The 71,473-nt window shown below is 45.7% G+C and overlaps 1 protein-coding gene across 1 annotated transcript; it reads left to right on the top strand.

The window, feature by feature from the left end:
* Positions 1–21,227: 21,227 nt before the first annotated feature.
* Positions 21,228–43,225, top strand: Lipg (lipase G, endothelial type). Its single transcript, XM_038330950.1, has 10 exons — positions 21,228–21,590; positions 24,797–24,978; positions 26,569–26,748; positions 27,992–28,103; positions 33,230–33,451; positions 34,321–34,563; positions 35,176–35,296; positions 36,364–36,582; positions 39,400–39,504; positions 41,242–43,225. Exons 1-10 carry the CDS (start codon positions 21,494–21,496, stop codon positions 41,261–41,263), a joined length of 1,503 nt encoding a protein of 500 aa, XP_038186878.1. The 5' UTR covers positions 21,228–21,493; the 3' UTR covers positions 41,264–43,225.
* Positions 43,226–71,473: the final 28,248 nt, after the last annotated feature.

The following is a 71,473-nucleotide window of genomic DNA, read 5'->3' as shown; positions in this document are numbered from 1 at the left end:
GCTACGGTGCTCAGATTTGTGTGAGCTCCAGGCTAGCCTGGTCTATGCAGTGTGTTCCAGGCCAGCCAAGACTGCAAAGAGAAAAACCCCTGTCTCAAGCAAGCAAGCAAACAAACAGAAACTCAATAAAATAAAACCAAACAAAACCCCAAAAGTTATGAAAGGGACAATTTTGCCTCTGTGACAAAGTACTTTATTTTTCTACTCACACTTGATTGTTCCTTGCTGGGTTTGAGCTCAGGTTTTGCAGCACTGAACACAAGCCCCGTCACTGAGTTACACCCAAAGTCCCTCCCTCCACACTGCTCCAACAGTGTGTAATTCTATCTCCTCCTAGTTTGTCACAACAAATTCTATTCATTTTAGAAAATACAGAGAGGCAAACGAGGAACATCAGTCTGACCTGGTACATCGTAGCATTTGAAGAGGCAGAGGCAGGAGGGTTGATGTAAGGTTGAGGCCAGCCTGGTTCATGCAACCAGTTTCAGGTCAGAGTTACATGGTAAGACTTCAAGACTACCAACTAACCAACCAACCAACCAACCAACCAACCAACCAACCAACCAACATAAATAAGTAAAAATAAAAATATACAAAGAATTCCAACCGCCGGGCGGTGGTGGCGCACGCCTTTAATCCCAGCACTCGGGAGGCAGAGGCAGGCGGATCTCTGTGAGTTCGAGACCAGCCTGGTCTACAAGAGCTAGTTCCAGGACAGGCTCCAAAGCCACAGAGAAACCCTGTCTCGAAAAACCAAAAAAAAAAAAAAAAAAAAAAAAAAAAAAAAAAAAAAAAGAATTCCAACCTTCAGAATGTGAATATTTTGGCACACAATTTCTCAATACACACATACACACACATGCACACACACATGCGCACACATACACACAGAGAGAGAGAGCTCATTTTTTACATGATTGTCTATTATTCTTCAAGCTTTACATGTAATAACGTCTCTTTAGAACCATGATCTTCTATTAACCACAGTGGTCCTGTAGGAGAATTGGCTGCCACAAAGGCAGTGAGGGGGTCCCTGCTCTGTAAGTGTTTGAGCGAGGCTTGATGGGGGCAGGGGTAGGGTGGCTGGGGGAGAGAGTTCTGTAGTGAGGAAGCGGTGAGGCTCTAGCTGTTAAGGGTTCCACACACTGGAGGCCATGGCAGACTTTCGAGACGGTATTACAGGAACTTTTGGGCAGGAGCCGCCTCCCTGCCTCCTCCCTCTCTGCGTGTTTCCTCCTGGCCTCTCAACTGCAAGGTGGCCTTCGCAAAGGTGGCCTTCGCCTGCCTCTCCCTCAGAAACCTCCGCTGGCCGACTAAGAAAATCAGCATTCAGTCTCCACTCTTGGACAGCAATGCTACTGCTTGGGGCAACCATCCTGCTTTAGATGGCTGTCATTAGTTCGACCATTTTGTTTGTTTGTTTTGTTTTTGGAGACAAGGTTTCTCTGTGCAACTACCCTGGCTGTCCTGGAATGCACTTTGTAGACCAGGCTGGCCTGGAACTCACAGAGATCTGCCTGTCTCTGCCTCTTGAGTACTGGGATTAAAGGTGTGCGCCACTACTGCCCACTGACATTTTACTTTTGAGTAATGACCTACTTTTTTTGTATATATATTCTATTTTAAACTAAGGGCCTTCCTCCTACAGGTACTTTGGATTTCAAATTTAGCATTCTATACCTAGCTGTTTCGTTACTGTGTGTATGGTCACGTGTGTGGTATGAGGATGTCTAATTTCCCAAATCATTCTGTTAGAATAATTTTCTTGGGGGCTGGAGAGATGGCTCAGTGGTTAAGAGTACTGGCTGCTCTTCCAGAGGTCCTGAGTTCAATACCCACCACCCACATGACAGCTCACAACTATCTGTTCCAGGGGTTCCAATGCTCTCATACAGACAGACATACATACAGGCAAAACACCAATGGAAATTAAATAAAAATAAATAAATAAATACTTAATTTTTTTTCTTTATTCAAATCTTCCCTCACTGGCTAATGCTTTAGGAAGTGGACAACAACGTGGGTTTGCAGATGGTGGGGAAGAAGAATGGTTTATCACAGTGTGCACGCTTATTTCAGTAATTCAATTTTTAGATTTTACAATATGAAATATTTCAAGAAGACAGAAAACTGTGGCAAGGATGTAGCCCAGTTAGTGGACGGCTTGCCTTGGGTTCAATTTGCAGCAACACCTAATCTAGGTTGTGGGTGAATACGCAGACAGTCTCAGCAGTTCTGGCTGCCTGGAACTCGGGAGACCTAGCTGGTTCTACCTCCTAAGTGCTGGGATTAAGGATGCGCCCTGACACACCCACCAGTTCAGTTCTTTTTTTCTTTTTTTTTTTAATTTTTTTTTATGCTTTATTTAACTTTATTTTATGTGCATTGGTGGGAAGGTGTCAGATCCCCTGGAACTGGATCTTCAGACAGTTGTGAGCTGCCATGTGGGTGCTGGGAATTGAACCCGGTCCTCGGGAAGAGCAGTCAGTGCTCTTAACCGCTGAGCCATCTCTCCAGCCCCAGTTCAGTTCTTCAAAAAAAAAAAAATTAGTGGAAACGGTGGGACAGAACTAATGGGAGATCACCAACTCCAGTTGGAATGGGACTGATGGATCATGCGACCAAACCCGTCTCTCTGAGTGTGGCCAACAGCGGGGGCTGACTGAGAAGCAAAGGACAATGGCTCTGGGCTCTGATTGTTCTTCATGGACGGGCTCTGTGGGAGCCTTCTCAGCTTGGTCGATCACCTTCCTGGACCTGGGGGGAGTTGGGAGGACCTTGGTCTTAGCATAGAGTGGGGAACCCTGATGGCTCCTTGGCCTTGAGAGGGAGGGAGGGGAGGTATGGGTGGAGGGGAGGGGAGGGAAGGGGGAGAAGGAGGGGAGAGGAGGGGGAGAAGGAGGGGAGGGGGGGGGGGGGGGGGAGGAGGGAAGGAGATGGAAATTTTAAATATAAAAAAATAAACCATGAGAAAAAGGAAAAAAAAAAAAAGAAAAGAAAAAGAGGAAAAAAAAAATTAGTTGTGTGTGTATGCGTCCCTTGGCACTTGTGCCACAGTGTGTGTAATTGTAAAGGTCAGAGGGCAATTTTCTGGAGTTGGTTCTCTCCTTCTACCTTGTTTCTGCAGCAGGGTCTCTCTCTCTCTCTCTCTCTCTCTCTCTCTCTACCCCCCCCCTCTCTCCACTGCATACATACTCCAGGAAGACCGGCCACACACTTTTCACCGACTCTCCTGCTCTGCCTTCCGTCTCTCCACAGGAATGCTGGGTTATATTCAGGCTACTGTATCAGGTGTGGACACATGCCTTCTAGGGCTGACCTCAGGTCAGCAGGCTTCTGTGGCAGGAGGTTTTACTTGAGTCATTTCCTCTGCCTCCAAATTTAGTTCTTGCTACCTTCAAGCTCCAACCAAAGAAAGGCACAGGGAAAAAGTACAACGAATAGTTGCCGGAATTAAAGGTTAGGGGAAGCTCAGAGGCATTGCTGTGGATCGAAGGGAGGAAGTGAGATGAGATGGGGAGATAATGACGTAGGGTTTTTTGAGAGCAGCAGAGCCTTCCTTGGCTCTTAACAAGCTTAACTTGCCATGCTAGGGTAGGAGACAACCAGTGGCCACTAAAGCCAGCATCAGCCAGTGGCCTCTGTAGTCATTCTCTCAAACACAAGAAGGAAATAAAGACAGACAGTGAGCAGAGTGGATGTAGAGTTGTTAAGAAAAATCAGGGGAACGCTCTAGAGAGTGGGAGGGGCTCAGAGGAAGATGACTACAGCCTTGTCCTGCCCAGCATTTTGTTTTGTTTTGTTGTGTTTTTGTTTTGCATCAAAGAGTGGGAATTGGATGGAGACTGAGGAGGTCTTTATTGGTATAGGTTGTTCTTGAGTGTGCAAGCTTGGGTGAAGGCAGTAAAGAGTGCTCGCTCTTCATGCACACTTCTTTGGCATGCACGGGAGAACTGTTGGCATGTTTTGGGGAGGTGTCACACTTTCTATGTGGGTAGATTATGTGTTCCTATGTGCCTGTACCTTAACTACCCAAGGGGAGCTACCTCTTGTCTCAATAAGTCATGAAAAGGAAGAAAATATTTTCTTTTACTGGGGACTGAACTTAGGGCCTTGTCGCACTAGGCAAACGCTAAGCTATATCCCAGCTCTCAGAAAGGAAATAATTTTCAGCTGAAACTGAAGTCCAAGTATGACACAGAATTTTTTTCCAGGTCATCATGGGAGTTGGGTACAGATTTACAGAAATGCCTTTAAAAAGCAAACACCAGTAAATGTTGGTGTAACAGACAAGGACTAACCAGCTGCATGTGTGAGATATAGAGGGAATTTAACGCTAGGGGTTGACCAGGGGATGCATGAGCCAAGACACCCAGCAGTGGGAGCAGAAGTTGATGATACAACCTAGGAACTAGGACTAAAGGCAGCCCCTAACATCCTTAGATCAGAGGTAGACCAGAGAAAATGATAGCAAATGACCCTACGGTAGAGCTACTGCCTCCATGGAGAAGCTGCCTGGAATAGAAATGAAGGCATCCTGCAGGTGGTATTTTTCTTCCTGCCACCTCTCTATTCCAGTTGGCCAAAAGAACAAAAGCCGACCATTAAAATAATCCAGAGATGCTAACCACGATGGGTAGTTACCAGCTGGGGGCAGTGGAACAAGAAGAGGTTAGGGGCATCACTGTGATGTGTCCACAGAGAGGCTACCTGGAGCTCTGAATGAGAAGAGGGACTTCCTGCTCCTCTGGCCTCACAGTGGGAGGTCCAGCCCTTCCAAGTAGGTGCTCAGGCTTCCCTGAGGGTCTAGGAATGCCTTAGTTATGATTCCTCTCACTATGAAGAGACACCATGACAACAGCAACTCTTATAAAGAAAAACATTTAACTGGAACTAGCTTACATTTCAGAGGTTTAGATCATCATTATCATGGTGAGACATGGTGGTGTGCAGGCAGACACGGTGCTGGAGAAGGAGCTGAGATTACTACATCTTGCAGGTAATAGGAAGTAGCCTGAGACTCTGGGTGGTATCTTGAGCATAGGAGACCTCAAACAGTGACTCCGTAGTGATACACTTCCTCCAACAAGACCACACCTAGCCTAAAAAGGCCACAACTCCAAATGGTGCCACTGCCTTTGGGAGCCATTTTCTTTCAAACCATCACAGAAGTCTTTTGCTCACAAACTGCTTTGTTGAGACCCCAACACGGCAACTGCAGAGACTTGAGACCACAACACTGCAACTGCAGAGACTAGTTCAGAGTCCCCCCTAGGAGGTCTAGTGTGGAGTCCGGGAGAGGCTAGCCAGATGGTGAAGGTTCATCACATTGGATCCCTTCGTTATGAAGGCAGCACATTTGTTTCCATTGAGATAGATAGTATTCTGAATGTGGACTGACTTTCTACTGTGAACGTGAACTTCCTCTTTTTCTTCCTTTCTTCCCTCCCTCCCTCCTTCCTTCTTATATTTCTTTCCCTTCCTTCTTCCCTCTTTTCCTTCCTTCTTCCTTTATTCTTTTGTTTTGTTTTGTTTTGTTTTTTTGAGACAGGGTTTCTCTGTAGCTTTGGAGCCTGTCCTGGAACTAGCTCTTGTAGACCAGGCTGGCTTCAGACTCACAGAGATCCACCTGCCTCTGTCTCCCAAGTGCTGGAATTAAAGTCATGCGCCACTACCACCTGGCCTCCCCATCCTTTATTCTTAGTGAGGGGCAGGGTCTCACTATATAGCCAAGGGTGACCTCACACTTGTGATCTCAACTTCCTGAGTGCTGGAATCACAGGTGTGTACCACCAGGAATGTGACTTCTTCCTTTTCCTATGTTGACACATAGCCCCACCACCACCTGTAGACTCAGGGAACGCCTTATATCCTGTAATGTGACCTGTAAAACATTACTGCTGCCCAAGGAGTCATTTCACGGTGGGAACAAGTGACAATGGGGACAAATGCACATAGCTCACTGTTCCTACCATGAGCCCAGTTGACTTGGTGTCTGGTGCCAACTGAGAACGACATCCTGAAATGCCAAGGTTTCGGCTTAGGGGATGTGGTCTCTGCTTTGAGTCGGTGATGCTGCTTTCTCCCAGACTGAACACACAAGTCTCAGAATCAAGGGGTGGGTGTGGAAGAGGCGCCATGAATTACGACACTTAAGTCACTCACAGAATTTTGGCCGTTCTTGCAACTTTGGGTTCTGTTGGCTTGGAAGTCTTGGTTTCCAAGAAGGAAGTCTGTGGGAGGCGCCATAAGGTTTCCACTGGGCTGGAGAATAAGACTGCCGTTTGGCCACAGACTGTGGCTGCCGTGATTGGTCCAACCACAGAGAGAAAGCTGGTTGCCGACCAACAATGCGGACAAGGAAGGCTGTGTTTGGAGCCCAGTCACCCTGTCTTCTTCTCCTTCTCCTTTTTCTGCTCTTCTTCCTCCTTTGTATTGTTTTTAAAAGTTTGTTTGAATTCATTGCATTTGTTTACTGTGGGGGTGCATGCCACAGCAAATATGTGGATATCAAAGGATGGTTTATTGGGGTTTGTTCTCTTTCTGCAGTGTGGGTCCTGGGGTTTGAACTCAGGTCATCAACCTTGGCAGCAAGTGCCTTTACCCTCTGAGATATCTTGCCAGGGCCCTCCTTTTGATTTCTTTTGTAGAAAGGGTCTATGTAGCCCAGGCTTCTCTGGAACTCATGAGTCTCCTGGCTCAGTTCCCCAAGTGCTGCAATTACAGGTGTGTAGCACTGAGTCTGGCCTTCCCTGGCCATTACCTATTTACCAAGGAACATCTGCCAATCACAGAAACAAAGGCTTGCTTTAACTCAGGAGGGCTCACTGATTACAAGTCACACTTGGCTCAGCAAGTGTGGAATTCCACAAGAAGGTAGACACTGTTTAATGAAGTTGCTATGATTCCTGTAAAGCAATAAGCAATCGCCCCCCTCTCCCCCTAAATGCAATACATACCAAAGCAGCATCAAAAACTGATATTAAATGGATAGCATGGATGATACAGAGAAGTTGGACTCCCACTCTGTGGGAGGTCAACTGGTGAAATTGACAACAGGATGGGATGGTAAGGGTTGTCAGAGGTAAGGGTAGGGAGACACAGGAACACAGAGGAGTTTTCTTTTCCTGTTTGGTTTCAAATCAGGAGTAATCTGTAGCGAGGCAGCCCCTGAGGGGAGGCTGGAGGTGCATGCGAGGTACCTGGACCAGTGGAGGGAGGCTCTTAGGGTTATCTGGAGCAGGAAGCTGGCTCTCATGCTAGAGAGATCAGGCTGATTGACGTCAGTGTTACAGTTGCCTTGGAGGCCTGCTAAGGGAAAGTTACTTCAGGTCAAAAGTGTGGAGTCCAGCCGGGCGGTGGTGGCGCACGCCTTTAATCCCAGCACTCGGGAGGCAGAGGCAGGCGGATCTCTGAGTTCGAGGCCAGCCTGGTCTACAAGAGCTAGTTCCAGGACAGGCTCTAGAAACTACAGGGAAACCCTGTCTCGAAAAAAAAAACCAAAAAAAAAAAAAAAAAAAAAAAAAAAAAAAAAAAAGTGTGGAGTCCATCTGTGTGTGGGCGCCATCGTCTCCTCCACGGAGTCAATCCAGTGGAACGAGGCATGGTGGGGCACACATTTGATTCTGGCAGAGGCAGGGGCAGGGGGAGCTCTGTGAATTCCTACATTTTGAGTTCCAGGACAGTCAAGGCTACATAGAGAGACCCCACCACAAACGAATCTGTTTCGATTGAGTTTATTCAGTTGGGTGGATCAGTTACCTGGCTAAAGGAAACAACCCCCCAAAAGGCTAACATGCTGAAAGCCATAAACCTCACTTTGAGTAATCACCATGATTATGACAGCTACTTTCTCTGATGATTTGATTCTCCAGTGGGTGAATCTTGCCTCCTGGTTGGCTGTAAGTACCCCACATTCCCAGCTCTCTTGTTTCTTTTCTTACCCACACGGCTTGCTTTGACTCACTGGTGGATTTTTGACTCATGATCTAAAATCCTTTGCCTGTTACCTTTTCTCCTGCATCTCATCGGTGACAACTTTTCACCAAGTCAAAGGCTGAATAATCTAATCGGCCAGGTTCATTTCCGAGGGCAGAGTTGGGAGTTCTAGGCTTCCCACAGGCATTGGGCTTGGATGAGGCATCTGCCTGTGAGGTCCGGGTCAGGACAGTGAAGCCCTCTCCGTGTTTGTGGACCCTCTTCCTTCCTCCCTGCCCGTTTTCTACCTTCAGTCTCACCTAGAATATTCTATTTTTTTTTTATCACGGTGCAAAGTGCTGTTGTAAGAACCGTCCACTGCTACTGTTCTCCAAACCCAAAGCTCTCTCGGCGTTTAATAAATTGTAATTCATCTAGTTTTGAATGAGAACACACTCTTGTGGTTTGAAAGGCAAAAGGTTTCAAAAAAACTTATAAGATAATAAGGAAATAAAATGAAATCTTTCTTTTCTTTTCCTAGTCACCCAAATGCCTTTCCTTAGAGGTAGCCCATGTTTCGAGTCCCCTCTAAGTGTGTGAAAAATATTCCTTAAGTTTGTAAAGATATACATGCATTCTTCTTTTTCCTTAAGATTAATTACTTTTTATTTTATGTATGTGGGCGTTTTGCCTACATGTCTATATGTACAGGGGTGCAATGCCCACAGAGACCTGCAAGTTGATGTTAAGAGTGGTTGTTAGTTTCCATGTGGGTGCTAGCAACAAAACTGGGGGGGCCTTTTGGAAGAGCAGTTGGTGCTTTTAACTGCTGATCCACCTCTCTAGCTCCTCTCTTTGTTATCTAGACAAAAATGTATATTTTATATATATTCCTCTGTAGCTTTCCATTTCGCCTAAATTTGCATATTGAAAACATATCATCTATCATCTATATATCTAGCTATCTATCTACCTATCTATTTATCTATATTTAGAAACAAGATCTATGTTATGAGTGTTGGCTGCCCGGGGACATGCCATGTAGACCCGGAGGCCATTCAAGTTGCTGCGGTCTTCCAACTTCTGCAGCTCAAGTGCTGGTACAATTACAGATGCAAACCTCCGTGGCTCACCTCCTCAGTCTTCAGGCTGCTCCTTAGTATCCCCTTATATTATCCAGTACCTCCCTTGTATTGTATGTCTGAGATGCTGTGATTTCCAACTCCCACCTACTAGATGGCTTATGTTTACTGTTGCAGAGATGCTGTGATAGATCCTGTACATAAGTGTATGTGCACATATGTGTACAAATGTGTGAGAGTGAGTGTTTTATCCTTTTAAGCCAAGAGTAACTGCAGGCTGGGCCTCACCTCTCATCCTTTAGGAGTAACACTTTCTCCAGCCGGGAAAGTCAGCACATTGGCCTTGCAGGCCTTTGGGTCATTCTCCCTGATACTCACAGTCCACCTCTGAGTCAGCGGGCTCATTTGGTTTATCATGTAACTTCACTGTATGTGGGATTGTCAGTGGCACACGAAGACACAGCCTACGCTGTCATTTGGAGAGTTTCTCAAATTAGGGACCCCTATTTTGGTGAAGTGGATACTTGAATGAGTCAGAGAAGCCAGATCAGCAAGTTTATTGAATACAGATAAAGGAGCAGACATTCTGTAGGTTTTAAGCATGGATACATGGAGAAAGAGAGAGAGAGAGAGAGAGAGAGAGAGAGAGAGAGAGAGAGAGAGAGAGAGAGAGAGACTCAGAAAAAGGACGGTACTAGTCAGATGTGGTGGAAACCTGGGATTTGCAGCGTAGAGACAGGAAGATGAGAAGTTCAAGATAGAGTCCCCTGCATTCACACAGTGAGTTCTAAGCCAACATGCCCATTCTGAAGAAGAAGAAAGGGAGGAAGGAGAGAATTAGCAGCAGCGGCAGAAGACGACAATGACCACAACATCACCAACATCACCTCCACCTCCACCTGAGCTATCCCCTCCGGCAACTCCATTCACATCTACCTCCCCCACCTCTACCTTCATCTCCTTCCATCTCCACACCTCTACCTCCTCTGCCTCCTTCACTTCCACCTGCACAGTGCACTTTGAAGATAAGTGTGCAAGGATCTCAAGGGGAGAGGCAATTGGACTTAAATGTCTTTTAAAAATATAATTGTAGTGGGATTTTCCTCTGTATGCTGTGAATATGTATTATTATTTTTGGTGTTAATAAAGAAGCTGCTTTAGCCTATGGCAGGGCAGAATATAGTTAGGAAAATTAAACTGAATGTAGGGAGACAGAAGACGGAGTCGGGCAAACACCATGTAGCAACTCAAGAAACAAGAGGTAGTAAACCACAAGCCTCATGGTAAAATATAAAATAATAGGAATGGGTTAATTTAAGATGTAAGAGCTAGCTAGGAATATGCCTGAGCCATTGGCCAAATAGTGTTGTAATTAATATAGTTTTGTGTGATTATTTAGGCCTGAGTGGCCAGGAAATGAATGTACAGTCTCCTTTTCATATAATTTATTTTTATGACGTGTTCATTGTTGTTTTGTCTGCATGTATGTCCATGTCTCACTTGCCCAGTGCCCAGGAAGGCCAGAAGAAGGTATCACGAACCCTGAACCTGGAGTCACAGATGGTTGTGACTAACATGTGGGTGCTGGGAATCAAACTTGGACCCTCTGGAAGAGCAGCCGGTGCTCTTAACCGCTAGGCCATCTCTCCAGTCCTGTAAGATGATTTCATGAGGTACATTGCTTATATTTAGGGATGAGAGAGGAGTGCTAACCCTGTGAAAACTCCAGGTGCCAATGTTCTTGGGACTAAACAAGCACAGTCCATTATTTTTTTTTTTCATTTTCTTTTCTTTCTTTTTTCTCAAAAGTCAGAGCTTCACTATGTAGCCTTGGCTGGCCCAGAACTCGCTGTGTAAACCACAGACCACAGAATTCCTCCTGTCTCTGCCTCCTGGGTACTAGGTCAAAGGCATGTGTACGTACGACCACGCCTGGCCCTAGTTTCTCTTGATACAGGCATTATCTCTGTGGGCAGTTATGGCTTTATCAATTGGGATAAAGTTTCCTGACTTTGAATCAGCGACACACACAGATTAGATCCAAGGGTGAGGGAGGCTTTTCTCTTTCCACCCCCTTAGCATTCCCATCTTTCTTGTTTTATAACAGATTCATAGAATTCTGCTTGATCCGTTTTCAAGGAGGAGATAAGAGAACTTAGATGAACAGGGTTTTGCCACACAACCAAGACAAGAAAGAGCCTTCCATAGAGTTTCTTTCCAAGGGAGTGAATCAAAATTTCTTAAAATATTCTTTTTTTTCCTTTTTTTTCTTTTTTTCTGGTTTTTCAAGACAGGGTTTCTCTGTAGCTTTGGAGCCTTTCCTGGAACTAGCTCTTGTAGACCAGGTTGGCCTCGAACTCACAGAGATCCGCCTGCCTCTGCCTCCTGAGTGCTGGGATTAAAGGTGTGCGCCACTACTACCTGGCTAAAATTTCTTTATAATACACGCAGGCCAGGTTCCAGAGGGAAAAACCTCACTTGGTCCTGTGGTCTCATTTTGTTCATCTTAGGTCTCTGCTGACTTCACATTGGTTCCTTTGGTGAGCTTCAAGTCTGTTTAATACCTTTCTGCTTTCTTTTGCTAGTGGTGCCGGGAACTGAACCTAGATTTCACACACACTAGGCAAGTGTTCTACCAATGAGGCATATGCCTAGTCCTCTATGTTCTTCTGATTATTGAGGGGATGTGTGTGTTAAAAGCTGACTTTGAATTTCAGTTCTCTGATTTCTTCCGGAGAGCTGAGATTCCTGTGTTCCACCATCCAGGCTCCTATTTTTTTTTAAAAAAAAAAATCCAAAATAGGGTTTCTGTGTATAACAGCCTTGGCTGTCCTGGAACTCACTTTGTAGACAGGCTCCTAATTTTTGCCTTGCAGCAAAGTTGCAAAAACTGCTAATCTTCTCTGTTTATGTAGTGGGCTCTGTGTATCCATCCCTCAGCCACTCCAAAGGCAGGAAGCCTAGCAAATAGTGCAACGAGCGCTCAGAGACAGAGACTCAACACCTGCTGCACCACTGTTCCCTGAACCACAGACTTGAAGGTTTTTTTTATCAATTAAAAAAAAACTTGCTTGAACTAAATTTGGGCACATAGAAAGCCTTTATTTTTCTTGACGCTTTTGAGCTTTGTACCATTTGCCTGCTCTCAGAAGATAAAAAAGACACATAAATAACAAAGAAGCAGTAATGGAAACATTGAAACCTAGCCAGGCACTCCTGGACAGCTGGTTTACCCTTCGCCTTGGTAGTCGTCTTTTTTCACGTTATGTTTTATAGTGTGTAAATTTAGTTAAAGTGACGCTTTAGCTAAACAAGCCATTTTGTGTGAGATCATAGTTTATATGATACAATGAAATATTTGAACAGTGAGTACCCTTCAGCAAAAAGTACCATGGCCTTCCAGGGCTCTCCTATCCAAGACATCAGCTTCCTAGAGATGGGAGCACTAAAGAAGCTAGCATTGGGCTGGCTCTCTCTCTCTCTCTCTCTCTCTCTCTCTCTCTCTGTCTCTCTCTCTCTCTCTCTCTCTCTCTTTCTCTCTCTCTGTCTCTCTCTCTCTCTCTCTCTCTCTCTCTCTCTCTCTCTCTCTCTCTCTCTCTCTCTCTTTCTCTCATCTTTTTTCAAAACATGGTTTTTCTAGAAACAGTTTTCTCTAGACCGTCCTAGCTGTCTTGAAATGCTCTCTGTAGACCAGATTCAGAGGTCCGTCTGCCACTGCCTCCTGAATGCATGGGGGAGACGGGGTAGGAATTAAATGTGTGCACCACCACTGCCCAGACAGTGCTGGGATTTCTAGTACAGTCTTTCCTAACGAGTTGCTGGAGAGACTGTGGTAGACTTTTGTATATTAAATGTGCAATCAATTGTTGTTGCTTTGTTTTACGTTCTCTACAGTAGCCCTAACTGTCCCGGAACTCACCATGTAGACCAAGCTGCTCTCAGTCTCACAGAGATCTGTCTGCCTCTTTGCCTTCTAAGTGCCATTACTGAATTAGAAAAAGAAAATCTTTGTTTTGTGTGTATGACTGTTTTGTCTGTATGTATAACCATAAACCACATGTATGCAGTGCCAGCGGAACCCAGTAGAGGGCATTAGGGTCCCCCTGAAACTGGGGTTAGCAGGTGATTGTGAGCTGCCCTGTTGGTGCTGAGCACTGAAGCCCCAGTCCTCTGGAATAGTGGCCAGGTTCTTAACCACTGAACCGTCTCTCCAGTTGTAGACTGGCTTTGAGCTTGCCATCTCTTTGCCTTTGTCCCAGGGGGATGAGATTATAGGCATGCATTACCATGTACAACACTGATTTTTTAAGGGGGAAGGGAAGGGTGGTACTGGAATTCAACGCAGGTCCTATGCTTGCTAGGCAAGTGCTCTGCCCCTGAGTTAGATCCCCACTGAATTATCTTATTCTGATTCTTTTCATTGACTTACTGCAATTTTTTGTCTTCTTTTGATGCATAAATGTGATAAATTACATTTACAGATTTCCTTGTATTGATCAATGCTTGTATCCATTTCCAGACTGAATCTTCCCTTTCATGTGTTATTAAACTTTATTTGCTAATATTTTTTCTTTTTCTCTCTCATATGTTATTCTGTTTTATTTGCTTATTTTTATGTCAAGTATTTAAATATGAAGCTGATCTTTAGCTTTCTTTTTTTTTCTTTTTTGCTTTTCACTCTGTCTTTGATATCAGTGTTATTCTGGCTTTGCAAGAAAAATTTTGGTGATTTTACCTTCTGCCGGACTTTCAAAAAATTTAGATATTTCAGGAATTTATTGGGTGTTTATTTAATAAGTAAGCCTTGGCATTAAGAATATAGCAATGATACCCCCCCCCCCACACACACACACAAATCCTCTTCATCTTAGTGGAGGGGCAGATTGTAAAAAAAAACACATAGTCAAGATGCAAAACATTTCTGTTGGTGGTTAGAATTAGAAAATAAAACAAGAGAGGAAAACAAGGTTATTGCAAGGTAAAGGTTTTCTTCTTTAAATCAGAAAGACAGAGACATCCTAGCACACGCATGAGGGACTAAGGCCTGTTATTACCTCAGAGATCAGTGGCCAATGTGGGAACATGCCCAGGATATGAAGGCCACATGAAGGAGGGAAGGCAGTAAGAACTCATGTCTGAGAGGCAAGGGAGGACTTGCAGAACAAGAAGCCACTTTCACCCTGAATGGATTAGGGAGTCACCAAAGGCTGTGGTTTATTGCAGGTGAAAGGTGTTAATGATTGGACCTCAGTGGCAGCAGTGGAGATGTGCAGAGAAGATCAAATTCCAGAGAAATCCTAGAGATGAGTGTCCTAGCTTCATTTCTGCTGCTATGATAGCACACCCTGATATAAAGAACTAAGGAGATAAAGGATTTATTTTAGTTCACAGTTCCATGCCACTGTTCATCATGTGGTGAAATTGAGGCCACTTTTCATACCCACAGTCAAGAGTAGAGAGAATAAATGTGTGCATGCTTACTGCTCAGCTTACCTCTCCACTCATACATTGTAGGACCCAAAGCCAAGGAAATCATGCCACCCACAGCGGACTGAGCATATCAACACAATCACCATATCAACATAATCAAGACAATCTTCCCAGATATGCCTACAGGCCATCTTCATCTCTAGATAGTCCCTCATTGAGACCCTCTTCCCAGTTGATTCTAGGTTTGGTCAAGTGAACTATTAAAAGTAGCCATCACGGGGCTGGAGAGATGGCTCAGTGGTTAAGGGTGCTGACTGTTCTTCCAGAGGACCTGGGTTCAACCCGCATGGCAGCTCACACCTGTCTGCAACTCCAATTCCAGGGCTTCAGACATGCATACAGGCAAAAACCAATTAACATTCAATTAAAAAAGTTGCATCACTTGGGACTTCTGGAATTTATTAAATATGGAAAGAGAAAACAGTCAAACTAACTAGTTTGCCACTTACTAAGTTTAAAGAGACTGAGACAGGCATGGATTTGGGGAGACAATCAGAGTTTGAGTTCCTGTCCTGACTTCCTTTGATGACGAACAGTGCTGTGAAAGTGTAAGCCAAATAAACCCTTCCTCCCCAACTTCCTTTGGTCATGGTGTTTTATAGCAGCCATAGTAACCCTAAGTAAGACAGTCTGTTTATTCATTTAGCTGTTTTAAACCTGCTGGGGCCAGTTATTAGGAGAAAATGGAGCATTTTGGTTCAAGTTTAATTATTTTTTTTCCCCTACAGTTCAGAAGAACCCATGCCCCTTAATGATGACCTTAGCTTGGTCACATGGTCCACCAGCTTGTCATCTGGCCCCATCCCCTGGGCCTTGCTCATCTTCTGCTGGTCTCTACTCCCTGGGAAGCAGAGTGTGGAGGGAGAGACTGGGCAGCCTCTAGGATGGTGTCCTCCCTCAGCTGGGCTTCCCCAAACAGGAGCAGCTCTGGCAATAGTCTTTACCTTGGAGATGCTGACTTCTTCAGGATCCTGAAGGTCTCTGATGATCTCATCAGGGCTCGTTTAGCATTTGTGTAGGGGTTAGTTAGAGAAGATCATTAAGCTAGCAGAGTAAAACAATCACTTTGGTTTGTGCTTCTTGGGAGGCTAAATGTGAGTAATTGTACCTAGTTCTCACGTTATCCTCAGAGTTGATCTGTTCAGGACCATGGGACATGGCTTCTCTCCAGAGAAATACGATAGCATGGACTGGTTTCTAGGAAGTAATTCCTTTGAATTACCCAAGGCCCTCGTTAAAACTGAGCTTTATGTGCTTTTTGGATACGTATACATGAGGAAAACAAAACTATGCCGAAACTGCCCAAAGGAAGTCTCATTAAATTAAATTATCTTTACAAGGAGAACTACTGCTTTTGATGTCTTGTTTTGATTGGTTTGAAACAGGGTCTCCTTATATAGTTCGGGCTAGCCTTGAGGTCTCTATGTAGCCCAGCTGGCCGGAAGTCGATCCTACTGCCTCAGCCCTCTAAACACTGGGATTGCAAGCATGTACCACGATGCAAGCTTCCACGTTAAAATAAATAAAAGGATTCAGACCATTCTGTGTAAAAGAGAGGACACAAACAAGAAAGTGATCGCAGCAGACCCACCCAAGCTGCCTCAGCGTAGCCCTCTGGGATCATACAGCGAATAGGATTGGGAGCCATTTCCCTTCAGTCCCTGGCTCCACGCTTTCCCAACTGTGTTCCTGTACAATTCCGGCCCCTCCATAAACCCTTCGTGGGGTGAGTGCTCAGATCAGTTTACCAAAGGCTGAATAATCTCTCCCTGTCTTGGGGGCTCACAATATGTTTCATTTGCAGAGTCATTCAACGAATAGCCAACGAGCTCTTTTTGTGTCAGGCTTTGTGTTGGGGTCTGTGGAAACAATAAGCAGAACCAAGCCCAACTGCTGCTTTCGTGGAACTTGTAGGAGGGGTATGGACATTACTCAAATAGCCAAATAAATAACGCATAGTTACAAGCTGAAGTAAGTTCCATGGACCAAATGCTAGCACCGACCTGGATAGAACCAGAGGAACTGGAAAGGCCAAGTGGCAAGAAGCAGAGAAAAGAGGGGTGTGACGTGGGATGAGATGATACCACCCCCGAGGCCTTTCATACAGGGCTTGTGGGCCACACTAAGGATCCCGATCTTGAAGTTGAAATCATAGGATAGTTGCAAGCATATTAGATGCTCCTGAGAAAGACTGCAGTAAGACCAAGCCAGACTCAGCTCGCTTTCCTCAGTTTTTCCATATCTACTCTATGTAAACACCCTGGGACCACACACTGCACTAGCCTTGAGCCAGGTCACCTCTTCTATATGAAGTGTTCTTGCTGATGGAAACGGCAGGAACTGGAAGCGTCTAGCCATTTACTTGGTGGAGGGAGCGGCAAGCTATTTATTACTCAGATGCCACTCTCCCGACCTAGCTCTGGCACTGGCATTCCTAATTCTACAGGCAATAAATAATGTAGGAAGAGCCCAGAGCCAGGGCTTGGGGCACAAGCCCATCTACCAAGGTCTGTGAGTCTTAGCTTTATTCATGGTCCTTCCCACCAGGCCCATTTAAAAAAAATAATTTATTTATTTATTAATAGCTTTGGTGTGAAGATGTCAGATCTCCTGGAACTGGAGTTACCAACAGTTGTGAGCTGCCATATGGTTGCTGGGAATTGAACCCGGTCCTCTGGAAGAACAGCCAGTGTTCTTAACCAGTAAGCTATCTCTTCAGCCCCCTACCAGTCCCATTGACACGTGTTCTTTCCCTTCTCTGAACTTTGAGTAAGCCATGAAGTATATTACTTGAGTTTCCTGAGGCATCTAACACCATGCCAAGTGTTTAATATTTGGTGGGGTCATATTTGCGAGTTTTCTTTTTATGAGCCAACGGTGCAACTTTATTTCAGGTTTCCTACCGAATCTCGTCATCCTAGCTCACTATTCACCCTTTCCTTTCCTGTCCTCTTTGTAAGGACAAGTCGTCCCCATGGAGCACAGGCTGCTTGAAATTCACTGTGTATCCCAGGCTGGCACGGAGCCAAGGCTCCTCCTGCCTCAGTTTTCCACACCCTGCTTAGATCCATCTCTGCCTTTCCAACCAGAAGGTCTCCGTTTCATTATCTGTAAAGGGAAACGGCACACTCGGAAAATCTCTCAGGTTGGGTTTGGTTTTGATACCAGAGAGCTATGCTGTCCATCGTGGAAGCCATTAATTATTGAACACTTGAAGTGTGGCTAGTTTGGATTTCGAAACAAGAGCTTTAAATGTTCCTTTAATGATTTTCATATTGGCACCATGTTGAAATGATGTGTGTGTGTGGGATCAGAGTCAGCATCTGGTTTCTTCCTCTGTTGTTCTTCACTTTATGTTTTGAGATAAGAGTTTCTCATTGAACTTAGAGCTTGCTAGGTTGCTGATTTGATTAGATAGGGAGCCCCAGAGAGTATCCCATCTCTGCCTCCCCAGTACTGGGATCACGTTTCATTGCCAGATCTAACTTTCTTGTTTGTTTGTTTGTTTGCTTGTTTTTCTAGACAGGGTTTCTGTGTAGTTTTAGAGCCTGTCCTGGAACTAGCTCTTGTAGACTAGGCTGGCCTTGAACCCACAGAGATCTGCCTGCCTCTGCCTCCTGAGTGCTGGGATTAAGGGTGTGTGCCCCCACTGCCCTGTTCTAAGATCTAACTTTTAAGTAGGTGCGGGGACTGAATTTATGTTCTCATACTGGCATGGCAGGCATTTTTGAATAATATCTTGACTTTATTAGCATAAAATACATTACTAAAATTAATGTCATGTGTTTCTTTTTTCCTTTATAATATGGCTACTAGAAAATAAATGTAAGATTATGTACCTGACACTTTAGATTAAATCATGTCCCCTCCAAATTAATATGTTGAAGCCCCAGTGTGATGGTTTTAGGGGATGAAGCCTTTGGGAGTTATGATTTGATGACATTTTGAGGGTGGGACCCGTCTTGGGATTAGGGCCGCTGTTGGATGAGACACTAGCACTCGCTCTATGCCATGTGAGAACATGGTGAGGGGGTAGCTACCTAGAGCTGGAAGATGTTGATACACTGATCCTGAACTTCTAGTCCCCAGAACTTCAAAGATAAACAGCTGTTTAAGGCCCTCTGTCTGTGCCTGCGCTCACTTATACAGCTGTGATCTAGATGTCTGGGAATATCTACATATCCAGATTGTAGCTCTATGAGGCAAGGAAGGCCTCTGGAACATTCTGAGTCCCCAGGTCCCGTGTTTTCTTTTAGTAGCTTCTCAATAAACACAAAACGAGTAAGTCATTTTCTTCATTGTAAGTAATATGAGCAGCTCTGGATAATTCAAGTGAAAGATCTCATTACTGGGGCGCCGAGGAGCACCTCGAGTCTGCTGAGCAGAGCAACCCAACCAGAAGGATTCAGTGAAGAAGGCGGCGAGTCTGAATCTCTCTCTACACTGATCTCGTGGCGGGCCGCTATGACAGAGTAGAACTGGCCCTTTCTGGCACGGCGGAGTGATATGAGCCCCACTAGCTTCCGGTTTAGTCTGTTCATTGAGGTTAAATTGGGGACCCATGTAAGCGAGGCTGGGGGCTAAATGCTTGCTTTGGAAAGTGGGCTCTTAGCATATGAGGGCATTCATTCTTGTGACACAGGTCTTCAGACGCTGGCTGCCTCAAGTGAATGGGTGCAGTCCTTTACCATGGCAGCCCTTGCAATCTTGGCTGCGGTCCAATAGAAGTTTCTACCGAAAATCTTTCAGCTGAAAACTCTCCTGGAATGCATTTAGAAAGACAACTGATATTCTGCATTCTAATGCTAAGATTGTAACCTCATAGGTGCATTGAACTTCTCACATTGTGTTTTAATGTGGAGACACAGGAGGGCGCTCTAACCAACTAGCAATGACACTTCAACTCCCTGTCTGTTAAAAAACCGCTGTTGATTTTTGTTGAGCCTTTGTTGTTTGTTTGTTTGTTTGTTTGACCGGGCAGGGTAAGCAGGAATACTTTACCCCTACTAAGTTGTCTCACTTGTGACAAAGGTCTTCAAGACACACCTTGCATATTGTTCAGTTAATGTTATTGGGATAAGGGCAGTAAAAACAACGGAAGAGAGCAGGAGCCTTGGGAAAAAGCTTCCGGGAACTTAAGTGCTTGAGCACTCTTACCTTGGTTGTCCCCACCTAGGGTGGTTGTCCCCAGCTAGGGGAGACTTAAAAAAATATTTATCACAGGCTAGCCTCTGGGTTTAGCTACAAAAATTCAGCTTAGTAAAGCTTGCCAAGGCTCATATCTAGATGACAATATGCCAAGGTCAACTTAGGGCAGTAGAGAGAGACTGGGGCGTCCTTCACAGACGGAGCCAGTCCGGTGCCCAGTTTCCGTCGTTAAGTGCAAGAAGCACCTGGCCTGCGCTGGTAGTTTGCCAATGGAAAGAGCCAATGGGAGGGGCCAGGAGGATGACATTAACCATTTCTTAGATTGCACCGAGTTTTATATTCAAAAGATAAAGCCAAACTACCTCTTGTTAATTGGTGATAGCACACGTGAGCGAAGAAGTCTGGCAGCCAGAGTCACAGAACAGGACCGGCTCACTAGGGCCCGTTTCCCTCACGCCAGCCGCTGCAGCTGGAGCGCTTATCTAGGGGAGAAGGCGAGCGGGGCTGATGCTGGGGTTCTCCTTTTTCTCAGTCGTCCAGGGTGTGGCCAGCAGAGCAGTTTTCCCTAACCGAAGGAGGCTGGATGGAGACGGCGGGTTCCAGAGGACCTTGAGGTGCAGCGGCTCTGCCTCAGCTCCGGACTCAGAGAAGCGGGTCCTCTGGAACTGCGGACTCCGGATCACAGCCAGGAGCTCCAGATTAAAGAGAGAGAGAAAAGGGAGGAGGATGTCTAATTCCACTCACCGGGAAGCCGGGCGCGTGGCACAGGTTGGGCCACATCTCCTGGACCCTCTCTGGGCTCACCTTCTCTTTGGGAAGGGTGGCTAGGAGCACCCCATTCCTACGCCCCAGTGGCATAGAACGCCTACCCAAATTAAGCACTTTCCTTCGCGAGCGAGTTAATTTCCCCATAATTCTCAAGCCTCAGGAATTGCTACCCCCTACTTTCGGGTGAGGAAATGGTCTTGGAGAAGTTGGGTGACTTGTCCAGAGTGTCACAGCTAATAATGAAATGAGGTCTTTGAAATGGGGTTTGTGTAACCTTAAAAAGCAGGCTCAGCGCACAACTCCTGGATCTGCCCAGCTTTTTGCACATTATGCTGCTTGCCCCTGAGCCAAGGCTGCGGGGCAGAGAAAGCTGGAACAAACGACCTTGTGGCTTTCCCCCATCCTGATCCACGGCCTCGTGCGCGGAGAGACCATCCCAGCGCTAGCTGACTCCCCATCTTGAAGAGGATGATCTCCGGTCTCCAGAGATCTCTTCTCCAATGGGAGCAGCGTTTCGGGGGAAATGTTCCTTTGTAGGATCCAGCGAGTGAATGGAGGACCTGGGGGTCCAGGAATAGGAGGGGAAGCGGCAGCCGGTGGAGTGGGCCAGCGATGTAACTAGTCCATCCCTGCGGGCGTCCACGTGGTGGGTGTGTGGCACTTTCATTCAAACTTTGGGGAGTTCTCGGTTTGGCGTAAGAGGTATGACCAATCAGCGTTCTGAGACGGGAATAAATTATGCAAATAACCATCTGGCGATGGGTCAGATGACTCGAATACTTTTAAAAAGTACCTCTCCTGGAGCTCGCGGTGTGACAGCGGTGAGCCCCGACTTCGCGGAGGCTCCGGTAGAGCACCGGTCGGGCAGGGCAGCGCGTCCTTCCATCGGCTTCTTTCCCTCGCCGCCGCGCCCAGAGTTACCAACCTTCCAGTTTCTCCTGCAGCTGTCCAGCCCATCATTTTCTGACCGAGATATGGCTGCCCACTTCTAGGTTCGGGAGGTTTTAGTGGTTTAAAAAGAAAAATCAAAAAAGCATCAGCAACAACAAAAAAAACCTGTTTGAGAGAAGGGGGCGTGGCAGGGAAGGATGCGAAACCCGGTTCTCCTGCTCTACTTCTGGAGCGTCTATTGTTGCTTCCCGGCGGGAAGTCTCACAACCTTACGTCCCCAGGGGTCGCTGCGAGGTAATGTGCATTTATTTTTATTACTTTTCTTCCCACTTCTTTTCTGCGCTGGGCCCACACAATCCTGCGAACCCTTCTTCAGTCGTTTTGTGTCCGAACAAAATCCTTTCCCACTGCGCTGTGTTCTCCCTGGTGTCGGAGGTCACTTGTCTTGGTGCTTCGGATGAGAGCATCGGCTAGCAAGCTATCCTGGAGGCTGCAGGGGCGAGCCGGGAGGGTGCGTGGGCTGGAGTCGTCTCTCGCGCCTCCTCCCACTTCCATTAATCAGCGCTGTCCGGCGAGCTGAGCTGCCTTCCAGCCTCACTTAAATTAGACCATGATTTAAATCTTGTCTTATCTTTGGAGGTTGGAGAGGCCAGAAAATTCTTAGAGCTCTAACTTCCGGTGCCTCTCCCCTACCCGGCCTCCCTTCATCAACGGTTAGGTGTTTTGGAAGTTAAGGTGGCTACGTGGCGGGCTTCAGACTGATAAGTGCTTGTAAGGGACTTATCTGGTCTGTAACTTCCTCCCCAAATAATTTGTCCTCCTCTGCCCATTCCCCCATTCTACCCCTTCCTTCAGCATCTTTTTTCCTCTTTGGTTCTGTATGACTCTCTCACCGGAGGGGACCTGGCCTGGTGGAGTGAGGGTGGGGTCATCTAGAGCAGTGGAGGGTCCCAGAGCATCTAAACCAAGATTTATCACTACATTTAGTCTGCAGATAGCGCGCCAGGAGCTACGAGTCCATGTTAGTTTATGGGCAGTGGGAGCTTAAGTTGGAAGGAACAGGAAAAACCTACCTTCTTCTAGCCTGTTTTCAATGTGAGTGTTAGCTAGAAGCTTGGCTTAGGGTAGGTGGCATCTCTAATTCCTTTCCTGAAGAATGATGAAGTTCCGTCAAGTTTCTGTGTTCTGTGGTTCTGAGTATTTTGGGGGTGGTGCCATTCATTTGAAAAGTATGGCTGCCTTCCAGTACCAGGAAAGAACTCTTGATGGCAGGGAAGCCAGGGAAGAACAGACTAGGTGGCAGACTATCCTTGTGGGACCTGATGTCAGCAGTGGGAGCTAATAAAAGGATTTGTGGTTGTTTTGTTTTTCGAGACAGGGTTTATCTGTGTAGCTTTGGAGCTTGTCCTGGCACTCACTCTGTAGACCAGGCTGGCCTCAAACTCACAGCAGTTCACCTGCCTCTGTCTCCTGAGTGCTGGGATTAAAGGCATGGACCATCACACCTGGCTTACGGGGTGCTGGGGATCAAACGGCGTTTTTTGCATGCTAGGCAAGCACTCAAGTGACAACTGCGTCCTAGCTTCCTTGTGTATCCCTTCAGTACTGGAGATTAAATCTATGGCCTCAAGCGTGTACTCAAAGCTTTCTACCACAGAGTGACATCCCTAGCCTTTTACAACTATCGTTTCTTATTAGTTTTTTAAAAATTTGAAACCAGGATTAGCTAAATTACTGAGATTTGTCTTCAGTTCATTCTGTAGCTCAGACAGGCTTCCCATCTTCAGTCTTCCTGCCCTCAGCCTTACCAGTAGCTGGGAATTACAGCCTTGTGCCACCAGAACTGGTTTATCCTTCCGTGCTTAACTCTTGGGTGAACCTAGCTCCTAGATGTTCATTTGGTATCTCTCTGTGACTTCTGGGTAACAGGCGAGTACATTCTGTTTCCCTAATCCGTCACCAAGAGAGGATTACTCAGATGGTTGAGTGAGTGATGATGGGGATCAGCGAGTAATTATCTTAAATGATGGTGCCTACCTGGTGTCACATGGCCATAGTGGCCATTAGTGTTGTCCTGGGAGCAAGGAAGGCAACGCTGTAAGTTACAGAGAGCTGGAAGGGGCCGCTTGATTGTTGTGGGGGGATTTTCCCATGGCTTCAGCTATTCGTGTAGCAAACCGGTGCCTGTTGCCCCTGCAGAGAACCCCAAGAATGTGTAAGGACGTTGAAGTAAGCGTTGGATCAAAGTGGGAGCACCAGCGGAGCTGCTTGGACAATGGGTCAATACCCTTTTGTCTGCAATTGCAAAATCCCAGATCTCTCAAAACTGCAGAGTTTGCTGGGAAGTTGTATGGCAGGAACCCGACCTTACACACTCTCACCTCAGCTGGAGGCAAACCCAATAGAAAGCTATTTGTAATCTTTCTTTCTTTCTTTCTTTCTTTCTTTCTTTCTTTCTTTCTTTCTTTCTTTCTTTTTTACTGTAGAGTGTGAGTTGTCCTATGTTTCTCTGCAGAGATATTAGTGCATTTGATCCATGGTAGGGGGGTATTCCAGACTCTACTGGGGCTGTCATGTAATAAATATGTTTCACAATGCTTGCCTTCTCCCTCTGATGTCACTGTCCCCCTCTCTGTCACTGTCTTCCTGTCCCCCAGTCCTGCTATAAAATCAGGTTGGCCTGGAATTCACTATGTCACCCATGCTGGTCTCAAACTCGTAGCAGTCCTTTTGCTTCTGCCTCCCAAGTTCTGAGGTTATAGGCTATAGGTGTGAGCTATCAGGCTTAGGAGAGAGAGAGAGAGAGAGAGAGAGAGAGAGAGAGAGAGAGAGAGAGAGAGAGAGAGAGAGAGAGAGAGAGAGAGAGAGAGAGAAGAGAGAGAGAGAGAGAGAGAATGCATGAACTCAAACTTGGAACTCTCTCTTTGGCCCATGCTAGCCTAGACTTTACAAACATCCTGCCTCCACTTGGTTCTGCCTCAAGAATACTGGCAATACAGGCATACACCATTGTGGTGCCTGGCCATAAAAACTTTGTTTTTAAATATGAAAATTTCTAAATTCTTAACTCAACTAGTCTTAAGCATTTCAGGCAAAGTGAACCCACACTCCAAAGGTAGGAATTTGAGGGAGGGAAGAAAGGAAGGAAAAATCAGTCTGGTGGGGAGGAATAAAGGAAAGGAAGAAAGGCAGCTACTTATTTCCGAGCAACAGAATTCAGTGCAAATAACTGATTAATGCTCACGGAGGACAGTTATGATACCAGACTTACAGTACCTTCAATGACTTCATGGCTACCACATACCTGCAATTTTGCTACTTTTATAAATCTTTGTGTAAATGTCTGACTCTCAGGTTGAGAACCGCTGCCGAAGAAGGCAAAGAGGAAACACCCAGTAGTTGTGAAAACTAAAACCCAAACGACAAGTAATTCGCTCAAGACTGAACTAGAAGTCACTACCCCAGCCACCAGAAGGATTTACGCTGTTCTTCTTCCCCAGATGAATATCATAAGCCCACCGGAGTGCGGGCTTCCGCCAAACCCTCTGTGGCTTTTAACATCCGCACTTCGAAGGACCCAGAGCATGAAGGGTGCACTCTCTCCCTTGGTGACAGCCAACTCTTGGAAGACTGCGGCTTTAACATGACAGCCAAAACCTTTTTCATCATTCATGGATGGACGGTGAGCCCAGGAGGGGGTTCTGCAGCTTTTTATAAGATTTGATTCCTTTTGTTTTGGTCAATTAAAAAGAATAGTGGTGCTTCCAGATTCCAAACCCTCTCCCCCCCTTTCCTTGTGGGCTGCTTGTATTTCAGACAGCTGTGAAGAAAGTAATGGGCGCTTCTCAGAGGGGGCAATCTGGGCTCAGCAGGGTGGCATTTAGAGCTGGCATGCCATGGGCTTTCAGAAAGTGCTTCTCCCGAGGCCAGTGCCCAGCTCCCTTAGCTCTGAAGGATCTCTAATTATACTTAATTACATTGGCCAACCACTGCCTGGAGGGGGCCCATCCTGCTCTTCGAGCAGAACTGAACTGAGGCAACTTAACGGGCTCAGAGGCTCGGAGGGGCCAGCTGGCCTGGCTGCCTGGCTCCCGTTGGCATGCTGCCCTCCTGTTTGCATAGAGATGTGGCCCCGGTTAAAGGCACTGGGGCTCTTTCTGTGCCCTAGCTGAGCAATTTCCATTGAAAGGCCCATGACAAACTTCAACAAAAAAGGGCTTTAACACTCAGCTTCAGAAACTCTTGGCCAGCAAGGGATTTGTTCATTCATAGAAAGACAGTCTGTAAGAAAATGGCACTATTAATGGAGGAGATTTCTGCCTGGGCTAATTGGGAGGGGACGTTCTCCCACTTAATGATGAGAAATTCATATCCGTTACATTAGATCTACCGTCAACAGTTGGGGTTGGGCTTGGGTGTCAGGAAGGCAGGAGTCTACCTTCCTAGAGTGATGACCGAGGGCCTATCTGTCTGTCTTCATCCCTCAGGACACAAGTGGAATCTCACATTTGAATTTCTCTAAGGTCCTCCCTCCTGTCAAAATGCAAATACTAACTGCCTGTAGCTTACAAATGGGGAGCATTCCAGAAAGTTCTTTTGTAATGTGTTTGGAACTTGGAATGGTAGTTTCCCATAGAAGCAAGTTGTAAATAGTGTTTGGGTTCCCAGGCTAAGCACAGACAATCTATTTATTTGATAACGTACGTGTGGATAGGTTTACAACTGCCTCTACTCACCATGTGTAATGTTGTTTCTGTGGGAAAATATGTTCTGAGTTCTAATTTGGGATTCCAGGGGTGGATTTTTCTTATGCTGGGGTCAAGAGGATGGTAGAGATGGGTTGTGGGAAGGCATCATTTGTTAGCTTGGTGTTTGCCTAAGTGACAGTGTGTTTCTAAGGGAGGAGCTAATTCTCCAAGGCAACCTTCGCTAACTCTTTGAAGGATGAACCAGGCCACTTGCCTCACTGTGACAGGGATTCAGACTAACCTCCTGCCATTATCACCACCAATACCCATGTAGCAGACAGAAGGGCACATTATAGCCCGGCACATCAGCCGTGAGACATCTGACGGGAAACCAGAGACCTGCAGAGCACAGGGGGAAAGAAAGCATCAGGTCTTCCTGCCTCTGGCCAGCTCGCACATGGGAGAGAGGTTTCCTTCCTTCAGCAGCCACAGTGAAGGACCGGTCAGATGGGGAGAGGATCTTGGGATCGCTGAAGTCCAGACGGAGAATTAGAAGGAAAAGAATCTTTCTGTTTTCTTTGCAGATGAGTGGCATGTTGGAAAAATGGCTGCATAAACTTGTGTGGGCCCTGCAGACGAGAGAGAGAGATGCCAATGTCGTGGTGGTTGACTGGTTGCCCTTGGCTCACCAGCTCTACGTTGATGCAGTCAATAACACCAGAGTGGTGGGACAGAGAGTGGCCAGGGTGCTTGACTGGTTGCAGGTAAGCAGGAATACAAGGGAGCCATCTTTATTAGGGTTTCCCCTCCCTCTGTTTCATTTCTTAAGGTAGACAGGACCTTGAGCCTGCATTGTCTTAGGAAAAGCAGAGCACATATTGTTACCGTGAACTCTGAGGGTGATCAGAATATCCAGTATTACTATTTCTGCTGGATTAAAGCACTGCATGAACCACTTCAAAGCCTGCTTGAGAGCCTTGTAATGATTGATAGATCTCTGGATTTTTCTGTTCCCTTATTTGCTGTAGAAAAAAAAAAAGTGTCTTGTGGGAGACTAGTTCCCAACCTTAGAAGCTGGTACCTACCCTTAGGGTTGTTGAGAATGGCCAGGAGCCAGGTCTGGTTTTCCATCTGAAGGAGCCACAGACGGCTGCTCTTGCCTTTGGAGGGTGGCTGTGCAAAGGAATGGCAAGGAGGCTGCTTCAAATAGATCATCGGCTGCATTCTTTAAAACAGTGTGTGCAAAGCAGATCTTGAGGTCTTCATTTACTTTTTTATAATTTAACCATTTTTCTGAGACCAGTAGACTTAACAGGCAGGAGGGACAAGGGGTCTATGGACAAAGTGACCCTAGATGTTGAGCATTTCCTGCCTGACTTTCCCTTCGCCCAGGAATCTTATGGCTCCTGGTAGAATCCTGGGCAAGATTTGTGAGCAGCCCTTGTTTGCTCTGGGGTGCTGGAAAGGGTGTCTTCTGAACCATGGGTCAAAGCCTCACCTCATCACAGCCTTTGCCCTCCCCAGCTGAGTACTCTGGAAGGGGTCACTTCTCTACTTGTGGGGGTGCAGGTAGCTTAAGGCAAAGAATCAGAAGCTTCTGGGGTTCAGTAGTGGTCAACACTTAAGAGTACTGGCAGGGAGCAGGTCACTGCAGTGATGGCTGGCACTTTGGTCTTCTGAGGATGTGGTATCTTTGACCTCTTCATTGATCCATCTGTGACCTCTACATACTGCCCCAAAGAAAGGAAGCCTTGCAGAGGAAAGCTCCTGTGGTCCTAGCTTTCCCCCTGCCCCTTGGCATTTCAAGTGCCACCAAGTCCTTTAGAACTCCCTGTCCCTGGTGTGGACCATCCATATTGCATGCCAACAACACTGGTGATGCTGCAGGGACTCTTAGGCCTGTGACCCCTGTGACGCTTCTATTATGATGGACAAGCTGAATTGTTGGTGGCCCTGGAGGCTCAGGACTACACTCGTCAGCTCATGCTCCTTGATGACTTTTTTCAGGAGAAGGAAGAGTTTTCTCTTGCGAACGTTCACTTGATTGGCTATAGCCTTGGAGCACATGTGGCTGGATATGCTGGCAACTTTGTGAAAGGAACAGTGGGCAGAATAACAGGTAAGATCTGCGTCCATCATGTGTGTATGAGCTGTGTTAGCCGTGCCCTTCCATGTGTGTGTATGAGATGGGTTAGCCGTGCCCTTCCATGTGTATGTATGAATTGTGCTAGCCATGCCTTTCAGATTTTCTCCTTCCTGGAAGAAATTCAAGGTGGGGGAAATCTCAAGGTCATCGAGCAATAGGGAGCACAGCTTGGAAACCCCTGGTCTAGTTCAGGAGGTGAGGACACAGGCAAAGGTGAGTCAACTTGCTCAGGGGCAAGTAGCTAAGAACTGAAGAGCAGAGGCCAAAAGGGAGCCTGGGCTTCCAAGCTTCTGAGTGTTCGCTTTTGGTTCACACACGAGATTTGAGATATGAGTGGTAGAATTTGAATCCTGCCTCTGATTTATATTTCATCAACCAATAACTTCTTCCCATGATTAAGGTTGCATCTTTATCTTGACAGTTATTGTTTAGAAAGAGTGGTTGAATTTTGTAATTAAAGAGACTTTTCTGATATTGCTATCCAGGTACACAACAGAAAATGGGGTTTTTCTGTATTGGAAATCACATCAGAGTGAATTTTTAAAGCTTGAATTTGGGCTAAATTATTAAATGATTATGAAAAATGTCAAAGATATTTTATCCATTTGGGGGATCTTTAGGTACCCAACAGAGCTTCCTCTGTACTAAAATTGTTGGTAAATTGCTGTCCTGACCTGTTTTTTTCCTAGCAACATTCTTTTATGGGCATTAACCCCTAGCTCCCTTCTGATCCCTAATATGCTAAGAATGATGTCCGATATTGCTTTCTGTTACTATAACAGACTGGACAAGTTATAATGCATAGGAGACCTTTTTGCTTCCTGGCATCTTTTTGCTGAATGATAACATGGTAGGGGTATCACATGATCAGACAGAACAAGCCTGCTAGCTGAGATCATTCTTTCTCTTATAAAACCATCAGCATCATTTTGGAAACACCACCAAGATGACTTTACCTAATGCTAACAGGCTCTTAAACATCTCACCTCCAAATACCATTCTTATTTGAATTTGGGATTACTCTTCCTGCCTATGAATTTTTCGGGGAGGATACCTTTAAGCCATAGTCAGAGAGCATTTAGAAGAAAAGGTAGGACCTCTGTCTTTCCCTGTAATGCTTTTATTTTAAAATAGGACTCAGGTGGAATGGAGTCTAAAAGGTGTGAACACACAGAGTTAATAGGTACACACACAGTCTAGTAGGTGTGCACAAACAGATTAACAGGTATACACTCAGAGTCTAATAGGTTTGCACACACAGAGTTAATAGGCACACACACAGTCTAATAGGTGTGCACACACAGAGATTAATAGGTATACAAACAGAGTCTAATAGGTTTGCACATACAGAGATTAATAGGTATACACATAGAATCTAATAGGTGTGCACACATAGAGATTAATAGGTATACACTCAGAATCTAATAGGTGTGCACACACAGAGTTAATAGGTACACACACAGACTCAAATAGGTATACGTACAGAGCCCTATTAAGTACACAGACATATGCATACAAACTCTTCTAGAGCCAGTGATTCCATCCAGCATAGCTTGAGAGCCCTTCTTCCTTGTGTGTCCTGGAGCTTGAACTGTCAAAGGAGGCTGTGATTGTGTGGCCATTCTCCAGTGTTCCAGAACCGGGCCAGCTGGATGCACACTGCAGCACTCATGTGGTCTCTCCCAGGGTCAAGGTCCAATATGTCCTTAGCAACGAGGACAAACCAAAGATTTTGCTTTTCCTTGCTTCTAGTCTGAAGTGAGATAGGGCTGGCTAGAGAACTTTCCAGTTCTTTTTGCTTGTTTAGGTGGTAGCTGCCATGGAGAGGGCCTCTTGTCTGTGACCAGCCGGGGAACCGGAGGGATGCTAATTAATGTCACACGCAGTAGCCCTGTGTACTGAGAGCAGGCCCTCCCCTCTGACCTCTCTGTGGAGCAGAGGCCTGGCATCTGTTCAGTTGCTTGCCACACACTGTCGTAGATGTCTGAAGGAGGTAGGTTGTCTCTGTTCTTCTTCACGTTGGTAGGCTTCTCTTGAGAACCTGAGTTATCCATAAGAGGATGGGGACCACGGCTTGTGTGTGGTCCTCAGGGAGCGATGCCACCGTGCAGAGACCACAGAGGTCCTTAGCTTGGGGCCTAGACGAGATTTGAGTCCCAGTCTTGCTTGGCTGGAGGGTGTGGGGCTTGCTGTGAACAGCTTCAGAAGGCAGACTGTGGTGTAGTAGGGGAGAGGTCATGTATTCATAACTGAACTTGTGTCCAGAAAGTAATGAGCAATAAACAAGTGGGTGAGTTCCTTTAAGAAACATGCATGTGGCATACATGCTGTGCAGGCCATAGGATAGATGCTATTAATGTCCACTCCTCAAGCACACGGTACTTCCTCCGTGCTCTCTCTAAGCCACGCAGTAACCTCGCAGTTTTCACAGTTGGAGGAAGGAGGTCTGGATGTTAAACAATGAGCCCATACCGTGCACACTGTAAGTAGCAGGTCTGGGAGTCAGTGCAGGTTACTGGGTTGCAGGGCCTGCCCTTGACTACTATCTAAAAGTATAGATAAAATGCATAATAAAAAGTAGATCATGTCACTTTTCTCCTGAGCTTGTGGGCCAGGGATGTGTGTCACGTAGTCCGAGCAGGGAGCTGGGTAGGTGAAGTCCCACACTGGCCTGTGAGGCCCCCTCAGCTGTCGGCATTCCTCCAGCACAGCTTCGTTTCCATGGAGTTGCCTGTCTGGTGGGGACCTTTGTCTGTACCAAGCAAAGAGTCCCTCTCTTGTATTGGTTGCAAAGCATAATGTTCCCCCTCTTCTTTTCCTCTTCGGTGCACAGAGTGAGAGGCAGGGAGAAGTTTCTGTGTCGTACTAGCAGTAGGCCATTGTGGGCTATTCTGGAAGGGCATACTATCCTGCCATCTTTCTTTTGGTCCTGGGCTGGGGCTGAGCGCTAAGTATCCTGGGATCCCTTTCTGCTGAGGTCACCCATAAAATCATCCCAAGTTCTGTAACTTTCTGGTTTTAGCCTCCACCCGTTTCCATGAGTAATGAGCTCAGTGTGTTCACTTCACATGTAAAACAGTTACCTTCACCCTCTCACGTGGCTCCCAGTGAGTTCACTCGTTCTTGGTGCTGGATCTGGGGAACATGGTTCTGTTACCCATTGCCTCCTTTTAAGACACAGATTTCCTGGGTATTGTGACAATTGCTTTAATCCCAGCAGAAACAGGCAGGTCTCTTAAGAGTTCGAGACCAGCGTGGGTTACATAGTGAGTGTTCTACATGTGTGGGACAAGTTGACAGAGGACAGACCCCTGCTCCATGGAGAGGTTGGAGGGAAGGGCCTGCTTTTGAGACATGAGGGCTGTTGTATGTGGCACTGATTAGCCTTCTGTCAGCTTCTCAGGCCCTTGTCTCAGAAATTGAAAACAAAAGAAACAAAACCCAACAAAATGGCATAGTTCTTGGCCATGTTAGCTCCAGACCTTGGTGTCTCTAGATTGGGGTATCTCAATCTGGGAAAGGAGACTATGTGGACTGGTGGGGATTTGGGGTGTGTATGTATGTATGTGTGACAGGGCCATGTGGCGTCTTTTAGGAAGTTTAGCTGAAACTCTGGCCTGTCCCCTGTAGATGTTAGTTCTCTTACTTACAAGTGCCACAAATAACAATTTTCCCCCAAATCACCAAATGTCTCTTGAGGACAAAAACACTCTCAGTGCCCAACATTGTTTTGGACAAAACAGGGCCTATCCTGAATACATCTTTTTTTCTTTTTTAAAAATAATTTATTTATTTTTAATTTTTCTGTGCATTTTGCCTGCATGCATGTCTGCATCAGAGTATTGGATCCTCTGGAACTGGAATTATAGATAGTTGTGAACTGCCATGTGGCTATTGGGTATTGAATCCAGGTCCTCTGGAAGAGCAGCTAGTACTCTTAACCACTGAAGCATCTCTCCAGCCCCCTACATCTTATTTCTTAACTCTTTCCAAATCCTTTCTGTGTATTGGAAAAGCAAAGAGCCTTCCTGGTTGGGATAAATCCAGTTTGTATAATCACAGCTCGAAAATGAATACAGATAAATTCTTAATGTCTTAATTTTTCACATAAATGAATTGAGGCCTGAGGTTACACTTCATATATGATCCTGAAGAATAGGAAAAAAAAATCAATGTCTTGTTCACAAGCTACCGACTTATAGAATTACCCGGAGAACCAATCTACATTTCTTTGTTGTATGGTAGCCCTGGGGACCAGGGACTCACACATCTGCATTTATGCTTTGAGAGCCTGGTCATTATTTCTTTCTTTGAAACATTGTTTTTAATATTTGTATGGTTCAGAATAAAAAGACCGTGTTAAGTCTCACTGCTGTATATACTTGGCCAGTTCCTCCCCACCTGCTCTCCTGATGTATGCAGATGACTGCTCACTTGGGTGTCCTTCCAGTATTTTTTAGAGCCACATGGTAGAATTCAAGTTTATAACAAGCTCTTTCATATGATCTGAGCAGTCCAAAGAGGGAGAACCAGTGGGCCGTGTAGAGCGGCTTTCAGGTTCAACACGGAAGGTCTTTCTCACTGTGGCTGCAACACAGAAGGCATGGTGAAGTCTGGTGTTTGGGTTTGCAGCGTGTTAGATGCTTTTCTCATCCATATCTGGGCCTGGGCCCTGGCCTGGCTCCTAACTAAGGGGAAGAGGGAATCCAAATACAATCCCTTTGATTTGGGGCAGACAGAGTTCTGCTGCGGAAGGGGCCTGGGGCAGATGGCTGGGGGAGCCGAGTTTACTCTAGAACTGCTCTAGTTCTCACTCCTGTGGTTTCCAAGAGCTGATGGTGGGGGTAAATCTTGTGGTTACTAGGCTGACAGAGGCATTGGAGCTTCAGGAAAAAAAAATGTAGGTTCTATAATTATAGGATTTAATTCCAGTGGTGACATTATTGGATCTCCTTACTTATTTTCTTCCCCAGCCCTTCTACATCTGAATTTGGCTGCTGGGCTCAAAGAGCATCTTCATTCTACAGACTTGGACTCTAAGTCAAGACTCAATGCCTTGATGCTTCTGACTAAGTCCATCTTGGCTTTCTTTGCTGCAGGTCTAGATCCCGCAGGACCCATGTTTGAATCAGTGGACATCGACAGTAGGCTGTCTCCAGATGATGCAGACTTTGTGGATGTCCTGCACACCTACACAATGTCCCTTGGCTTGAGCATTGGGATTCGGAGGCCCGTGGGTCACATTGACATCTATCCCAATGGGGGTGACTCTCAGCCAGGCTGTGGATCCAGTGATGTCTTGGCATCTTTGGCATATGGATGTGAGTTTGTACTTAATCTGCCTTGTGTTTAGTTCCCTAAATCCATCTTCTAAGTCATCCAGAGCTGTCAGTGCAGCCGGCACAGTTTACGTCATCATTCACGTCTCTTCCCACAGTGCTGAGTCATGCTATTGCCTGTTAATGTTCATCTGCTGGCTTATGTTTCCAAGTCACAGTTATTGATTCATTTTCTTTTATTATGAGACAGGCTATCACTATGTAGTCCTCACTGGCCTGGGACTTGATATGAAGACCAGGCTGGGCTTGAACTTACAGAGTTCTGCCTCCTACTGCCTCCTGAGTACTGGGATTAAATACATATGCCACCAAGCCCAGCCTTCATTTCTGGTATTACTATTCAGACACATGTTAAGACTTAGCAACTCTACCATACAGCTTCTCTTTAACACTATTTTACTCTTTTTTCATTTCTTTTTTTTGTTTTGTTTTGTTTTTTTGAGGCAGGGTCTCTCTAAGTAATATTTGCTGACCTGGAGCCTGCTCTGTAGAATAGGCTGGCCTTGAACTCACAGAGGCCCTTCTATCTCTGCCTGGGAATGCTGGGAATAAAGGAGTGTGCCACCACTCCTGGTCTTCTCTTTAACTCCTCTCTTAGTGTATGAATTCTCTTCTCTTCCTTTCTCTGAGTGTATTAGCATTGCCTTCCCTCACAGGGCAGACAGATGGCTGGCATGGTCTTAAATTCCTCTGTATGTTAATAGGCACTTGGAGCATCACTGAGCTTCTCTATTAATGATCACACACCACCTGCCTCAATAAACCTATCCCGTCCAGCGACTACGGACTGAGTGGTGGAATCACCCAGAAGTGCTTCATTCCGTGTGTTCTCTGTCCCCCCGTTTCCTCAGTGATCACAGAAGCGGCGAAATGTGAGCATGAGCGGTCCGTACACCTCTTTGTCGATTCTCTGGTGAATCAGGACAAGCCGAGCTTCGCCTTCCAGTGCACGGACTCCAAACGCTTCAAAAAGGGGATCTGTCTCAGCTGCCGGAAGAACCGTTGTATTAGCATTGGCTACAATGCTAAGAAAACGAGGAAGAAGAGGAACAGCAAAATGTACTTAAAAACCCGGGCTGGCATGCCTTTCAGAGGTAACTTACCTTCAGGCTCCCAGGCACCCCGTAGTCCTTTTCTTCCTTCATACTTTCTAGCAGAACAGGGCATGTAGCAGCCCAGAGCTGTGGTCTATGTAGCAAGTTATTAAAAATCAGATCCCATTGTGCATGCCCTAGTAAAGTGGCTCCTTTAGAAATCCAGGGTAAGGACCCCTTTTGTGATGTAAATGCTATCCCATAATTATCAGTATCAATATCTCAAAGTTCTGTGTCAGTGTTCAGCGGATGGGCAGCGAAGTATACAGAAGCTTGAAGCAGTAGTTTTTTTTTTCTATAATCTGCTTATGATATTTTGTAAAACAGTATTTTATAAATGAAAATCCTGAGACCTAGAGAGGTCTATACTTTAATCCTTAATCCCTCGTCACACAGAAGAAAATAAATAGCCCCAAGTCCCCAAATATCTGACCCTCCAAGTTCAGGACACTTCTGCATTGGTTCCTTATGCTATCAGGCGGAATAGGACCAGAGCCTGGCTAAGGCTAGTCAGGGCCAATAGGATGCTTTGTTTCTAATCTTCAGTGTGCTGTGTGACTCTTGAGATGACAAGCAAGGCTCACGAAGGCCTTTGTTCTGTTGCCTATGCAGTTAACCATTATCAGATAAAAGTCCACATCTTCAATTACAAGAGCAGTGGAGGCATCCAGCCTACCTTTAACGTCACCCTGTATGGCACTAACGCGGACTCCCAGAGCATGTCCTTGGAAGTGTAAGTGTGAACATTCTTTGCAACTTCGGTTCAGGATGGAGAACTAGTTAGTCTGAGCTCGAGAGTGCAAGGAAGATGTTGGAAGAAGTCCAGGAGAGTCAAGATGGCTTGCCCAGGGGAGGAGCTGGTTGGTTCTAGCTGGGATCTGTATCTCCTCTTTCCTCTCGTCTACCGTGTGTTCTCCTTCAAGTCCTTGACTCAGAGGGTTTCAGGGAGGGAAGCTCCCAAGATGAATCAGCTGCATGAGAAAGTGCTGGATCAGCCATACAGAAACTGCTGTTTCATCTCAGGCCACTCCTGATACCTGAGGCCTTAGGGACCTGGGAACTCTATGAGTGTCATCCTTGGATCTTCTGTAGTGATCATCTGTGGGAGGAGTGCATGGAGGTCTGGAGAGATTTGTTGAGTTCCCACCAGGCACAAATCATCCTGCCAAGCAATGTTGTCATTGTGAAGAAATATCAGAGCCAAGCGTGGCAGTGCAGCTGGGATCCCAGCACTTGGGGAGGCTGTGACGGGGAGAATTGCGAGATATAGGCCAGTCTGAGAAAGTCACTGAGATCTTGTCCACAAACAAATATAAGGGATAAAAAAGGTAGGGAGGGAGAAAGAAGGAGGCCACGAGAATCATACTGTATGGGCTTAAGGTCTTGCTGGAAGACAAGGTTTAGGCATCCGCAATTGCTAGCGTGATACATACGGCAAGGCAGTTCATATGAAATGGGAGAGGAGGCAGGAAGAGAGGGAAGGAGGAAGGGAGAGAAAGGGAAACCGCTGCCTATTGGCTGAGGAACAGCATGCTTGTATCAGGAAGGCCAATTTGTGATTTTTTTCTGCTCTTCCTAGGCACTGTCTCTTAGGAATTAGTGGCGCAAAGGGATAGCTGCCCAGGAATGGTTTTGATAAGAAGTTAGGCACTTTGGGCAAAGTTATCTGTTGGCGTAGAGTGCAACTCAGCTTCCTGCGTGGTCCTGGGAAGTGGGAACGTGGAGAGCATGAGGTGGACGGATTGTGCCAGTTTCCCAAGGAGGGAAGGGAAGGAGATGAGCTTCTCTCTCACCTTACAGAGTGGAGAAGATCTGGCTGAATGCCACCAACACCTTCCTGGTCTACACGGAGGAGGACTTGGGTGACCTCCTGAAAATCAGACTTACCTGGGTGGGAATATCTCGTTCCTGGTACAACCTGTTCAAAGAGTTTTACACCTACCTGTCTCAACCCAGCAACCCCTCAAGGGAGCTGCACGTCCGAAGGATTCGTGTCAAGTCTGGGGAAACCCAGCACAAGTAAGTGTTCCTGTCCTTCTTGGCCTTTGGGAGACAAGGGCACAGCTCTTCTGCATTTCCTCCTTTGTACAAGTAATTCCCAGAGCCCTCTGCCCCCAGCTGAACTTCACCTATCTTTGCAAGGGCTATTACTCCCAGATAAGGGCTTCTGGAAATGGTGGTGCATCTTATGTCCTGACTACAGCCCTTAGGAGGAGGGGTGGGAATGGGCTGTCTGGAGCTTAGTGCCTGCTCTGTTTGCCAAGTCCTGTGCTGGCCCAGAGGAAGAGGCCTTCCCCTGGACAGGGCTCTCTGCGTGTGCTGTGTTGAGGGGCAAATTGGAGCATCTGGGTGCATGGTGAAGTCTTCTACAAGACTTCTCAGAGCGTTGTCAAGTCTCCTCCAGAGGCTCTGAGTCCTGCTGTTCACTTGGGGTTGTGGCTTCCACCGGCAAAGAACTCTCTATGCTGTGCCAGCTGGCAGCCTTTGAGTCCTTTGAACCCCAAACTGGGAGATCCAGACCTTTGTATGTCAACTCTTGTTTCTGAGCCCTAACTCTGCCAAGAAGGGCGCAAAGCCAGTGAGGCTTTGGAGATGTTCTTCAGCAGAGGAGAGTTTCCTTCCCTGACCTCTGCAGTGGCTGCCATCAGCCTCAGGCTGGAGGAAGTGGCCTACATCCTTTTTGTCTTTCCTCTGACATTGTCTTCACTATAATTCTTCCCGTGTCTTGTTTGCATCTATTGTCCTTGGCCAGGCTGGCAACAGAGGGAGTGAACTGGCACTTTGATCCGTCCCGTCCCTAGGGTGTATTCTAGGAACCTGTGTCTTGGGGAGTTTTTGAGCAGGGAGCTGTTAGAGCCTAGGCCATGATCTCCAGAATTGTACCTGATTTCCTCCCTGGCGCTCTTAGGGGCAGGCTGGGCTGAAGGTGTGACTACAGAAGCACAGTCATTATTATAAACAATTTCAGATAGAGCAAACACTCATTAAATCACCTTTGAGACTTATCAAGTATAAGCAATTTCCCAAATCGTGTTCAGATAGAAGATTGCGAAACTCGCAGAAACATTTGGAGTCAATTCTGTGCCTTCTTCTCTGCCCTCAACTTCTCTTCTTCCTAACCAGATAGAATGAAAATTTTGCCTTAATGAACTTGTGATAGTGTGCTCCCTTCCTTTATGCTTTTATGCCCATCAGTACCTTTGTTTATACCCACTAGCAGTATGTCGGATTATTGTAGACAAATCCAGATTTCCCATGATTGGACATGCTGTTTTATGAATTGGTTTTAAACATTCAGATGTCTGTGGACTATATCCAATAACTTTAGATATAGTCTGTTGATAGTTAACTCTCCAAAGTGGTTGGACTAGTTTTCAATCATGGCCCCAGCATCATGGCTTCCTTCTTTTCCTTCCTCTCCCATGGTAGGACACTCTTGCCATTCAGGTGGGAGCAACTCTTCGGACATTGTATTGATTTGTATTTTTTGACCATGAGTGAGGTAAGCTATCTTTTTGCAAGTTTATAAATATGTAGGCCCAAAGGTGCTTCGACTCCCCAGGAAAGGTCCAGAAGATGGCTTTTTCCCTGCCTCAGCATCGGGGTGAAATATCCCACACAGTGTTGGGTCATCAGTGTGACAATCACATCACCAAGGCTATGTGGTTCGACCACAAGCTATTGCTTTCCACAAACTGTTAAGAAATGGTGATTATCAGATCTTTGACCCTTCCTATGCTTCTGGCTGTCCATGAACTGAACCTTGTTTTTAAAGATTTAATCTAAAAATTTAAATTACTTGTGTGCATGTGCGTGCGTGTTTAGGTGTGTGCACCTGAGTGCTGGTACCCACAGGGTCTAAAAGAGGACATCTGGTTCTCTGGAGCTGGAGTTACAGGTGGCTGTGAGCCGTTCCACCTGGGTACTGAGAACAGAATTCTGGTCTTCTGCAAGTGCAGTTTGTGCTCTCAAGTGTTGAGTCATCTCTCCAGTCCAAACCTTTGATTTTGACACATAGTTGAGTTCCGACTACTCTTGTCATTGGGCATTTCATAGCAGTGTCTTATAGGGACCTTGAGTCTGGTGGAGAGGCTGACCATTGGATCTCAAAACCCCTAAACAGTTTCAAGCAGCGTAACTTATTCCAAAGTAGAACAAAACTTTAATTTTAAAGTCCATCTTGTGAGCAATGACAATTACCAAAGCAACATTCATGTAAAGATATGCCTTTGTACTAAGGTCCAGAGAGGTCAGGTTCATGGGGACTTTGACAGGGATGGGAGCTTCCAAGAGGTCATGGCCCCAAACCACTGGCAACCTTGTAGGAAGATAGAGAAGAAAAGCAGGAAATGTATGATCGAGCTGCATGAATCTGAATCAAAGCAAGATACATGCTGAAGTCCTGCATCAGGGATGGGCAGTCCTGCATCAGAGATGGGCAGTATTGCATGAGTGATGGGCAGTTCTGCAGCAGGGATGGGCAGTATCGCATCAGGGATGGGCAGTCCTGCATCAGTGATAGGCTTTCCTACAGCAGGAATGGGCAGTGCTACATCAGAAATGGACAGTCCTGCAGCAGGGATGGGCAGTCCTCTATCAGTGATGGGCAGTGCTGCATCAGAGATGGGCAGTCCTGCATCTGGAATGGGCAGTGCTGCATCAGAGATGGGCAGTGCTGCATCAGTGATGAGCAGTCCTGCATCTGGGATGGGCAGTCCTGCAGGCTCTGGAGTGCATATAACATGCTGAAAGTTTCTCTTTCCTTTCCCATTTATGTTGAATCCAGAATGCACTGTCTAGAGTTTTGGTTACAACAGTGGCTTCTTTTTCTTTTAGAATGACATTTTGTGCTCAAGACCCTAAGCAGACTAGCATCTCTCCTGGCCAAGAGCTGTGGTTTCACAAATGTCGGGATGGCTGGAGAATGAAGAACGAAACCAGGTAACTTGCAAATGGCCACGGACAGAAAGTCCCTCATTTATAAAACCCACCTGGTGGAGGGTGAGAGACAAACACCTCAGGGAATGTGACTGTCCCTTGCTGTCTTATCTTCTAGGTGCTCACTGTGCATGTACACAAAACCCCAGTATTGGTGACCATTTCCCCTCATCTTAGGTTAGTGATTCCTCCGTAGTGAGTGGGGCTGGAGAGAAGTCTTGTTTCCTACCTTTCTTCTGCCACCCAACTGCAGTCAGTAGGGCAAAAGGGAAGATTATTAGATTTTGTTAGATTTCTCTGGAAACCAGGCTGGTATGGGCAGACCTTAGCAGGCCTAATTCTCCCCACTTTTGAGGTACGGGATTGCTTGTGTGTAGAACCAAGTGAGACAACAGAGAGGCTGGCTGTCCTGGGTCACCACACTGCTTGGTGTGGAACCACATGGATTCAGGTGGAGGAAGGTCTACGTCACGGTGTGTGGCAGTGGGATCCCTGGGAGAGCTGATCTCAGGCCATTTAAACCAAAATCATTCTAAGGATGAGGGTGACTGTCTCTCTAGCCTCTCTCTTCTCCTGCCCCTTGTCCACAGCAGAGGGCTGGATGATGATCCTGCTGTGGAATGATGGGCATGCAGCATGTGCCCACCTGCATCCAGAGACTTACAGAGTCCTTCAGTTTTATCGACACTCTCAGGAGGAAGGTGTTCTGGTCCCTGGGGACACTGAGAAAACCAAGGCTTGGGAAAAATGAAGTCTCTTTCCCAAGATTCCCTAGTGTGTGATGGGTCGTTTTAAGCTAAAACCTGCTCATTTCAGTAGAGAAGTTGCACCTGCTCAGATGACGCACCCCGCCACTGTTTAGGTCCTAATTATCAAGCAAGCCATCTGCAGGGATCCCCTGTGATTATCGGCTGCCTACCCGGCAGGCCTGATTGCACCCCCCTCTAATCTGGCTTCTGTTAAGGAGCATCAGCGGATCCCAAGCTTGATAAACACAGACTTGTGGGGTCTGAAGACTGCACCCCCATTAAGGGCTGCAGTCTAGTGCGGCCTCATTTGATCTCCCTCTATCATTATTTTAATTTTTTTGTGTATATTTAAACCTCTTTCAAAGTGCTTCTGCATACATTAATTTCACTGATAGGCATATACCCTTGAAGGGACTTCTTTCTCTGTTCTAGAATGCTCTAACTTATATAACTTGGCTCACACTCTTTCTTTTTGGGAAACAAGTGAGCCTTCTATTTCCTCTCTAAGGCACAGGAAACAATAGTTCAATCAATAAAGGGACACTCGGAAGTCAGGGCATCCTCTGGCCCAGGCAGTGCTATCGGATTTCTCTCTTCTGACATGAATGTGTTCACCAATAAGGAGACTAAAGTTCAGAGAGCTCCTAGAGTTGAGAATAAGATTCAGGTCTCTTGACCTGACTCTTCTTCCCACCACAGGGGAATACAGTGTGCTTCTAGATAAAGGCAAAGAAGTGTGATGGTCCTCCTCACACTTGTGTGTGTGTGTTGGGCAGAACACATGAGTGCATTGACTGTGGCATGTGCACCTAGCAGCCCAGACAGGCTCCCGTGGGTGTTTCTCACAGGGAAATTTTCCATTGCTCCTAAAGGCAAATCAGTAAAACGGCCTGCCCGTGTGCAGAACACTCAGTCTCAGTTCACACCTTGGTACAGGTTTGCCCGTTTGTTGGTGAGTGAGCTAACACTATATTCACATGGTTCCTTCCAGTCCTTTTGTGGAGCTGGCCTGAGCGCCCAGGAAGCCAACAGCCCGCTGTCCATACACGTGGAGGAAAGTTACTGCTGAAGACCCACAGGATGGAAGACCTCAGCCTTGGCGCTGGAGCCCCACAAGAACCTTACTACTCACTGGCCTCAGCTTGCTTCCCCTGTCAACCGGGACTTCTCCCAGAGAGTCCTGCACCCTGCTGAAGCCCTAGCTGATGATCCTAACTCCAAACTTCCCTCAACCCCCTGGGAAGCTGTATGTGATCACTGGAATGTCCAGAGCCCTGGTGCACTCTGGGCCACTCTCTCACTGTGGCTAGGTGAGCCCTGGCTTTTTCTAGCCACAGGCAACACAGGCTCGGAAGTGGCTTTGTGTGGAAGGGTGACAGATGCTTGGCCCCACTGCACCTTAGTGACAAGTCTTTCCCTAAAGACTCATACCACATTGACGGACCTGTTGTCCACTGAGGGGACAACAGATCAGGCTGATGTTAATTCCTAGTGTTCTTCCATGTGAGACGACAGATCCTGGTCCTATTTTGGGTATCCCATCATGCTCCCCAACTCGCCTTCTGAAACTCACTCACTGTTGGCATATTTCTTTTCACGGCGTTCATACTTTGAGCAAAGGTTTATTGAGCCCTTCAACTAATTACCACAGGGCAGTAGACACACGACTCAATCTTTGCTTCTGTCCAATGGGATCAGGATCTCTGGAATCAGAGTTTACTGGCCCAGGATCATGGGTCTACAGGTTATGGTTCACAGGTATGCCTGTGGTTAAAGACAGCTGGGGCCCAGGCTACTGGCTGAAAGAGCTGGGGAGCTGAGGCTTGTTGTGTGTCATTTCCTCTAAGGGCCATGCTTGATCACTAGCAGAGCAACAAGCAGAAAATCATGCATGGTGGCCACAGTGGTAGAGCAAAGTCTCCACTGTTTAGGGAGCTAGACAGTATTGCATGTCTCCTACATGCCTGCTGTGCAGAAACCACCCACCCTTGACAGAGCTGGCGGTGAGTTTTGATACAGTGCTCTCTCTTCTATGAAATAGCTTGCTTTCCTATCAGTGCTGTCTCTGTGTTAAGCTCCTGGGAAAAGCCTCCTGGTTTATATCTTAACGTGAACTAATAAATGTGCTACCCGAGACACCCTTCTGTAGTTTCTAGACAGCTTGTGTGTGTGTCACCTAATCAGAGTGCGGGGCAGCCGGTATTATTCTTGTTTTGCAAAATCAAGGCTTAGGGAAATTCAGTCACCTGCTTAGATGGTATATCAAGGTGGTGGTGGGGCCAAACGGAGGCTTCGGTGAGGTTTCCTGGAGGCGAAATTCAGGAAATCCTCTCTGCCACACCACAAAGATGTCTACAACTATTGCCTATCCGTATGTTCCCGATGTGATAAACAGGAGATTTTTTTTTTTTCCCCAGAGCTATCCATAAAATCCAAACCGTTTCATTGGTATACAACCAGAAGACTGCCTGGGAGAGGGCTGAGTTTGAAGGGTGAACTGTCAGCTGGGGGTGGGAGAGCAATCACTCTCTGTATTTAGTTTTTAAATGGACTTCCTTTGTATCTGTACTGTACCAAATTTGTATCGCGGTTTAAAGCCAAATTTCCGAAGACATAACCAGTTAGGCCTTAATGCAAAGAGCTCCCTCAATCCCTCAGTGTGCTTCTGCGATTGCTTTCTAGCCAAAGTTGAGCTTGTTACTGGCCATGCCTCCTGGTGACTCCCAGCTTCTGTGTTTAGTCATGGAAGCTTGGAGAACTGAACCCTCTGTGAGCTGTGTATTTATCTATTTGACTTGAAGCCTTGTTTGTATATCTGATGCTTTTTTTTAAAAGGCTTAGACCACTATTTATTTCTTGAGTGTATATAATGTATAAAGACAAATATATGGTTGGTTTTTACTTTAATATGAAACCATTTCAAGATTTTTTAAAGAAGTTTAATAGTAAAATAATAAAAACAATACAACTCTTAATTGTCTGGTAACTCATTTCTTGCAATTGGAAACAATATGACTGCCCAGTCTTGGACTTGATACATAATTACTTTAGTATAGTCTCTATTTGATAGTCACTGTGAGCAGGAAGTAGACAACTGCTTTCAGTAATGGGTGGGAAAAAAAGCTTATCTGACTCACAAAAGGGCTGAGGGTGGATGTTTTTAAGAAGAGGGAGGGTGGCGGGATATCAGGGGACATTTATGAACACATAGGTTTGGTTGTATGGGCTCAAATGACAGTGTCATAAACTGGGTGGAGCTGGTTCCTCGACTACACTGAAGTCCCTGCTAGGACAAGGGGAGGTCAGGTGCTTGGTCTTTTCCTGAGCCACTCACAGTGTGATCTGTGCCTCCCTAGAGCCCAAGGTGTTTCCCTTCAGGGCCTCTTCCAGCAATGGGAAGGTGAGAAAAGAAAGAGGAGTCCCCTTCTCTAGGGGCAGACTGACAGTTGTCTGGAGTCAATCACGAGGGGCTGGGGTTCTGTTTCTGTTCAGGATTCCTGTGGGCCCAACGGAAAGCCCGGCTGTTGGATATAAAAAGGAAATTGGATATAGCCATCTGTTTAACAGAAATTGTTCACCTCTGGAGGCGGGGGATAAACCAAGGTGCTGTTTAAATTATTCAGTCTGTTCAGTCTGGTAGTCAAATTTTAGTATACAAAGTACATATTTCTTTTCTTTCTTTCTTTCTTTCTTTTTTTCTTTCTTTCTTCTTTCTCTCTCTCTTTTTTTTCTTTTGCTTGTCTCCTAAGCTGGTCTTGAACTCATTGCTCAGTATGTATCCTAGGACTTTAAGTTTCGGTAGATTATATAAATTTGACTTTATTTCTAGTCTTAAATGTTAAAACACTTTAAAAAACAGTTTTTAAAAACAGTAACAAGCTAGTTACAAATGACTTGTTCTACATGCCAGCAATACAGTGTTGCATTAATGCCACCAAAACCCCTGGTGATTGGTGAATTCAATAGATCTTCAGTTTTACACTCCTGTGCCTATAATTGATTTTTGTTGTTTGTGTGAGACAAAGTCTCCCTGTTATCCCAGGCTGACCTGGAACCCACTCTGTGACACAGGTTGCCCTCTTGCCCCAGCCTCCAAGTGCTGCCATTCCAGGCATGTATCTTCATAGTCAGCCCCCACACATCACATCACTGATATTGGATCCTGGGTCTGTGCAATCCAGGTTTAAAGTTGGCAGTAGTTTCCAAAACCAAGTTTGTGCAGTAAAAGCAGCCATGAACACCCCTGTTCTTTCCTTAAGAACTGCAAGGGTATGTGTGAGTGGTCCCTAAAAAGAATCTTGATGACTTATTGGCAGCAACATCTCCCAGGGACATGGACTTACTGTGTATGGTGGTTTAGGTCAGCTCTTTACATTGTATTACTGTGTCTTCCACAGTGGCATGCCAGCATGCCAAAGTACTTTGCCCTTCAGGATTGGGGCAGACATGTGACCCGCATCAACTGAAAGTCCATAGTCCCAAACTTCCATTGATCCAGGCCTTTGATTGAACTGCACATTCATGTTCTTCCAGCACTAGCACCGTGGCACTTTTTCTCATCACAAAACCATTGTGAGAGGAAATGGACAAATCAATTATGATTTGAGTATGTTCAGAGCCCAGGCTGGAAAATCACACAAGGACTAATGCAAAATTCCAAAACCCCAGCCACCACCATATCAGCATCATCTTGGCCATAAATCTGAGCCTTCCACAGCGTGAGCTCCCGTGGTACAGACAGTACAAGCTGCAGATCGGAGTTCTTACTTGTACTGAACGCTCCTCTGGTCCATTGCCATATTTATCACAATCTCAGGTTCAGAGAATGGGCTGACCTTCTTAACTACCTTTGATCTGAAACATCAAAGCAGTTTCAGAAGCAGCTTTAGGAGGATGCAGTCCCACGCCAATTGCAGCACTGGCATCCGTTGGATCAGGAGACCAAAGCGGTCAGCTGGGAACTGCTGCCCAATGGCTGTGATGGTGGGAGAAGTCATGGGCTTGTTTGTTTGTGTCTGATTTGGACACAAAGCTTTGTTTCTGGAATGGCCTTCATGAGATCTTCTTGGCACATAAGCAAACAATACCTCTAGAGAGTCTCTTATCCTCGAGAAGTGAAACAATCCCACTTTTTCTAGAAGAAGACCGTCTCATGCCAGCTGAGTCCCAGTAGCAAAGGGAACTACCTACCCACAGCCTGTCAACAACAGCCCACCTGTCAAGTCCAGGTGCTGCACAGTTCCAGAAAACTTCCTTGCATTTCTTATTCAACCACCACCAAAATCTTAAATATCAAAGGGAATGTTTTTAATCTTTAGGCAATTTGCCAATGTCATTGTGATTCAGAGGGTCTGAAACACTCTCATAGCAGGGTCTGGATCCTGAAACAGGGCTGAGAAACCCTTAAAGCATTTAAAATGAGAAGGAGACTCTCTGTAAAGCTTTAGTGATGGTGGGGACACCCGCTCTCCATTCCCACAAAGGGCACCAAACCAGGTTTATTATTGCAGCTGATTTGGACTAGACAGTATTGGGTACGTTGCTAACTTAGTTCAAGGGTCACCACAGGTGTCACTTGTCAGAGAGGGCAGACATAGTGTTTCTGGCAGAGTAGAGGAAGACGCTGAAATTGCTCCAAGGCAGAGGCATAGTCTGGGTAACTCCAGGGTTTCTTGTTTGACTTGGTCATTTTAAGCCACTCTTAGTAGATTTAGGAGAATCTCCATGGGCCTCTCGGAGGCTCTCCAAACACAGAGTCTATGACAATATCTGGGACAGAGTGGGTGGGAAACGGCCACTTACTGTGAAATGTGGTCAGGTACAAGGAGACCTGCTGCTTAGGCAGTAGAGGGGCTGAACGCAAGACCAAGCACCACGGAGAATGGCGTCAGAAGTCCCAGCATGCTGTTCAGAACCACATGACTCTTAGCTTACAGATAACCTTTTAGGATCTCTGCTGTTCTCTTAAGGAAACAGACATAGAAAGCTGAGGTGGGATTGTGAGTTCAAAGCCAGCTTGGGCTGTAGAGCAAGATCCTGTCTTAAGTAACCCAACCCAAAATGAAGAATACCCACTTGGGATGCTGGGAATAATAGCAAATGTATATGGTAAAATTAATTTTTAGTACTTTATAAGTTTTGACTTGGGAAAAAAAGACCATAACATTTAAACAAAATAAAAATAAGCATCTTTTGATTTCTATGTAGAAAATTTATATATAAAGAGTTTATTAATTACTGAAAGAAATGGGAAGTTACTCAGGCAGTGGTGGGAAATGAGTCTCATTAAGGGGGAACATAAAGTTAAATCCCAATCAACACCCCTTCATTGCTAGTGAGAGTGCAAGCTGGCACAGCCCCTGTGGATATCAGTATGGTGATTTCTTTCTTTTTTTTTAATATTTATTTATTTTATTATGTATACAATATTCTGTTTGTGTGTCTGCCTGCAGGCTAGAAGAGGGCACCAGGCCCCATTACAGATGGTTGTGAGCCACCATGTGGTTGCTGGGAATTGAACTCAGGACCTTTGGAAGAACAGGCAATGCTCTTAACCTCTGAGCCATCTCTCCAGCCCCCAGTATGGTGATTTCTCAAAAAATTAGAAAACAACCTTCCTCAAGACCCAGCAATACCACTTTTGGGTATATACCTAAAGGATGCTTAATCATACCACAAGGACATGTGCTCAACTCTGTTCATAGCAGCTTTGTTTGTCATAGCCAGAACTTGGAAACAACCTAAATGCCCCTTGACCGAAGAATGGATAAGGAAAATGTGTTACATTTACACAATGGAGTACTACACAGCAGGAAAAAAAATGTTGACATCTTGAAATTTGCAAACAAATTGTATAGGGCTAGAAAACATATTGAGTGAAGTAACCCAGATCCAGAAAGACAATTATTACATGTATTCACTCATAAGTGGCTTTTAGACATAAAGCACATAAAACCAGCCTACAAATCACAATCCCAGAGAACCTAGACAACAATGAGGCCCATAAGAGAGACATACATGGATCTAATCTACATGGGAAGTAGAAAAAGACAAGCTCTCTTGAGTAAATTGGGAGCATGGGGACCATGAGAGAGGGTAGAAGGGGTGGGGAAAGGAAGGGAGGGGAGCAGAGGAAAATATATAGCTCAATAAAAACAATTTAAAATTAAGTAAATAATAGAAAAAGAAAAAATTAAATCCTAATTTTATACCACATACACAGATGAATTATTCTATATTACACAAGGTGTAAATGTGAAGAAAGTTGAAATCTGTATAGAAACTGAAAAATTATGAAATGTCATAGTTAGGATGCTAAGAACTAGAGAATTTGAGGGTTGAGGATGTAGCTCAGTGATAGAGTACTTGCCTAACAGGTGTGAGACCCTGGGTCCAATCTCTAATGCTACAAAAAAGGAAGCTGGGCTGTGTTGGTGAATGCTTTTAATCCCAGCACTCGGGAGGTAGAGGCAGGCAGATCTCTGTGAGTTCAAGGCCAGCCTGGCCTACAGAATGAGTTTAAGGACAGCCAGGGCTACACAGAGAGAAACCTTGTCTCAAAAAAATTAATTAATTAATAAAAGATAAACAAATGCTAAAACCCAGAAATGTAAATAAGAACTTCTCCTTTGTTCCATACATTAAAAAAATGCAGTCATGGAGGTTTACCTGGAAATTCTATCAAAATTACAAGGACCATATAATCCCTGATTTACATAGGTAGCACCAAAAAATGGAAAAACCATTCCAAATCTTCTCAACTCATTTGTGGAGAAACTTGTAGATCAAATTCACCTATAAACGCATGTGCGAAAGTCTAAAACATCATGCAGTCTGAGGGACTGTGTCCTCCTGGAGTCTGTGTAGGGAGGCCCTACAGCCCAGTAGCTCAGAATGTGACTGTATTTGGAAATGGGGTTTTTAAAGAGCTAATTGGGGTGAGAGGAGGTCACATGGTCAGTTCTGATCCAATATTACTGATGTCCTTATAAGAAGGGGAAACTTAGATATGCACGAGAGGTCGTGGGACTGTATGCACAGAGACAAGGCCATGCAAGGACCCAGCGGCCATTTGTAAACCAGGGGAAAGGCCTCAGATAAATCTTGCAGACATTTAGATCTTGGGATTACACTGCCCAGAACTGGAAAATATAAATTCATGCTGTTTAAAATGACCAGTCTGTGGTATTTTGTTATGGCAGGCTTCCTAAATTTGTCCAGCTACTGAACCCAGCAAGCACCGTAAAGCAAGGCATGATGGCCTTGGCTATCCAAGAAAGGCAGGGGTTGATTTGTCCTAGAAACATCTACCACTGCAACTCACTCCACGAATTTACTAACATGTAAAAACCACGTAATTATCTTGATAGATGTAGGAAAACTATTTCCCGATGATTTTTAGAACGTGTGTCATGTCATAAACTATCTGTACCAAGCTTCGTTTCTTTCGGGCGGGAGAGAGGACAAGGGCTCTTGGTATCATTCCCACTGTTTAGCACCATCCTGAACAACCTGACCCACACAGTTACAAAACAAAAATGAAACAGCGTTGAAAGGAGAACAACAGAATCTGAGGTATTTGCAGTTCATATAATCATCTAGAGAGAAAACTTAAAAAATAAAACGGGCTTGTCCTCAAAGCTTTCTGTTGCTGTGATAAACACCACATCAAAAGCAGCTCCGGGAGGACAGAGTTTATTTCGGCTTACAGGTCACAGTTCATCATTAAAGGATGCCACACAGGGGCTCAAGGCAGGAGCCTGGAGATGGGATATAAGGAGAATATCTAGGTGTATGGACAAGTTTAAACTCAGAGAAATCAAATAAATACAAATTTCAGAAACAAGATCCTACTTTATACTATTAGAAAGACAGAACTTTTTATTTTTGATTTTTTAAAGGCAGGTTCTCACTATGTAGTCCTGGCGAGTCTGAAACTTACTATGTAGACCAGGTGGGCCTCAAACTCCAGAGATCCACCTGCCTCTGCCTCCTGAGTGCTGGGATTCGAGGTGTGTGCTATCACACTTGGCAGCCAAAATGTTTTTAAGTGTTTTGAATTCATTTTTATTAATTTAAAAATAATATTTCTATTTATTCTTTGAAAATTTCATGCATGTATACAATGTATTATGATTTTATCAACCCCTCCATAATCTCTCTCCAGCCCCCACTAGAACCCACAACCTGCCTTCCTCTGTACCTGTAGTGGCAGAAGGCTGTTTAACAGGGTAACCCCCTGCTAGATTCCAGAAGACTATCCCACGAAATGCAGGGCTGGACCTCACTTAAGCTCTGTCTAGGGGTCAGATTGTAAGACAGGAGGAGTGGAAAGGAAGAAAGGCAATTTCAGTTAAAATATCTAATTAGGGATGGAAGATGTGGCTGAGCAGGGAAAGGCTCTGACGTCAAGGTTGACAATTGGAGGGCCTTCTCCAGATCTTCCATGGTGGAAGGAGAGAACCAACTCTTTAAAGTCGTCCTCTGACTTCCGTGTACACACACACACACACACACACACACACACACACACACACACTCACCAGTGTAAAAAACTTAGATTTTTCTTTTAGGTGAAGTTTGGGTTGATCAATAGCTGACTCTTTTGGAATGCCTCATGCTTATTTCTATATTTAACTATTTATTTATTTAACTATTGAATGCATTGGTTGCCACAGAGTTTTTGAGTGGCTGCAGAATCTTCAGACAGTAGATGAACAGCCCTCCTTCGCATAGGATTTCCTCTGTCGCTGACAACATTCAGTTTCTGGCTACTCTGTTCCTCCATTGTCTCCTTTGCTGTCCTTGCCCTGAAATGTTCCCTTAGAATTCTCAATTATTCCACTTCCCAAACATGCTACTCCAAGCTCTCTTTATTCACTTGGGCTATTTGCACAAGGAACTTTCGGGAAGTTTTTTTAAAATGAAGTCATGTTCATGTGTCAATGGCTTGTATACTCATAACGAATGCAGATCTAATAAACATTATTGCGTGTATGTACCTGATGTGCGTGTGCATGTGTGAGCATGTGTGTGCATGCGGGTGTGTGTACCATGGCACATGTGTGAAGGGAAGGGGACAGCTTTATGGGGTCAGTTTCCTTCCACCTTTACATATGTTCTGCGGCTTGAACTCAGGTTGTGAGGTTTGCACTGCAAGCAATTCTACCCATCGGGCCATTTCACCAGCCCCCGAATTGGTTTTGATGCTTAAAGGAGAAATGTGGGTGTCTTAGTTAATTCCTACTGCTGTGATAAAGAGCATGACCAGAAGCAACGTGGGGAAGAAAGTGTTTATTTCAGCTTACATCTTACAGTTAGTTCACCATGAAGGGAAGTTGGGAGGAGCTCAAGGCTAGAACCTGGAGACAGGAACTGACGTAGGCACCCTTAAGGAATCTTGCTCACCGGCTTGCTCCTCATGGCTTATTCAGCTACCTTTATTCTACCACCCTGCCCAGGGGTGATGCTGCCCACAGTGGGCTGGGCCCTCTCTCAGTAATCATAAATCAAGAAAATGGTCCACAGAGTTGCCTACAGTCCAATCTGATGGTAACATTTTCCCAATGGAAGTTCTTTTTTCTCAGATGACCCTAGCTTGTGTCAAGATGACAAAACCCAACAGCAACAACAACCCTGCTGCCCTCACAACAGCACATGGGGTGATTCAAAACAATCTTTGATTTACAGTGAGACAGCAGAAAAAAAATGCAAAGGAGTCTCCTGTTAGGAAAGTCTTGAGCAGGGCCCCACTGGCTGCTTCTGCTGGGGCTCTTTCCTCCCACAGAGTCCCCTAAAATATTCCTGATTTTCACAGTTGGTTTCATGCCTCCACTCTGAAACTGAGGGAGCCTTTAAGTAAGTGTTGATATTTGTTCGTCTCTTCCTTTTCTTCCCCTGTGGTTTCCATGGCAGCTACTGTTGCCATAGAGAGTCTATAAATTGGGGATGGTTTCTGAAAACAGTTTAACAAGTAACAAAAGGAGTAAGAGGAAAGCATTACAAGACAGGGCTCAAGCCGCTTCTTTTCCTAAAGCTCTATGATTTTCAAGACTGTTTCGCCTGGCTGTTCCTCTACCATAGGCCTGCATGCATGTGCTCAGTGCAAGAGGGCTGATGGAAGAGTCTGGGGCAGCAGTGAACACACGTATTGGATCAGTGTTAATTTGTTCAGCCAGAACAAAGTCGTACTCTACTTCAGTTGGGACTTTCACCGAAGGCACGTTAGTGACGTTGGTCTCCTAAGACTCGGCTGTGACCAGAAGGCAACAGGCAGAGGCTACACATACGTCTTGAAAATGTTGAGGCCAGAATCAGAGGCCGGGACTATCTCCTCGAGATGGAGAGGCTGAGAACATACCATGTCCTATGCATGGCACCATGCTGTGCTCACAGACTGCAGAACCTAGGTTGTTCTCATCTTTGGGGCCAGTCTTCTGGTTCAGCCACGTGCTGCGGTCACAGGTGTGTGGCATCATGCCCAGCTAATGTTTTCAAAGTAAAGTTATCTTCTGCTCTGTGCCTAGCTCGAGAGGACTTGACTGGGGCTATTTTGAAGTCTTGCCTCGACTATTGATTGTGAGAGCTACTTTGAAGTCTAACTTTGGCTACTGACCATGAGAGCTACTTTGAAGTCTAACCCCGGCTACTGACTGGGAGAGCTACTTCGAAGTCTAACCCCGGCTACTGACGGTGAGAACATGCCCTCTTGCCTATGAAGTCCTCAACTCCGTCCTTCCCCTCTCTTTCCCTCCTCTCTCCTCTCCTTGCCTTCCTCTAGTCTCTTCCTTTTCTTTCTTGAAGTAAGGACTTGCTACGTAGCCCAAGCTAGCCTCAGGTTTGTGATCCTCTGGCTCCAGAGCGCTGATTATAGGCATGAGCCACCACACCTGGCTCCTCCGCCTGTTTTATTGATGTGTAAGGGCAGAACCATAAACTGTGAACATGCAAATCATACAGTTTGACACTTTGGTATGTGACATCATCATGAAGCCACATAACCATCAGGACAGTCGAGTCTGTGAAGATCATACCTCCCGGAGTACACTCTCTCTCTGTTGTAGCGCTTCCTGTGGCCTTCTCCCCAGGCAACCCCAGTCTACTTCTAGCCCCATCATTCATTTATATTTTCTAGATTTTTTTTTGTAGTTTTGAGACAGACTCTTTCTGTGTAGCTCAGGTTGGTTTCTCACTCTTGATCCTCCCACCTCAGCCTGCGGAATGCTAAGATTACAGCTGCTGAGTCACCGTACACAGCAGTAACATTTTATATAATGGAGACATATATATGATGCCATGATTCTCAACCTTCCTAACGTGGCAACTCTTTAATACAGCTCCCATGTTGTGGTGACCTCCAACCATAAAATTATTTCAATGCTACTTCATAACTGTAATTTTGCTACTGTTATGAATTGTAATATACATACCCCCAAAGTGGTGTTGACCCACAGGTTGAGAACCACTGATATAAAGTGATCTCTCTCCCTGTATCTCTTGCTCTCTGTCTGCCTTCTTCTACTCAACACTCTTTTTGGGTAATATTTCAAAATTGATTGATGATGTCAGTGGTAGGATGTGTGAGGGCATGAGTTCAATTCCCAGCTCTGCCTCTTCCCTAAAATAGAGGTTTTCTGAATATGTGTCTGTCTATTTGTGGACTGTGTTTTGTTCCATGTGTCTATTTTAATGTTGGTAACTCTCTTGACTTCCATAGTTTTTTTTTTTTTTTTTTTGTTTTGTTTTGTTTTTTCGAGACAGGGTTTCTCTGCAGCTTTTTTAGAGCCTGTCCTGGAACTAGCTCTTGTAGACCAGGCTGGCCTCGAACTCACAGAGATCCGCCTGCCTCTGCCTCCCAAGTGCTGGGATTAAAGGCGTGCGCCACCACCGCCCGGCTTTCCATAGTTTTATGATAATGTTTGGAACCTTATATTGATCAGTAGTCCTCTAACTTTAATTTATATTTCTTTATTTAAGTTTTTTCAGGGTTTATACTAATTTAAGTTCCTTTCTTTTTAAATTATATGTGTCTGGGTGTCTTGTTTGGCTGTTCATCTGTGCTCCATGTTCGTGCAGCATCCATGGAGGCCAGAAGAGAGCACTGGAGCCCCCGGGATTGGAGTTATGGGCAGTTGTGAGTTGCCACATGGGTGCTGGGAATCAAATCTGGGTCTTCTGGAAGAACAGCGAGTGCTATGAACTAATACAGTTTTAAGCAAATACACAATTACTTATTCGCAATGTGTCATTTAAAAAATAAAAACGAAAAAGGATGAACATCCTTGAAGGTTAAGATGCACTTTGGCTGGCCTGCCGATGCAGGGGGAACTGTCAGACACCCCTGCAGGCCTGAAGCACCGGACGCTGGCAGTGAGGGCTCTCTGCTGAGTCTCTTTCCTAGAATTGCCCTTGTTTGACAAAGCAACTTATGGGCACATCCCCTCCCTAGGAGCAGTGTACATAGAGAGGCTGGTTGGTGAGGCCTGGCCCTTTGCCTTAAGACCTGACACCTGTGCAGGACCAAATGGTTTGCAAAGCTCCTGGTGGCATCAGACAGGCCTCTGTTGTGTACTTCAGTCCTTGCCATCCAGTCCCTGCTGTGGTCGCTCCTACAGGTGTGGTCCCGAGGGTTAGCCCTAGGACATGTGCTAGGAACCAAGCCTGAGACAGATGCTCGGCCTGAAAAAAGTGCAAGGTTGACCCAGCAGGCTCAGGGAGTAGAGGCAGGGATAGCAGCCAAGTGGCTCTCTTGCTCACAGTCAAAGTAGATGACCTCAAAGAGGTGAGCTCCCTTCCGCAGGTGAAATCGGGAAAGCACTCTCACCTTGGGTGGAGTAGGAAGTGCTTGGCAAGCTTCTGCCTCCTCTGTGGTGACACAGTGGGGAAAGTTGAGGGAAATAGGGTGTCCCAGGGCTGCAGGGGAGCCCTAGCGAGAGCTGGAGAAACTAGCAGGCTTCCTTCTCTCGACTCCTGTCCAGGGTGGTGGAGTGCAAGCTGGGAAGGAAGAGCAAATGGGTCCCAATTAGCTACCCAAGTAATCAAGTGTTTTCTCAGCTGTTGATGCTGAGAAAATCTGAATGGTCAGAATGGACTAACGGGCCACGTTAGTTAGCGTTCAGTCTTGACACGGATCCTGTCCTACCGTGTCTGTAAAATATGTGTGGCATAGATGCCCCCTACACACACAATTTTTTTTTAACTTAGAATAATATTTATTACTATGATCATGATTTTTATTGTTACTGTCGAATCAGGATTTCATTATATAGTCCTGTCTGGTCATCACAGAACTCACTATGAAGACCAGGTCCACCTTAAATGCATGTTCTCCCTCAAGTGTATGCTCCACCTCAAACGTATGTTCTTCTGCCTCTGCCCGTTGATGTTAGGATTGCAAGTGCAGAGCTACATCACTGACTAGATTATTATTAATGAATAAATGATGTTAATTAAACAATAGTTATTTTTAATGTTAGATCGCCTTGTGTAAGCTTCACCTTATACAAGGTAAAGACGAACTCACATAATTGATGTATGTAATTATAAAATGTAATCATGAAATTATAGTAACTAATATGATAATTATGAAGTCCTTTTATTAAGTACCTCTCACTTGACCTTTGTACTCACTTATGCAGAAGGGTTTTCTCTTTAGTAGAGGGGAAAACTGAAGTCCAAAGAAGCAAATGATTTCATGATTCTTGGCCTCATAGGTAACACTGGGATAAGACATGTATACATTATACATGTATACACACACACACACACACACACACACACACACACAGAGGTGCTGTTCCCTTGACCGTAGTCCTTATATTGCCTTTCCTGTCCCTATATAGAAATACAGCCAACTGTGGCAGCTCACACCTGTAATGCTAGCACTTAAGATACTGAGCCTGGATTGCATGGTGAGACCAGGCCTGCCTGAGTTATAAATGTATGAAACCCATGATTTTGTACAAGGAACACAAAAGGGTTTAGTTTTCAGAGGCCTCACACAGAGATCCTTTCCTCTGGAAGTCTGGAAGTTCTCCTATAACGTGGCCACCTGCTGTCTCTGGGAAACGCCCATCTCGAGACTTTCTAATAAAGCGTAATGAAGAAGTGATCTTTCCCTTGCATCAAGTGAGTGGGAAATTGGCCGTCATTAAGATTTCCAGACTTGCCCAACCGGCTTGCTGTGGGGTGCCCGGATCCATTCACACTCGTCCCTGAGGTAGCGCAGAAGAGGGCTGACCAGCAGAACCACTTTATGTGGCAGGAGGATGCGTCATTCAAGGAGAGGTGCTGGGAGGAGGGATCTATGAGGTGAGGCCTGGACACATTCCAGCTATCAGTTCCACGGTCCCAGAAGGTTCTAGACGGAATGTTTATGAAACTAGGTCCCCACAGGCCTGTCTCACGTAGGTCTCACTATACTGGCAGATGATGAGATTTCCCAGCCTTTGCTTCAAATGTGGAAACAGAGGGGTGGGGCGACTGATTTGCCTAAGGAGTGGAAGCCCTGGGTCCAGTGAGGTCTTTCGGAAAGCTAATCTTTCATTTTTATCAGCGTGTTGCACTGAACATAAAGCTTGGCAAGATGACGTCTGCGGCATACCCTCAGGTTTGTGTTTAAAATATTCCTTCAACAGTGGGTTAGGGGAAAGGCTGATGGCAGGAAGCCAAGTAGGAGGAGGGGAAGGGAACACTCAGTTGCAACCCAGGGCAACTGAAGTCGCGGGTATCTGCTCCCTCCTTGGGAGGTGTGGGCGTGGGTGGTGCTGCTCTGTGCTCTTGAGTTTGCTCATGGGAGACGTCTTCCTTTCCACCTTAGCCGGTCCTCTGGATTCCCTCACAGTACAGTTCAGACTCTGAGAGCTGCCTCATAGGTAACTGTGTTGGGTGCTCCGCTTTTGCAGGCTGCTTCCTTTCATGACCTTGGGTAACATCGAAGGTCTAGCAGGCCAGGCTCCTGGCCTCTTCTTTCCTGTCTGCTTTGCCCAGGGCAATGAGGCCTGGCTGGAAGTATTAGTTCCTCCGGTTAAAAGACTCCATCTGCCAGAGCCTCCCTCCCTCTGCAGTGGATGTTAGCACTCTCATCCCTGCTGGGAAGCATCAGGTTAGAGATTCACAGGCTTTTTCTCAGTTAATTACCACCTGTGGCTTCCTCTCAGACCACAGCACCTGCTTACCTACAGAATGCCAGCCAGCCGGGAAAATCAGATGGTATTTACAGCTACATATCTATGGACATGCCTCCCAACAGAATCTATTTTAAATTATATATATACTTTTTTTTTACAATTATTCAGACATTTTCCCACCAAGGAGTTGGTCATCTATAAACACCCATCACGGTACAGGTCTCTATTATGATCAAATGGCTTTAACGTTTAGGAGATAAGATAAGCTAATAGCTTGTGCACACATAAATGTTGCGAGAGGGCAGGTAATAGAGGAGAGGAACAGAACTGGGTAACAATGAGCAGAAGCAATGGCAGAGAACTGTCACTTTTCAAAGGCCTGTCTCTTCTGGAATGTGCTAGTCAGAGCCCTGATTACTATCAGAAGAAAGGTATAAGGTGGATACCCTCTTGAACGGAGACTAACCAGCCCAGAGGCCCCAGAGGAGCTGTCCTCATCAGTAGAACAAGGAGGGGTTAGTTCCTGGGATTCTCAAGATTTTTCTAAGCTCTGAGTTTGCGTAGATACTCACAAGACTTGACAAATGTCCCACTGCTGCTTGGAGGAGGAGCTTGAACAGTTTCTGTAGAATGTTCTAGGCCTTTATCATCCTAACCCTAAGGTATATACATATTGTTCCAGTAGCTGGATGGCTTGGCCCTGATTCTATCAAAACAGAATTGGTTGGCTCTGCGGAGGAGTGAGACAATACAAGGGAAGTTGTAGCTCAGTGCGTCTACCCACTCCGAGGAAGCAGGGCAACTGTGAGCATCTGGTAGGATCTGAAAGATACTGCTTTCCATAATAATACCAATTCCCCTTTATTTTGTTCTGGGATAAGTCTATCTTTTTTTCTCTCTTTTTAGCCTTCATTTTTATCTTACATGTATGGGTGTTTTGCCTGCATGTATGTCTGTACCACTTGCATGCAGTGCTTGCTGAGGCCAGAAGAGGGTTTTGGATCCCCTGAGACTGGAGTTACAGATAATTGTGAGCTGCCCTGTGGGTGCTGAAAATGGAACTGGAGTCCTCTGGAAGAGATATCAGTGCACTTAGTTGCTGAGCCGTCTCTCCAGCATGTAAAATAAACCTTTTAACAGGTAAATGTTCTTTAAACGTTCTGGGAAAGGTAATGAGTAATTAATTAAAATAACAAAAACGAAGAGATAATGCTTCTTCCAAGAGCCAAAGGCCATCTAATAATAAATACTTTAACTCTCTTTTGAGTTGTTGGTCAGCTTGTTCAAGAGATTTCCAAAGTATTACAGAGTTTGTTATTAACCTTCATTGTCTCACAGAGGTGGAGGTACATCCCTATTGTTAAGATACCAAGCACTTCAGACTCAAGGCGCAGAGGCCCCTGAGTGGGAACTGATCTGAAAGTCTCTTCCTTGAGGATTAGATTTCAGGCTACCAGAAGGCTCCAAGCAAACTTCAAAGGAGATAAGTAACCAAAAGCCCTATCCAGGTATATTGCATATAAACTGCTCAAAGGCACAAGTGGCTCCGCCATGCTGGACTGGGCGGGGCAAGCATGTGGTACCATATTTGACCTAGTAATGTGGCAGCTTAGATTTTTAAGCACTTAGCATTTTAAAAGGGCAAAGCAAAAGCGCTTCTGGACAGTAAAGAATTACAGATAATGCAGTAAAGACAGATTCAGACATAAAAGAACTCTAAATGGGTCACAGTGTTGTATAAATGTACGTAGGCTTGGGAGAGAGAAGAAAAGAGTATAGGGAGTTGGAAAAGAAGTAAATCATCTTTTAAAAAAGTCCTTAAAGAGACAGAGTATAGTCATAATTAAAAGGAGTGAAAAAAAATAAGCCACGTAAAAATGGAAAATTCACAGAGAGTCTAGATTCTTCTTGTATATGGGTATTATGACCGAGTGCTTCCATTCCATGAGGATCACTTTGTGTTCTCTTATCTCTACGAAGAGTCTGAGAAGTGCCTCGGTCCCCTAGTCTATTTTAGCCGTCTCATGATGTCATCCACTCCTGGGGCCTTCCTGTGTTTTGCCTTCTTGAGAGCTTCTTCTATTGCTCCTGTTAGTATTTATTTCCTCTTCCTCTCTGGTGTGGCTGCCGAAGTGTTTCTCATTATAGTCTACGTTGACATCATTGGGGCCATTATATAAGATGTCAAAGTATTATCTCTATCTTTGCTTTACTTTCCCTGGTTCTGCTTTTAAATGACCTTGCCCATCTTTAATCACCTGAATCTGAGGAGCATATCTGGCAGTTATCTGGCAGTTATCTTCCTAGACAAGATGTGTTTTATTATGGAGCCTAGCCTCTTTGACCTCCTTGCATATACCTTGTATATACAGTTCTTTATCCCTCCCTGTACAGATAGTTGTGGTGTTTTGCTGCCTGCAGATTGCCTCTTTGTTTGCTCTTTAATTTCCTTCTCTCTCTCCCATCCCCCACCCCTGTCAGGTTAATCGTCTCTGCAGTAAGCCATTCTAACTGGTGTTGCCCTTTTTGCATAACCAAGCATTTCCTTTGAAGCCTCCTCTATAGCTCTTTTGATGTTCTCCCATTTGCTTTCTATATTTGTAAAGGGTTGTTTAGTTATTTTCCTCATTTTTTCCCCCAGTGGTTCTCTTATACTCTTTCCACACAGCTGGGTTCATTAGTTGTTTCTGCTCAATCTTCTGGTTTGTCTTGCCTGACGTGTCTCTCTTAAGTTTCAGTTAAATGTTGGTCATAACTGGTGTGGGAAGTTCTTCTGTCTATGTGTTGCTTTTATTGGTTAATGAATAAATTTGTTTCAGCCAGTGGCTTAGCAGGATAGGGCAAGGCAGGAGTTCCAAGCTGATAGAGGAGGAGAGAGTAGGTGGAGTCAGAGAGAAGCCATGTAGCCCCACCAGAGACAGGTGCAGGATTGAACCTTGCCGGTAAGCCACATCCATGTGGCAATACATAAAATAATAGAAATACATAAAATAATAGAAATGGGTTAACCAAAGATATAAGAGCTAACTAGCAATATGCTTAAGTGATTGGCCAAGCAGTAATTTAAATAATATAGTTTCTGTGTGATTATTTCGGGAGTCTGGGCAGCTGGGGACAAACAAGTGGCCTCTCACAACACATAACAAGGTGGTGATCTGACCCTAAGTCAGCACTAAGAAATGATTGGTTTGTTTTGTATGCTAGATAAGAATTTCCTGCTGACCAGAATGTAGTCAGTTTGGCTGTGTGTTTGTTAGGGGATTCCCACCTCCAGCATCTTGATAGTTTGGCCTGTTTGAATCTTGTGTATATTTACAAATCATTTGCATAGCTATATTAAGCAGTTGTTCCCCTCTATTGTTTCTTTGTTGGAAACCATATGTTCCCATGACACTATTGTCCTTTCTTTCTCCAGATCCCATGCTTACATTGCAGTAACCCATAATGATTAGTACAACCATTGATGATCTTTCTCTGCCAGTGGCTTGCATAGCTCCTCCTGGCACTATGGGAACTAGCCATCAGAGATGAAGTTTCCAGGTCAGTTATAGCTTGGTTTCTCTATGCCTTGCAGCTAAAATGTGTTATGCTTTCAGCAACAGGGACTTACCACTTAGCTATGATGGGCAACCAAGGGTAATAATGATAGTCTGTGTTGTGTGGTGGTGGTGGGATATCGCATGCCTGGCACTGAGATTTCTTCAATCTTAATTAAGGGAGCCATTCTAGGGTTGGCAGAGAACTAGGGTTCCCAGGTGTCCAGGAAGTCACCCCCAGCTAGTTCCTTGGGCAGCTGAGGAGAGGGTGCCAGAAATGTCCAGATCCTATTGCCATACTCATGAATATCTTGCATATCACCATAGAACCTTCACCTGGCGTTGGATGGAGAAAATGACAGAGCCCCACATAGGAGCACCAGACTAAGCTCCCAAGGTCCTGATGAGGAGCAAAAGGAGGGAGATCATGAGCAAGGAAGTCAGGACCGTGAGGGGTGTGTTTACCCATTGAGACGGTGGGACTGATCTAACGGGAGACCACCAAGTCCAGTTGGAATGGGACTTATGGAACAGGCGACCAAACCGGACCCTCTGAATGTGGCTGACGGTGGAGGAGAACTGAGAAACCGAGGACAACGGCGATGAGCTTGATCTCTACAGCATGGACAGGCTCACTGTGAGCCTTGTCAGTTTGGTTGCTCACCTTCCTGGACTTAGGGGGAGTTGGGAGGACCTTGGACTTAACATAGTGAAGGGAACCCTGATGGCTCTTTGGCTTGGAGAGGGAGGGAGTGGGGGTATGGGTGGAAGGGAGGGGAGGGAAGGGGGAGGAGGAGGGGAGGAGATGGAAATTTTTAATAAAAAAAGAAAAGAAAAAAATAAAATATAATTAATCATCAAAAAAAGAATAGTTTCAAAATTATATTGTAAAGTATCGGGTTTCTATAAGGCTTTAAAATAAAACACATTTAGTCTTGATTAAGCCACTTGCCACCCACTTCTTCCTCTATCACTACTAAACCCTTTAACTTCCAGCATTCTCCTCCCTATTCCAATACCACATGTGTTCTTCTCTCCCTCCCCCACCTAAGGTCTCGTCTCCCTTCCATGAACATTATCTAACTTCCTGAAACTACAGGTTCTCTAAAGTAAACACACAAATAAAAATTCAAATCAAGGATTCAATGAGATACTGAATAAGATGTTTGTCTTTCTGCATCCCGTTTCCTCATTTAATATACTCTTTTCTAGTTCCATTCATCCTTCTGCATATTCCACACTGTAATTCTTCTTTAAGGCTGGATAAAATTCCATTGCATGTCATACCCCATTTTCATCATTCACTAGCTGATGGATGTCTAGGTTGAGTCCATTCCCCAGCTATTGTGAGTAGGGTAGCCGTGAACATGTTTATAAGCTGTCTCTGGTAGGATGTAGAGTTTTGGGGAACATTCCCAGAGATGGTCTAGTTGAGTCATATGGCAGTTCTATTTTTAGCTTTCTGAGGATCTTCCACACTGATTTTCATAGTGGCGACATCAATTTATACTCCCACCAGCAGTTAATAAAGGTGGTCCCTTCCCCACATCCTTGCCATCATTTGTTATCTTGAGGAAAGCCCTTCTAAGTGGAGTGAGATGGATTCTGGCAGTTTTAATTATCATTTTCCAAATGGCTAACAATGTTGAACATTTAAAAAAAATATTCATTAGTCATTTGTATATTGTTTTTATCCCAAGAATTCTGTTTAATTTCACAGCCCAGGTTTTGACTGGGTTGTTTGTTTTCTTGATGTTTAATTTCTTGAGTTCTTTGTGTATTCTAAATACTGATCTGTTGAATGCGTAGTCAACAAAGGTTTTTATGCCATTACATAGGCTGCCTTTTTGCTTGATGGCAGTTTCTTTTGAGACAGTTTTTTTTGGGGGGGCTATTCTTTTTAATTCCATGAGATCCCATTTGTTTATTATTGGTTGATTATTTCCTGAGTGATCAGAGTTTTGTTTTTTTTTTCAAGACAGGGTTTCTCTGTGTATCTTTGGCTGTCCTAGAACTCACTCTGTAGACCAGGCTGGCCTTGAACTCACAGTGATCTTCTTGCCTCTGCCTCCCAAGTGCAGGGAGTGTGCCACATGACCAGCTGGCCCTTCCATTCTTTATATCCCAGTATGTTGGGAATGCATTGAATAGAAATGGTCCAAAATTGAAACTTATGCCATTGTTCAGAGAATACCTATAGCCCAATGCAGGTAGTGGGGTCGAAGGGTTCTGAGGTTGCTCTAGGGTTTGGAGAGGTAGGTGTGTGTTTGTGTGTGTGTGTGTGTGTGTGTGTGTATTACATGTAGGTGAGAGAACTGGACTGCTAAGTGCCTTATAATAAGAGGGTGTGGGCATAAGCCAAAACCAAAAGGGGTCCCAGGGTACTAAACTATTTCCTATGCCTGCCCTCCTTGATAGTGGCACAGTCTTGAGACTATAACAAAATCACAGGCAATTGTACACTTTACAGGGGTTAAAACAATGCACCTTTTGCTATGTCAATCTCACCTAAATACCAAAATTCACACTTCTCTGGAGCGTCCTACTGCAGCCAGGGTGGAGGACCTCTGACATAGGACTGCTTGGGACCTGTGCGCAAACACTCGCTATCAGGAAGATGCTAGAATCTACCAGAAGTTCTCAACAGTGAGCACTGGAGCTGTTGACCAGTGGAACTTTAAAAAATGTTAATGTCTGGATGCTCTGAGGAAACATTAGGTTCCTTTTTAAAATGTTAGTATCTGGATGCCCCAGAGGAACTGTCTAGGTTAGTTGTTTGGGGTGAAAAGATTAAACAAGCCGCAGGTTCTAAACTATACAGCTACTGTTCTCAGAATTGAACTTTGGGCATCAGCATTGCTTTGGAGGCAATTAGAAAGCAAAGAATGAGTTCCTATCTCAGGCTTCCTGGATCAGAAATCTGGGGCAGAGCCTAACAATGTTTTTAAGAAAATTATTACTAATATATATATATTCATATATTATATTCATAGTATATGATATTATGTTTTAATATAAGTATACAGGATGAAATGTTCATTACAACCAAGTATTATATGTGTTTTTATGTGTATGGGATGAGAACACTTAGGATCCATCTAGAAATTTTCACATATACAATACTCTATTAGTAGAGATTTTTGAGTCCAACTCCAGGGCAGCAAGATGTAAATCTTGGCAGTCTCAGGGAGGAGGAAGATGGGGAAAAAAACAAGAAAAGGTCATGTGGTTTAAATTAAATGGACACATGTATTAAGGTCAGCCACACGGTGGACAAGCAGCCCACGGTTGGGCTCTGGCCAGTGTCCCAGGGAAAGAAACTGAAGGAAAAAGAAAAGTTAACCTTTCTAGTCCTAACTCAGAAAGGTGGGCAGATCCATCAGAATCCATTTGTGTTTTCTAAGTAACTGTGCTAGGGAGCAGGAATTCTGAGAAGGCAAAGTACCTTAGCTCATTAAAGGGGTAGCTATTCCTCCTATCTCTTAGTGAGTCCACCTTCCTGAGAGATGGTGCCCTGGCCAGGTGACTGGGCAACTCAACTGGATTAGCCCATGTTTTGGGTAGTTTGGGCTGCTAGGTTCCCACTCAGGTCAAAGAAATAGCTTTCCCTAAAGGGCTTTCCCCAGGGTCCTGACCAGGGCAATAGCATTAGCTAGTCAGCATGCTATACAATAGAGCTCCAGGGTCCTGACCAAGGCTGTAATGTTCGCTAGTTGCCATGTTATACAAGAGAGCTCCAGAATAGTCCTCTCAAGTGAAACTGTCTTTTGGCCAACACCAACATTTTCCCATTTTCCAGATGCCATGTTCCCCAATACCCCAGCAATCTATTCTGGCAAGCTCTCCAGGAAGCATTTGCTGCACTCTGGAGTTTGAGGAGCATTGCAGCTGGGTATCAACTGCTCCCCAAGCATAGAACAGCACCCCACCAGAGCAGCTAAGTGCTGTGCTCTCACTAATGTTGGGTGGAGGAAGTACCTGAGGGGAGAGAATTTGAAGTAAGAAGGGGCAGAGGAAAGAGCCAGCTCTGACCCGGATTGCTGGGCACAATAGACGAGGCACACTGAAGGCATGAATGGAGGGCGTGCTTTTATCTTTGAGACCTCCACAGCCAGAGCATCTGCTTTTCCCAGGAGGGACGGCTGCTCCTCCACCCACTCATATTGAAGTGGAAGTACTTTCCAGTGAATTTCTTTCAGGTCATTTACATAAAAAAAACCCCCAGCATTCTGGGGAGAGCGCTATTTCTAAAATGGAATTTTAAGCTTGGGGGTTCCCAGGTAGGAAGCTAACTGGTCATCAGAGCATGCTTCCCAGGCTCAGAGACAGCCTCCAGCTCTGCCTCCAGCTGTCTTCTGTGATGCCTGGCAGCTCCATCCTTGGGCACGACCAGGCTGCAGAGCTGGGAGGCGGAAGTGGAGGGATTTTCCGTCTGCCTTCTGCAATCCCTCCTGGCCCCATCCTCTGTGAGAGAGAGGCAGTAATTAACATAACAGGAGCAGACTCTCTTTGTCTCCAGCCCAGACTGTCGGATTTGGGCCTCCCCAACCCAGAGACATGCTAATTATGTTGAAGGGATCCTGGGTGCCTGTTGGCAGGGATCCTTACTCAAAGGATGCGGTTGCCTCCGATGATAAATCTGGTGTAGGTGTAGCCCTGACCCTTCTCATCTGGGAAGCTTGTTACTCCAGCAGCCAGCATTCTCACTAATAGGCCTCAACTAGCTTCTTCTTCCAATTTCCATAGTTCCTTATAGCAACGTCAGCATGCTTGGTCTTGCTATTTGGTAATTTTTATCATCTCACTTGGGATTAGTCCTTTTCTGGACCAACAGTCCCGCAGAACTTCTGTGGTCTACTTAATCGATCAACAGCTCTTCTCCAGACACAAAGATTAAGAAGGATCAACTAGGATGAAGGGTATGGAAATTTTGGGGTGCAGGAGTTCACAGCCCAGGGAAAAGATCTATCTATCTATCTATCTATCTATCTATCTATCTATCTATCTATCTATCATCATCTATCTATCTACACACCTACTAAGGAGATAGAGCAATGTGATGTGTGTGCCTTGGGAGATTTCCAGAACAGTATGAGGTGTGCCTGGGAAGGAGTGAGGAAGGAAGGGAGGAGCTTGAGCTGGGAAGGCTTCCTGGAGACGGTGGCATCTGAGGAAGGTTGAGTATGAGCAGTGGCATATCCCACAGATGTTATAGGCAGAGTTGGAAAGGCTTGAACAGAGTAACACAAATGGGAAAAAGTTGGGGGCTTTCCTGAGATTGTGTGTGGCCAGGATGGTGATCAGAAGAACCACCTTGGACAGAAGCAAAGTAGAGAGCAGCTGGGGTTTGAAAAGGTTTTATCTTCCAGACTAAGAAGTTTGGGGATTGGCTTGAAGGTCCTGGACAACAAGCAAAGGATATGTGTGTGTGTGTGTGTGTGTGTGTGTGTGTGTGTACAGCCTGTGAAGGTCAGAAGACTGCACTGGATCTCCCGTAACTGGAGTTACAGGTGTTCTGAACCACTCCAAATGGGTTCCGGGATTGAACTCAGAAAGAGCAACAGGTGCTCTTCACACAGCCACCTCCCTAGCTCCTCCTTTATGGGCAAGGGTTTTAGTGTGAGGGTAACAAAGTCAGAGCTGGTTTGGAAATGGGCTACAGCGTGGAAAATGGACTGAAAGGGTAACTTGGGGAGACTAGCAGGGGACTGGAGCTGCTGAAGGAGACCAGATGGAAAGGAAGTCAGGAGGGAGAGGAGACTAGGAGCCTGGGTTCCTGGTGCTGTGGGGACTAAGGTGAAGAGAAAGGAGACAGCATCAGTCTGTGAGTGAGGAGATCTCGAGTGCTAAGTGTGAGGTGTCTGTGAGAAGGATAGCACGTGGAACCAATGTATGTGTGTGTGCGCATGCATACATGTACGCGTGTGTGTGCATGCGTGCATTGTGTGTGTCTGTGTGTGTGCATGTGTAGAGGAACCGAAGGGTGTGAGAGTTGCTACAACCGATACCTTAGACATTTGAATCCTTGCCTTGCCTTTTAATAGTTGTGCAAACAGGAGGAAGACAAAGTCTACAAGCTTCTTTATAAGAAATTCCATCCTAACAGATTTCTGAGGAATAAACAAGACAAGCTAGGCAAGTGTTCAGCACAGTGCCTGGGGATGCTCGGATCACTGCCCCAAGGTCAGCACCTCAGGGATAAGTTCAAGGGCAAACTCCAGCACAGTGTAGAGCAGTTAGGTCACTTGTTCCTGGAACTGGTGTGGCTGTCACATCTGTGCTTAGCTTTGTCCCAAACAGGTCATGAAGAGTCTTAAAAGGGAAGCAGAAGTCACTCACATTGCTTTCGCAAATGGGTGCTGACCACTCCCAAATACTACCTCTGTCCTCACTGATGCCTGGAACGTCCTAGTGTTTTCTTCCAAGTGTGACTCGTGGTGTGAGAAGGCACACCTGCAAGGCTGCAGCAGTCTCAGTCCGTCACCTGGAGAGTCTGGCTTCTCCAGCTCCAGGAGATACTGACCCTGTTCCCGTGCTCCAGGGCCAGAGCAGACCCTGCACAGCGTCTTCCTTGTCCTGCACTGGGAGCACCAAAGGACCGAAGGACCGTCTGATGCTCCAGGAACCATGAGGAGCTAGACCGCTAAGGGTCAGGTGTTAACCTCAGTTGGTTGAGCAGAGACTCCCAGAGATCTTTATTATTTCTTCAGGAAAGTGAGAAAGGAAGATGTATCCCAGGGCATCTCTGCATCGTACCAAGGGCCTGGGTTTCTCTGGCATCTGCATCTCTTTCTGTGTCTGATGTGGTCCTCGGCAAACCGGAGTTGTGCTGAAACACCCACTGATGGACTGTAATCTGTAAACAAAGTATTTTCCGTAACCCACCATTTCACATGTGATAGCGAATAATATGTTAAAAATCTGAACACTCTTGTACTCATAAATAAATAAATAAATAAATAAATAAATAAATAAATAAATAAATAAAAGATCCATGAGAAAATGTCTTCAGCTTGTGAAATGAACCCTGTCAGTGAAATTACCCAAGAAAAATGGCGTTCCTGGAATAGTTGAGCTGTTCTAAGAAACTGATAGTTGTAAATTTTACTGCCTCTATTGTTCTTGCAAGACAACTGGTCTGGCCCTGGGAACGAATGCTGGTCTTGCTTCTGTAAAAGCCGCTTGCTTGCTGGAGATTAACCGAGTCATCTTCAGGATGTCTGTTGTGAAAGTTAGGTACTGTCCTATGTGCGCTCTTTGCCCCCCCCCCACCCCCAAAAGCTGTAACTTTGTAGCTTTGAGGTTTTTACTTTATAAACTCTGCACTAACAATATATTTATGCCAAACTCTGAGTATCTCCAATCTCTGACATGGTCCTGGCCAGTATTTAACAAAGCCTCTTATTTGTTAAAATGTATTCACGGGCATGGTGAATCTCTGAGTGACCCTAGACTCGTAACACACGTTGACTCTAAATGGAGAAGTTTACCTTGGCTGATTGAATGATGGGGTCTCCATGCTCTGGTATCGATCTTCTACTCCTACACTTAAGTCCTGTATCCAGATTGTGCCCCCAGGTTACCTGGAGATCCAGGTAACCTAGGGTAGCCTAGGGAGCTGACCAGGCAAGGAGAGTAGTCAGCGCTGTGACTTGATTACCCTTGCTGCATCAACTCGAGGACCCCATCTCTGATCACTGGAGAAGATGCTGCAATTCTAGCGTGTGCAGTCTGTAAGGTTTCATGCAAAGACTCCTTTCCCAAAGGGGCAGGCAGAGCATATCCATGGGAAAAAGCTGTGGATATGGAGTACTGGAAGTATTAAGAATTCGTTTTCTTTTCTATAATAGGGTCACTACATAGCTTGCTTTTAGGGTCAAATGAAATAAAAATGCCGTGGTATAAGAGACCAGTCCTTGGATTTACAACCAACTGGATTCTGATTTCAGGATCTCTGATGTAGCAGATAACATGGACCTGGAAGAGTCTCTCATATCAGTTTTGGGGTCCTCGGGTGGACATACAGACTGCTGCTGCCCATGTGTCTTAACCGCTCCGTCCCACGACAGAGCCAGTTTGCACTCCAAAGCTTTTGGAAGCCTTGCAGCATTTCTGTTGGGAGAGCAAGCCAAGTGTTCCCTGGACGTGCTCTGGGGCCCTGTGGGCAGCCATGGCTGGAGGAGGGTCACACCAGAGTGCATTGTTTCCCCAGTGATGACAGGGCTGGAATGTGGCACATCTCTGTGCTGCACTCCCTGAAGTTGAATTAATGAAGGGGGAAGGCAGAGCAACCCCGCGCAGGACAATGAAAGACCAGTTGGAATTCTCTGTGGTAAGGAGCCCCTTAGCTGGGAAGCACTGAGGGCTGCGATTCTCCTTTCTGGGGTGGCTTCAGGGAGGGAGGCACCTTGGGTGGGTTATAAACCGTAGCCACCATTTTATTAAAACACTTGCAGTCAAAGGAGGGGGGTGGTGGCTTTCAGGGTGACATCTCTGAGGGATGGCTGAGTCAAAATATTGGAGTAAAGATGGCAGAGTTTCACAAAATAAAACCAGTTTCACAAAGAGAGCAGTTTTGAAGATGGACAAAAAGTTCACAGCAAGGTATTGAGACACATGCTGGTAGGGCCAGCATGGGAGACCCAGGCAGAAGCATCCTGAATTTGGGGCTAGCCTGGGCTCAGATTATCACACTTTCCCCAGACACGACAAGGAAAACTAAAGTTCAGAGTTCTCGGTCTTAAGGAACTCTGTGTGTGATGGAGTTTAGGGATTTCTGGGGGAGTCCTAGAAATCTTTGATGGAGACCAAAGGCCCCAGGTCTTCTGGAGCCTTTGTGATATGAGTTCTGCACAGCAGGCTCTACAGCTGCTAGCCCAAGGGCATCATGTCCTCAGCCTTGACCTGGGTGCTGACAAGAAATTTTCTTCTTAGAGGTGATGCCAATCCCTTTTGAAATAAAGCAGCTACTAATTTCAGAGCAACCTGTCCCCAGCAGCAAAATCTCTGCATACTTGAAAGGGAAGAAGGAAGGAGGGAGGGAGGGATGGAGGGAAGGAAGAAGGGAGGGAGGGAAGGAAGGAAGGAGGGAGGGAGGGATAGAGGGAAGGAGGGACAGAAGGAAGAAAGGTTGGAAGGAAGGAGGGACTGAGAAAGGGAAGGAAGGAAGAAAGTGTTATGCCCCAAATCTGCGAAGTCCCCGCAAAAGCCAACAAGGAGACCGAGTCCTGTATGTAAAAGCAAAGAGCCTTTATTTTAATTGAGTTTGCAAATTCGGTCTCTCAGCGTGCCCAACATATTGGAATAAACAAAGAGCCCCGAGCTCAGTTAGAATTGGGTTTTTATAGTAGTAAAGGTGGGGGTGAGGGGTTTCTGGAGTCCAGGATCCCTGATTGACCGGCATTTGTCTAGGGGTGTCCTAATTAAAAACAAAGAATAAGAAGACACCAGAAGCACCTTTAATCCTGCTGGTCATTGACATTAGTCACTGCACTCTGGGCTCCTTCTGTGTCACAATGTAAATCTTGTCCCTCCCAGCACCTGTGCCCTGGATTTCTTGGTCTCCTGATCCTACAGAGTCACTTTTCTCCATTTATCTTTCCCCTTCTCCAGCCTCGCCTCTTCTAAGTACATTTAAGGAATGTACACCACCTGGCTGTTTCACCCACAACACAGCATAGCAACCATCAACTGTTGAGCTTCTCATAGACAGCCTCCCTGAGCTGACTTGGCTGTCTCTAGATGCCCCAGGTGAACACATAAAGCTGTCCCCCCATCCCACTTTTGAGATGGGACTTAACTGTGTGGCTCAGGTTGGCTGAAAATGTATGATCTTCTTGCCCCAGCCTCCCAAGTGTTGAGATTTCAGGCTTTCGTGCACAGTTGCCTTCCCCTCTTACAGGTCAGCAGAAGGCATGCATTCTTGCCAACAGCCTGGGCTCTTGACTGACCATGGGCTGTCTCTGGGATGGCTGTAGCAGGAGGGTTTCCTTGGTGCCCACGTTTTCTCCTGTCATCCTGAGTGGGACTGGAGGAGAGGGGGTGTGGGAGGGGAGGGCAGGGAAGAAGGCAAAAGAGGCTTGTGATTAGAGCTTGTCTCCCATCTCTGAGAACGAACATCAGATGTGCTTGGTCCAGATGTGTCTCATTTTTATGACGCGCTATTGAGGTTGGATTATGGCGAGTTCCCCACAAAGATGACCCTGAAAGTGAACTCAATTAGGAGACAATCTTGGTCTTTGCAAGAGATCTGGCTGAGGTGACGCGCCTTAGCAGAGCACTGATCCAAAGGCCAAGGAGAGGGCTGGGCAGGGAGGAAGGTGCTCTGAGAGGGACAATGGGAGTCAGACCTGATGCTGCAGGGCTGAGGGACCCAGCCTCAGCTTCCTGTGCTAGCCCCGGTTCTCCGAAGAAAAGATGTCAAGTTCATCTGCTCCCCAGAACTATGCCACAAATAATAGGTGTGGGAGTGGGGGGAGAAAGGGCAAGAGAGTCACCAGGGACCGACTATATGGGCTCAATAGTCCTCATCCTGGGGAGAGTTGCTGAGTGACACTGTAGGAGCCAGCCATGATAAGCTAAATAGAAACAGACCACCCACAGGAAGTTCTTCCAACCATTATCACCTGCCAGTGTTGAGCCTAGCCATGATTAAGTTTAATGGAGTCCTGAGTCTCAGTAGTTTACCTTGAAGCAATACCTGGTTGCAGGAAGGACCATAAACTGAGATTACCTGAGCACTACCCAAGAACAGACCATCCAAAGGAAATGCCTAACGTTCCAGCTGTTGTAGATAGGATCACCTGACAGCACACACTCACCAGGACACCCTAGACAAATGTCAGCCAATCAGGGGTCCTGAACCTTAGAAATCCCTCCCCCCTTTTACTACTGTAAAAAAAGGAACTATAACTTAGCTCGGGGCTCTCTAATTATTCCAATTAAGCTGGACATTCAGAGAGACCGAGTTTGCAAACTTGTATAAAATAAAGGCTCTTTGCTTTTACATATGGGACTCAATCTCCTTGTTGGTTTGGGGGGACTTTGTGGATTTGGGCATAACAACATAAGCCGTCCCCATTGGCACATCATGACTAGGGGCTATGGAGCAGTTTCTGAGTCTTCCTCCCTGACTCTGAGCATGAAGCCTATCTGCCTACTGTGCCTGGCTTCATAGCAGTGGGGATAACTCCTTGGGAGGTCAGCTGTCCTCTTCAGCACATTCTCTTTCCGATTTTTCTCTTGCTATCCTTCTTCCACTCAACTGCCACTATAGGTATAATCTGGTAAATCAGGCCCTTTGGCTCTAACCTGGGTGATGCCTCCTGCATCCTGAGGCAGGTCACGCCTCTTGCTTCCTGTCCCGGAGGCAGGTGTCTGCTCAACCGATTTACTTTAGGAGTTTCCTTCCTTTGCCTCTTTAGCAGTGTTCATGGGTCAGATAGCAATATTCTCCTAAGAACGCTCTCTATGCCGCTCTCCAGGCCCAAGGTGTATAGATTTGATCTTTTCTAACGTCTCTCTAAGGCATATACTATCCTAGACAGTCACTTCCTTTTCC

The sequence above is a fragment of the Arvicola amphibius genome, chromosome 5 (assembly GCF_903992535.2).
Source record: "Arvicola amphibius chromosome 5, mArvAmp1.2, whole genome shotgun sequence".
Classification (NCBI taxonomy): domain Eukaryota; kingdom Metazoa; phylum Chordata; class Mammalia; order Rodentia; family Cricetidae; genus Arvicola; species Arvicola amphibius.
Note: the sequence above shows the minus strand (reverse complement) of the source record. Positions and strands in the feature narration are given on the sequence as shown.

Coding starts and splice junctions, on each gene's coding strand:
- Lipg (XM_038330950.1), top strand. CDS start 21,494: ATGCGAAACCCGGTTCTCCTGCTCTACTTCTGGAGCGTCTATTGTTGC. Junction 36,583..39,399: donor TCTGGGGAAACCCAGCACAA/GTAAGTGTTCCT, acceptor TTTTTCTTTTAG/AATGACATTTTGTGCTCAAG. Junction 39,505..41,241: donor AGAATGAAGAACGAAACCAG/GTAACTTGCAAA, acceptor GGTTCCTTCCAG/TCCTTTTGTGGAGCTGGCCT.